The sequence below is a fragment of the Nelumbo nucifera genome, chromosome 4 (genome assembly GCF_055504915.1).
Source record: "Nelumbo nucifera cultivar China Antique chromosome 4, China Antique-T2T, whole genome shotgun sequence".
NCBI lineage: Eukaryota > Viridiplantae > Streptophyta > Magnoliopsida > Proteales > Nelumbonaceae > Nelumbo > Nelumbo nucifera.
The window spans coordinates 12,617,419-12,683,608 of NC_142652.1; the positions used below are offsets into that span (position 1 = coordinate 12,617,419).

Genomic DNA, 66,190 nt, shown 5'->3' on the forward strand with positions numbered 1-66,190 from the left:
GATATGAACTGGCGATGGGAAGCGGAGAGGTGGGTAAGTGAAACAAAATTGGAAATAGGGTGAAGGGTGCAAGTACGCTTACCTTTCCGTAAGGCAATAGGAAGATCTAGGTCGGAGGCTGGTGTCGAAGCTGGAGCTGGATCTGTCGACGGTGATGAAGCTGGAGGAGCTGCAGCCGGTACACGTGGGCGATGTGTATACACGTGACGGATGGGTGGACGGTCAACCAATGGTGGCACCGGAGGCAAGGACGTAGGCATGACTGGAACCAAAGGAGGTGGATCAGCCACAGGAAGAGGAAGAGGAGGTGGTGATGTGGGGGAAGCAGCAGCACCGGACCCCACGAAGAACGGAGTAGACTCAAAGAATGTAACATCAGCACATACCAAGGAACGACGAGAACTAGGATGATAACACTTGTACCCTTTCTGAGTTCGGGAATAACCAAGGAAGATACACTTCATGGAACGTGCATCTAACTTGTCAGTCCCGGGACTCAGATTATGAACGAAGCAGACACACCCAAATACCCGAGGAGAAAGCGGAAACGGAGACATGTTGGGGAATAAGACACTAAAAGGAGAACGACCATCAAGGATAGACGTGGGCATCCGATTAATTAAGAAACAAGAGGTGAGCATTGCATCGCTCCAAAAAGTTTTGGGAACATTCATGTGGTGCATGAGGGAGCGTGCCGTTTCTACAAGATGGCGGTTCTTTCTCTCAGCAACCCCATTTTGTTGCGGAGTATAGGTACATGAAGTTTGGTGTATAATGCCATGTTGGTCCAAGTATTCTCGAAAAGATGAAGACAAGTATTCACGACCATTATCAGAACGGAAAATTTTGATGTGCACACCAAATTGATTACGGATCTCAGCATAAAATTTCTGGAAGATGGAAAATAATTCACTTCTTTCTTTCATTAAATAGAGCCACGTCATTCTTGAACAGTCATCAACAAAAATAACAAAATATCGGTATCCATTATATGACATCACTTTATAAGGACCCCAAACATCTGAATGAATTAAAGAAAAAAGACTCGACACACGGTTATCGACCCTAGAACGAAAGGGAACACGATGGTGTTTCCCAAATTGACAAGACTCACAATCTAAAACAGAAAGTTGACTCAATGAAGGGACTAAGGACTGCAACACTTTCAGCGAAGGATGACCAAATCTACAGTGCCACTGGAGAGGAGAAATGGATGACTGAAGAGCCGTTGACGTTCGTCCACCACCATCAAGATAATACAGTCCACCGGCTTCATGCCCTCCACCAATCTTCATCCCCGTCTTGAGATCCTGAAAAACACACAGAGAAGGGTAAAAAGTGATGGAGCACTTAAGTGACTTGGTCAGCTTACTAACAGACATAAGATTAAATGGAAGCTTAGGTACATATAAAACAGAGGATAGGGATACAGGGTCTAGGTCAACATTACCAACACCACAGATAGATGACGTGGAGCCATTAGCAAGGGTAACAGATTGTGATGTTGAGCAATGAGTGAGAGATGAAAACACACCTGGAGTTCCCGTCATGTGATCGGAGGCTCCAGAGTCAATAATCCAGGGGTTGGGTGTGGATGCCAAACAAGCCATACCTGAGTGTGCAAAGGAAGCTGTGTTCTGCTGCGACTTGGATTGAACAAACCTCTCATACTCATCACGAGGAACACTCACCATCTCCTTGCCTGGACCATCTGAGGGAGTAGAAGGCATCGGGTCAGCTGACCGTTTCTCCTGTGTAGGGCTGAAACTGGTGTCACTAGTCATGGCATGGTTGGCCCACGTCGAGGGAGGACCATGTAAGTCATAGCAGTAGTTAATGGTATGTCCATCCAAACCACAGTGAGTACACTTCCGTGGACCCGAGCCACGTCCTCTACCACGAGCTCCCCCTGAATCTCTGCCTCCAGTACGACCACCACCACGGATATGTGTAGATCCACCACTACCACTCCTGCCAGGCTGGGTTCCTCGAGTCCCACTTCTGCCACCTCGGCCTCTTGACACTGCAAATGCTGATTTATCGGAGACATTAGAGTCCATAGATCCAATGGAAGCCCTCCGAAGACGAGCAAACACCTCCTCTAAAGATGGAAGAGCAGATCCCCCTAGTATCTGGGCTCGTACTGGTTCATACTCAGACTTCAGCCCCACCAGAAACCGTGTTACATCAAGCTGCTCTCGCTGTTGCTGTTGAACTTTGACATCTGAAGTGAGAGGATGATAGACATTTAACTCATTACGGATATTCCTCACATTGGCATAGTACTCCTCAAGGCTCTGATTTCCCTGTTGCAGATTGAAGTATTCCTGATACAGTTGATATACCCTAGTGGTATTATCCTGACCTGAATACAGTTTCTTGGCATGATCCCACACCTCTTTGGCTGTGTCAAGAAACATGAAGTTCACACTGATTTTGGGTTCCATACTGTTCCACAACCATGTAATGATCTGTGCATCTTCCTGTTCCCAGTCTTCATACTCCTGAGAATTAGCGGGGGGTTTCTCCTCTCTTATATGCTTCACTTTCTTCTTCGCCTTCAGAAAAACCTCTACAGACTTGGCCCAAGGGACATAATTCTCTCCATTCAGTTTAATGGAGGTCATTTGGACATTCAGGTAGTCAGTAGATATCATGACACTAGGTTTACTATCACTGTTATCTGCCATTGCCGAACTCCCTTAATTCTGAGCACTGAATTAGGAGCACTACACACTGCACACTACACACAGACACTTCATCGAAATCTGCACACTGATTTCAACAGCTGAGAACTGCAACACCACAAACCCTACTCACCGAAGTCTGTACACTGATTTCAGCAGTATTAAATGTTGAAAACTACAACACCACAACCCCTACTCACCGAGGTCTACACACTGATTTCAGCGATATCAAAAGCTGAAAACCACACTTGTAACACCACCAACATTAATCCACAACTATAGGAAGCTTCACCATTAAGTAGACACTATTGCCATTCGAATCACACACAAACCAGAATAAACCCTAGCATAAACCCTAGCATACTGCGATCTGAAAACCCATCATGCGAACTGTACTACACCTCTCATGTATTCCATAACAAAAAAAATATATAAAAAAAACTTTACCTCATCGCCTGAAGGCCAACCATACGAAGGGCTGAGACACCACTGCACCACACGTACCAGCCCTAACTAGGGCTTAGAAACCACAGCAACCAATCACCAACGACACAATCGGAGGCATAGAGACCTCCTAGGGAAGAGGGCGATCACTCCTTTTCAGCCCTTTTCCCAGTCTCCAACTCACAACTGAGAACCCCAAGTGAAACCCTAATTCGAATGCGCAGAAGGCAGAATTCTAGCAAGTCTGATTTGGTGAACCTAGCTCTGATACCATGTTGAAGTTTGACCTGCCATAGAATTCTGTCTTGTTCGTTGACTGTAGAGTAAAGTAGACAGCAAGAAGTAGGAGAGGAAAGAAGAAAAGAGAGAAGAGAGAAAAGAGAGAAAGGCTGGTTCGAATTAGGGAAAAAAGTTAATCCCTTGATTCGGCCAGACCTATTATTATATTATTGACTTATTGAAAAAGACTTGAGTGCCCTTCTTTAAGTAAGAGGCACTCGAACTAACATAACAGTACACATCAGCATTCTCAACAAGTACAAAGACTGAAATACCCCTTCACTAACACCACTAACACCCATCATTCACATTAACAGAATAACAAGATTGAGGACCACGCTTCCAAAGCCCTTAAAATCAGAGTTCATTGTTTTTTTACCACCACCACCTACCAATACTGTCCTGCCTCATCATTCACAACAAAACCTCAGAATCTTGGTGCATTCACTAAAAAACTTCCTGACTACAGAGTACCCATGTAAGACTCTCTCCCTTGTTGCTAGAACCTCAATAAACCACAAAATTCCAGAGAGACTAATGAGGGGAATGTAAGCAACAATTTCCTAAAGAATATTATATCTTTGTAAACTTGCAATATAACACAATTCAGCATAACAAACAGGTCATTACCCAATGTTGATCCAAGCCATCTAGGGCCTTGGGAGGGGCAAACTGGATGCATACCTAACCTTGGGAATTTTTGCAGAGTGCCCGCTCTCAGAGTTGAACCCACGTCATGCTTGTCAGCCCAATGATTTACCATTACACCAAGCAATGGCCCCTATAACTAAATCCAGCATCTTATCATGAAATTCTTTTCAAAGTGCAAGGGAAATGGTCCTATGGATGATATGGAAATAAAGGAACGAAAGGATTTTCAATGGGAAAGCACAGTCAAAGGACTTTCAATGAAATTGTTATCTTTCCTGAAAATAAAATATTTCAATGAAAGTGGTTCGCTGGGTCAAAATTCTTGACATCTTCAATCCTTTCTAGGGTATGATATTCTTAGAGGATGGAAAACAGGTGGTATCTTCTTCAACTGCCAGAGTTGTAACCTTTGTTCAGTACAGCTCACCAACTGCTTACCAAATCAAATTAAATTTTGATAATTGTAGTTTGAGCAATCCAAGACCTTTGAGCACAAGGGATTTTAGAGATGGTTGTGCGAACATCTTAGTTGTATTCTCTAGGCCGATAAAGACATAGGACCTCAATAGCTGCTAGCTGCTTTACAGGGCATGAGAATGGCCAAAACACTAATTTATAGGAATTTAGTGGTGGAAGGGGACTCAAAGGCGATTGCAAGCTGGCTGAAGAATAGCAACCAAAGCAAGTGGCAAATAAGGTATATAATGAGGGAGATTAGATACTTGGCTAGAGAAATGGAATCCATTTTCTCTTGGATACAAAGATATCAGCATATAGTGTGGCTGAGACAATTGCCAGGGGGTAAAGAAGGTTCATTTGTTTTGGGGTCTCTTGTAATAATCTGGAGAAAATAGGTGAAGTGGCTTTTGTCATCCTGAAATTGAGGATGCTCAACTATATAAATATCTCATTCTTTCTCATCAATCAATAAAATTTAAAAGGACACCAATCAAAAAAAAAGTGTTGGGGAACCCCACTAGATCATCCATTTCAGAGAAAAAAAAAATTGTATGTACTGTTTCCAACCATTCATTCTTCTTTCTAACACAAACACCTTCACCTGATTCAGTAAAGTCTGATCTTTCACACTTTTTTCTCAAACCATCTTCGAACCTGTTAGAATGCTCGAGTCAGGGGTATTTTGGTCATTCTGGATTATCTGCTTGAGAGTGAAAGGTCTATTGTATCTGAGTTTAAGTTACGTGTCCCATCTTCTATGAGGGACAAAATGGTCTTTCCTATAACTCTATGTTTTTGAATAAATACAAGTGGGTCAGCTAGGGGAGGGTGATTTTGACTCTCTTCTAGTCTGGCCGAACCTTTCTTTCTCTTTCTTCTTCTTCTTCTTCTTCTTCTCTACTTCAACCTAGAATCTGCTAGGGTTTACTAACATGGTATCAGAGTTGTAAGGTCGTATCCTCATTTCTTTCTTGCTGCTGTTCTCTTTCTGGGTTCGCCGCCAACTTTCACAGTCATCTTCTTCCTTTTCGACTGACCTGAGTGGAGGTTCGATAAGGGGCTGAAAAGGAGCTGTCATTTTGTGGGCCTGGAGGTGAGGATGCCTCCTCGTTGGAGTGGTATACTAAACCCTCTATTCAGTATCGAAGAGGGCTGAATGTGGACAGGTATGAACACTATTGTTGTTTGTCCAAGTAAGGGACTGTGAATGTTTCTTTTTGTTTCAAAAGTTGGTTGTGGTGGTGCTCAGTGTGACTGATATGCATCTCAGTCGTGTTCCTCTGCATTCTCTTCGTATGTATGTTGAAAGAAGAGTTGTCGACTGCTGAAGTTCACAACAGCAGTAGATTGGTGGTGGTTGTGTCGTGGTGATTGGTGTATCTATGTTTCAAAATACTTAAAAGCGATATCCTATACCTTGTGTGTAATCAGTTCTGCAGTGTGCAGCCCAAGTGTTTGATGTGAGGACTGAGTGATTTCAGTCTTAGTGTGTTGATGGTTAATGGTTCTGCAGTGTGCAGCCTAGGTGTTTGATGTGAAGACTGAGTGATTTCAGCCTTAGTGTGTGGTGTGTAATGTGTATTTAAAGAAGCTGGAATTGGTGGTGTTATAAGTGAGATAAGTCTTGTGAAAGAGTGTGAGGTTGTGTTGTATATTTGAAGGTGAAATAAATAAGATGGCTTCATTTGAAAATGGGAATGATAACAAAACAGGTGTCATGCTTTCTCCAGACTATCTAAGTGTTCAAATGACATCCATCAAGTTGAATGGTGAGAATTATGTACCATGGGCAAAATCTGTGGAGGTGTTCTTGAAGGCCAAGAGGAAGGTAAAACATGTAAGAGAGGAGAAACCTCCCTCTGATTCCCCTGGGTTCAGTGACTGGGAACAAGTAGATGCACAGATAATGACATGACTCTGGAACAGCATGGAACCAAAGATTAGTGTGAACTTCATGTTCCTAGATACAGCTAAGGAAATCTGGGATCATGCTAAGAAGTTGTACTTTGGACAAGACAATACAACTAGGGTGTATCAGTTGTGCCAAGAGTATTTCAATTTGAAGCAAGGGAGTCAAAGCTTAGAAGAGTACTATGCAAGTTTGAGGAACATTCGTAATGAGCTCAATGTGTATCATCCTCTAACATCAGATGTTCAGATCCAACAACAGCAACGTGAGCAGCTTGAAGTGACAAGGTTTCTTGTGGGGTTGAAGGCTGAGTATGAGCCTGTCAGAGCACAAATATTGGGAGGATCTGCTCTTCCCTCACTTGAAGAAGTTTTTGCTCGTCTTAAAAGGACATCCATTGAGTCGGTAGAACATTCTTCTCTCTTTGACAGATCTGGTTTGGTAGTGACTAAAGGGGGTGGTCGTGGAAATAGAAGTGGTGGTGTCAGGAGTGGACTCCCAAGCAACCGTGGTGGTCACATGTTTAGCAGGGCTAGTGGTCGGACTGGAGGCCGAGACTCAGGGGAAGGTCGGGGAAGAGGAAGGATTAATACTCAGAGAAAGTGTACACATTGTGGTTTAGAGGGGCACACAGTTAATTTCTGCTATGATTTGCGTGGTGCACCCAACACTTGGGCTAACCATGCTAGGACTAAGGGTAGTGACACAATTACTGAAAGTCAACAAACTGACCCAATTCCCTCCACATCTACTTGTGCTTCTGAGAAAGAAATGGTGAGTGTACCACGTGCAGTATATGAGCAATTCATTCAAACATCTCAGCAGAACACCGCTACACTTGCCCATTCAGGTATGGCTTGCTTAGCTTCCAAAGACTCACACTGGATCATTGACTCCGGGGCCTCGGACCATATGTCTGGGACTCATGATGTATTTTCTTCCCTTTCCCACTCCTCCACACCTCGAACAGTTACACTTGCTAATGGTTCTACATCTCCTATCTGTGGTGTTGGTGATGTTAATCTCTCCTCCTTGCCTTTATCATCTGTTTTATATGTTCCTAAGTTTCCTTTTAACCTTATGTCTGTCAGCAGATTAACCAAGTCTCTTAATTGTTCTGTAACCTTCTACCATTTTTCTTGTGTGTTTCAGGATCTCAAGATGGGGAGAAAGATTGGTGGAGGGCATGAAGTAGGTGGATTATATTACCTTGATAGTGGTGGTCCTCCAGTAGCTTTTCAGTCATCTCTTACTCCTCTTCAATGGCACTGCAGACTTGGTCATCCTTCTCTCAAGGCCTTGAAGATATTGGTTCCTTCCTTGAGTCATCTTTCATCATTAGATTGTGAGTCATGTCAATTGGGTAAACATCATAGAGTCTCATTTAGTCCAAGAGTTGATAGTCATGTCTCAAGTCCTTTCTCTTTAGTTCATTCCGATGTATGGGGTCCAATTAAAGTGGTGTCATACAATGGGTAGAAGTATTTTGTAATCTTTGTTGATGACTTTTCAAGGATGACATGGATTTATCATATGAAAGATCGTAGTGAGTTGTTCCCTATTTTTCAAAAACTTTATGCTGAAATGCGCACTCAATTTGGTGTTCATATTAAAATTCTTCGCTCCGATAATGCCAAAGAATACAACTCCTCACCATTTCAGCAATACCTAGAACATCATGGGATCATTCATCAAACTTCTTGTGCCTACACCCCACAACAAAACGGTGTAGCTGAATGAAAAAATCGACATCTTCTTGAAACTGCTCGATCCTTGATGATTAATATGAATGTCCCAAAACATTTTTGGAGTGATGTTGTTCTCACATCCTGTTTTCTGATCAATCAGATGCCCATGTCAATCCTTGGAAGTCAATCCCCTTTCTCCGTGTTGTTTCCCACTTTATCTCCATTTCCTCTTACCCCAAGAATCTTTGGTTGTGTTTGTTTTGTTCAACACTTGGGGCCTGGGTTAGACAAGCTAGATGCTCGAGCTACTAAGTGTATCTTTCTTGGATACTCAAGGACTCAGAAAGGGTATAAGTGTTATAACCCAAAATCCCATAAATCGTTTGTGTGCTCTGATGTCACCTTCTTTGAGTCAGTTCCGTTCTTCTCAGATGCTGGGGTCTCTTCCTCTCCCTCTGTGGTTCCCCTTCCTGTACCTATTGTGGACATCCTTCTAGTAGCTCCTGTTTCTACTGCAGATGCACATCCTATGCCTGTTACTACTGAGAAGCCGCCAATCACTCAAGTGTATACCCGCAGAAGTGCATCGGGCCCTCCTCCACTTCAGCCCCTGTCGACAGATCCTGCTACTGCTCCTTCTCCTTCAGATCTTGATCTTCCTATTGCTCTGCGAAAAAGTAAACGTACTTGTACTTCTCACCCCATTTCACACTATGTTTCTACTGCTCACATTTCTGCTTCTCATTGCAAATTTATATCATTACTCTCATATGTTCCCATTCCCAAGACTGTCCAGGAAGCTCTTGCCTCCCCAGGGTGGTGGCAAGCCATGGAAGAATAACTCTCTGCTCTACAACATAATCACACATGGGAACTCACCGCTCTTCCTTCCGGTAAGCACACAGTTGGGTGTAAATGGGTCTACACAGTGAAGTATCTTCCTGATGGCAGTGTGGAGCGATTGAAAGCGAGGTTGGTGGCCAAGGGTTATTCTCAGATGTATGGTGTGGACTATATGGAGACATTTTCTCCTGTGGCTAAGATTGGTTCAGTTCGGGTGCTGATTTCATTAGCTGCTATGTATGATTGGCCTCTTGTACAACTTGACATCAAAAATGCCTTCCTGCATGGTGATCTAGTTGAGGAGGTGTATATGGAGCAACCACCAGGGCTTGTTGCTCAGGGGGACTCTGGCAAAGTGTGTAGGCTCAAAAAGGCAATTTATGAGCTGAAACAATCTCCACGTGCTTGGTTTGGTAGGTTCAGTGAAGTGATGAAAGCCTTTGGGATGAAACAATGTCAGGTTGATCATTCTGTGTTCAGCTATAACTCAAAGGATGGGAAAATCTTGCTAGTCGTGTACGTGGATGATATTGTCATAACTGGGAGTGATAGCAATGGAATCAACAGGTTGAAGAAATTCTTACAGGATCACTTCAATACGAAAGATCTGGGGAAGCTGAAATATTTCCTGAGAATAGAGGTTGCGAGGTCAAAACATGGGATCAACCTATGTCAGAGAAAATATGTTCTAGATCTACTTGAAGAAACAGGGTTGTTGGGTGCTAAACCAGCAGAGACTCCTATGAACTCAATGCCAAGCTGAGTGTTGATGCGGGTGAAGAGTTTGATGATCCTGGAAGATACAAAAGGTTGGTGGGCAAATTGAACTACCTGACCATTACCCGACTAGATATATCATTTGCTGTGAGTGTGGTGAGCCAGTTTATGCAACATCCTCGGGTTCCTCACTGGGAAGTTGTTCTGAGAATTGTTAGGTACCTAAAAGGTGCTCCAAGTCGTGGTTTGTTATACCAAAGTGGAGGAACTCTTGAGATAGTAGGGTACACAGATGCTGACTGGACTGGTTCTATATCAGATAGGAGATCAACTACAGGGTATTGTACCTTCCTCGGTGGCAATCTTGTAACTTGGAAGAGCAAAAAACAAACAGTGGTGGCAAGAAGTAGTGCAGAAGCAGAGTACAGGGCTATGGCCCATACCACATGTGAGCTAGTATGGCTGAAGAACTTGCTTCAAGAGATGGGATTCTCAATTGACAAACCCATGAAACTATACTGTGATAACCAAGCTGCTGTTCACATCTCTTCCAATCCCGTCTTTCATGAGAGAACTAAGAATATTGAGGTTGATTGTCACTTTGTAAGAGAGAAAGTGATAAGTGGGGTGATAACCACATCTCATGTGAGCTCAGGAAATCAGTGGGCAGATCTCCTCACAAAGGGATTGTCTCGGGGAAGAATAGATTACATTTGTAACAAGCTGGGACTATATGATATATACTCTCCAGCTTGAGGGGGAGTGTTAGAATGCTCGAGTCAGGGGTATTTTGGTCATTCTGGATTATCTGCTTGAGAGTGAAAGGTCTATTGTATATGAGTTTAAGTTATGTGTCCCATCTTCTATGAGGAACAAAATGGTAACTCTATGTTTTTGAATAAATACAAGTGGGTCAGCTAGGGGAGGGTGATTTTGACTCTCTTCTAGTCTGGCCGAACCTTTCTTTCTTCTTCTTCTCTACTTCAACCTAGAATCTGCTAGGGTTTACTAACAGAACCCATACAGGTGTCACCATTCAGCTATAGGCACCTAGGAGAAGTTTTCAAGAGAAGATGACATCACTCAAGATAAGACCACTCTCTGTGAAATGTGAAATCCAGCACAAGGCATCAAAGCCTCACAAAAGAAGATACACGTTGAGATCAACTTGTTATGGACAACAAAATTTTCATTTGTAAGATGAAAAAGAAGATATACAAGAAACCTCGACAAAAGAATAGCATATCCAAACAATCTTCTTAAGATCAAACCTACAAGCACTTGATAAATTTGTTTAGGTGTGATAATTCATGAATTCTGATATTGGGTGGAGAGAAACACAAGGGGAAGAAGACAAGTTGTCTATGAGATAGAGAAGTAGGTAGAACAAGGGGGTATCATGATTATTTGGCCCAGAATCCATCATGACTCATGACACTATTCAGTTCTGCTTTATGAGAACAGATTGAATAATTCTTTTCTTTGGTAGAATGTTTCCCTATATTACCTAGATACAGTGAGGACACAGCTGGATGAAATATCAGATATGAAATTTATACTAAACTTGAAACATCCAACACAATACAGCACCCTTGTACAGGCATCCAGGTATCAAAATCTTAGTACAAAATTTACATAAAATTGAAGCATCCAGGTATCAATGTTTCCCATTGGAAATTCCAGTTCCTTTTGATTTACAGTAACCCCTAAAAAAATATTTCACCAGATGCCAAGAGAAACCAACTGTTCATACATCAAAGTTTCCTGACATCCTTTGAAAAGATGGTGGCTGGTAGAACATAAATCCAAGCTGGTTGACCTAAATTATAAATTCCCTAAATATCTATCAAAAAATTATAAATTCCCTAAAAAAGCATTTTAATCAATTTATCAAAAAAAATCATTTTGATTAATAATTCTAAACCTAATCAGTATCTTTCCCCTCGTTGGTGCTCTCACTGTAAGGTTAATTGTGAGAATTGCTCTCACTTATTAATTTCCTGCCCCTTTTCTTCTTCAATTTGGGAATGGTTTATTTCTTTGTTTGGGTGCAGGTGGAACCCTCCATTAAACGTACAAAGTCAGTTTGCCTCTACTTTTTTTTCAGTTGGCCAAAGAAGAGGGACAGAATTCTAGGGAAGTGCACGAGAGCTGCAATTTGCTGGACAATTTGGGAAGACAATGATGTAGGACCAGCTCAGTTCTAGTCCTTAGAGAATGTTGAATGGTCTTCTTGATTAGAATTTTATGGCTGTTGATGGATGAATGGCTTCTTGAAGGAATAAGAGAGAAAATAGGGAGAAGAAGAAGAGAGAAAATACCTGGAATCACTCACAGGGTGCCTAGAATCACTCTAAGGCATGGAAATCACTCACCATAGTTAGCATAAGCTGAAGAGAACTCAATATAATTCATTGCCTTTGTGTAAAACGTCCATACATATTTATAGACTCTAAACTCATAATAATCTTAGGAGTCAAACTGTTAGACTCAATAATGCTAGTAGAACTCAAACTAAGCTGTCATACTATTTCAAAAGAAGACTCAATAACTCTAATCCTACTTATGCAATGACTCTAACATTTTAAACATAAACAAATTATAACTAGACAAATTAAACCCTATCATTGGACCCCCCACAGAAAATTGCAAAATGACAAAAATACCCCTACAGTCCAAAAATACAGAAATGCATAAAATTTCATAAAATTCCAATTTTGCCTCTTCAGCTCCTGCATCAGAGAGGAATCAGAGAATTTTTCTTGATAAAGAAAAATGCAAGGATGCTATTATTGAAGCCATTACCATTAGAGTAGTCCATTGGGTGAAGACATTGGATCTATTCAAGGATACTTCTGCAGATGAACTAATGAGAAAATGGTGGGAGGTGGTGGTTCTTCTCCTCTTAGAGAAGTTACTAGGCCTGTTTGATCCCCTCTATCTCAAGATTTCATCAAGCTTAATTTCAATGATAACAGTGAAGGTAATCCAGGTCCATCTGGAATCAGAGGAGTCTTCAGAGACAAGGAAAAGTCATTGTGATTTATTCAAGACCAATTGGAATAGGTGATTCATTGAGAGCTGAGATTATGGTTGTGGTGGAAGGCGTCTGAAAGGCTAAAGATCTGAATATTAGAAAGCTTCTCATTGAGGGTTATTCGAAGCTTGTGATTAAGTGGCTTCAAGGGGAGGAGAATGCTGGATGGTGGTACTATATCTTTGAAAAGAGAAAAGCCTTGAGATTGCTTCAGGGGATGGTTTCAAATGGGTGAGAAGGAATGCCAATGTATTTGCTGGCACACTTGCTAAACAAGGGGCGGGAAGGGATAGCTTGTTTTGGGCTGTGTTGTAATAGATTCTTTTATTGGGGAGGGCTAAAAGAGTTTTATCTCTCCCCCTTTTAGTTCTTGTACCCATTTGACTCCTTCTCAATTAATGAAATTGTTTCTATTATTGATCAAAAAAAATTAAATTATTAAATTCTAAATAGCACTTTAGTCAACAAATTGATCTCAATAATGTCGACCTAGAAAGAAATGGATCAGACAAATGAGGATTTTCAACAATGCTCTGTTAGGAAAATGGATGTGGAGATTTGGTATGGAAAGAAATAAATGGAGGAGGAGTTCAGTTGCAGCTAAATATAACACAGATAGAGGTGATTGGATAACCACCTCTTTAGGTTGCTCAGTTTGGAAAAAAATTATGGAAATCCTTCCTAATTTCAGCAGAGGTTTGAATCCTAAACTGGGGAAAGGTGATAGGCTGGCCTTTTGGAAAGACCCTTGGTGTGGAAATACTCCTCTCTCAGACCTGTTCCCGCAGTTGTTCCAGCTTGCCGAGGCCTAAGATGTAACTATATCTGATTGCTATGAGGTGAATGGCAGCTCAGTTATCTGGTGTTCATCAGTTAGAAGAAACTTTCAGGACTGGGAGATTGGAAAATTCTCAAAATTACTTGAGCTGATCTCTCTTCAGCCCCTGGATCTGCTCAGTGCTCACAGATGATAGCTGGACTTGGAACTGGAGTTCAGATGGTCAGTTTTCAGTCAAGTCCTTTGCCCTTTACCTGCCAGACAGGAATTTGAAAGACATACCTGCAGCTAGAATTTGGAACCCAATTTCTCCTTTTAAAATTAATGCTCTGTTTGGGCTTCAGCTATAGACAGGTGCTTAACCAAAGTTCAGTTATCAAAAAGAGGTTTACACCTCCAAGACCTGTTATGTGTGTTATGTGGCCAAGCTTGGAGGATAGTAATCATCTGTTTCTCCACTGTTCTATCTCAGCCATGATCTGGAACCATTACTTTTCAGCTCTGGACTTGCCTGGGTTATGCCTGGATCAGTGAAGGAGTTGTTCAGGTGTTGGGAATTACAGAGTCTGTCAAAGCTTGCTAGAAGTCTGTAGGGATCAATTCCGGCAGCTGTAATCAGCACTATTTGAGCAGAAAGAAATAAAAGACTCTTCCACAGTATCTCCAAAAATCCAGAAGAGCTGATTGCATTTTCTTTTGGAAAATTGCTCTCTTGGGTCTCAGCTGTAAAGGAAATTCAGGTCTCTCATCTTGGGGCTAGGCTGAACTTTAGGAATTTCTGGCATCTGTAATGGTGTATGGTCTGTCTGACCCTTCCCCGAGAGTTTTTTTTTTTTTTATTCTCATATCAATAAAATTGCCTTACCTTCTTCCGAAAAATAAATAAATAAATAAACAATGTCGACCTAGAAACCATTACCACCACAGATAAAAAACCAACTTATAAAGGTAGGCTATAATTTGGAACACCAGGTAATCATGAAAATTTTTTTGCTTTATATGCATTTCCTATTTTCAGGTATGGAATTCCAAGATTCCTTTTGGGTTTTGTTACTCAAAGAAAACAAATTAAAAAATAAATAAACATTTTTTCCAGACTCAAGAGATGGAGACTTTTGGACCATTCTGGTCTGTAGGATACTAGCATGTAATTCGTGAAATCAAATGAAGATCATCATCCATACCATGTGAAGCTAGTAACAAGTGAGAATATGTATGAGAATGGAAATACTAAAGGTCGGCACTTATTGACCATGTAGAGGACCATCAATTAGTTCAAACAAACTTAAATACAAGCAATTAAGAGCCAGAAATTATATGGTTTTTAAAAGCGAAGCAGCTTATATATCTCAAATTGAACACATGGAAACACTATTTGACAATAAGGAAGACATTAAGTAATATATGGAAAGGTACAAACACCTAGAAAAGGTCAGCATCAAAAGACAACAATACTTGGAGAACCATTATCCATTCTAGGGTCAAGAAGCAAGTACTAAAAGACATTTTCAAAAAAATGCATAAAAAATGTTAACTCCCACTCCTGCTAAATATGAGAAATACATTATAGAGAACCTTGTTGGCCTGAAACAGGAAAATTCTACTTCAGCACATCAACATAACATTTCATAGTTGGTCAGCATATCAGTTCAATTCTACCTCAACTATTTATTCTGGTGACAATCCCTTGTAAACAAAACTCTGAGATATTCAAAATCACTCTATGAAAGCCATTTCTCCTACTCAATTGATGACTTTATTGTACAAAGAAACAAACAAGCAAAGCCCCATCAAGGGCCAGAATGTCGTAAGATGAACCAAATACAAAAATATGTTTTCTTTTCCTCAACAAGAAGGATAATGATCCTCCACAGTCTCTAAAAAAATATATATCTGCGAGGAAAGGTTAATAGAAGAAAATCACATTCAAGAAGCAGTTATATGTTCTACAGATATTAAAACTTCTCCCCATAGTAATAAGCAGTGCCAACCATCAAAGCAACTGTGGCACCTTGGACAACCACCCGTGCTCTCATTAGCTTCTGACCCAACTGAGAGTTCCCCTGTCTAAAACTGATCAAGCCGGCTGTGAGAACCCCTGCGGTTAAAAGTGCACCTGAAATATTTACAATCATCAAATGAACTGAAAGTGAGTACCAGAACCAGAAATAGCCAAAATAATTATTTAGTGTTTTTTTAAGATAAATAATAATTATTTGGTGCTTCCTATTCGCGTATTTAACTAGTCATGTTCTTTAAAGGAATACTTGAAATTCTGTCCTTGAAATGTTAATCACATTAGCAAGAATCTTTTTACCTAATCAAAAATCTATTTGCAAAATTCCAAAGGGTGAACGACAGCACATCTTCTTGATCACATTTCAAACCAGATAGTTTGCAAGATGGAAAATAGTGAAAGCAGAATGGTAACTTGCAACTGTGGAGATGCTGCTGATGCAGAAATTGTGGAGATGAGGGCTCTCTATTTAGCAGTTGAAGTGACATTGAATTTTCCAGATAGAGAGGTGTTGGTGCAGGGTGATTGTTTGGTGGTGATATCCCATATGACTAGGGGTGTCAATTGGACTGGATTTGGTCCAATCCAATCCGGTCCAATGTGAGTCCATTATAAATGGACCAGGTCCAATCCAATCCAATGAATGTTTTGGACCAATTTGAACCGGTCCAATTCAATGTTTGGACCGTCCAATCTGTTCAAATTCATTTTGATTTAGATTGGTTTCAACCCAAACCGGGTCCATTAACACATATATTCTTATCTTATATCAATGGACCAGATATTGGCTTAATCCAACCCAATCCAATATAAATTTGTTACGGACGGACCAGGTCCAATCCAATCTAACAAATATTTTGGATCGGATTGGTCCAATCCAATATGTCTTGTTGGTCCATCCAAATTGATTTTGGATTGGACGGGGTCCAATCCAAAACCGGTCCATTGACACCCTTACATATGACTAGTGGATTGGCTACTGTACCTTGACGATGGGAATATTTACTTTGTGATGCTGAACAATTGGCTTCTACTCATTGTCATATTTCCTTTTCTTTTATTGGTAGGAGACTTAATGTATTAGCTCATAACTTAGATAAATGGAGTCTTAGTTTGAGTCAGTATGGGGAATGGGCAGGTAGTCTACCTTCTTGTATCAATTATATTTTAATGAATTAACTATGTTTTAGAAGCAAAAAAATATGCAACTGGATCAGAGAATGTGAACCCAAATTCAACAAGAGGAATAGAAGATGTCTCTACTTACTAGTTGTATGGGGCATTACCATGTCTTTAACCTCTCTGGAATTTGTTGTATGACCAAACATAAGGTCACCAGACACGTAAAATCCTAGGTTCTAAGTTCTAACGATGTTAACAATGTAAAACATGGGTAAGAGTGCCATATCTGTGTCAGATATGGCTGGGATAAACAGAGTGTAATTTTAAGAGTAATACATTTCATTAGACAAATGGACTTATATCTAGAAATACTATAATGTAAACTTTAGTTTACGGCCACCAGGAGGTGGCCAAACATTTGGCAGTCAAGTAAAACCAACACCTAGACCCACACCACCTTCGTATGGTATTATGTTTGAGCTCGTTCTGAAATAATCCCCTTAGTCTGAGTTTTCCTCCTTGAGACAATCAATCATCTTACAATCTTTCTGTTTCCTTCTCCTCCATTTTCCTCATTAATTCCTCCACGGTGTGTATTATTTGCCTCCCTTTTTAAGAAAGTAACTAAAAATTCCATTGCTGGGAGGAAAAGGATTTAAATGAGGGGACGTGGTGTAAAAAAATGAACTGTTGAAGCCCTATCTTCCATCAAAAAACGTAGGAAGGACTATAGCTCACAGAAAGATCCTCCCCACTCCCCCTCTAGCTAAATGCCTAAATCCTCGGCCACAGAATTGTGCTCTCTTGGGAATTGGAATCTAACTCATATAGGGTCTCTAAACGTGTTGAGATAGTGAGCTAATCGACACTGGGCTGAATATGCTCTATTTGCCTTCCCTTTAATTTTTTCCAGTCCAGTGATTAATATTTTCTTCTTCCCTTCTACCATATGCTCCCTCATTCCCCTTCAGGATCCATCAATTCCAGGAAAACCCCATTAAGAACGAGTCACTAAGATACGTTAACATAACCGGATATGGAAATCAGTAGCCAATCTATTATGACCAAGTCAATTCCTCTCAATTGCTTATCAAGTAGTTTACATATTATTCAGGACAACATGAAACGCAGAAACCCCGGACTACGAAAAAATAAAAGAAACTGTTGGGGTCGATATTTAAAAGATTCAAACTTCTAACCAAGTAACCAGTGTGAATGTAATGATGAATAATGAGTCAGAATATACAAATTGTACGTAACATTAAACGCGAGTGTATTACCTATAGGGACAAAAGGATTCTTGGTGCGCTTCTTCTCATTAAATAGATTTTCCAGTTCAGATTCGGAGGTACCAATCTTCTCCATTGGGTCGAACGAAGGAGAGAGAGAGAGAACGAAATCACAGCAACAAGGAACAAATAAAAGGAATTCAGGACCGCCAAAACGATGGGCACCCCTCTCGCGTGTCTTTGAAGACTGGTGAACACCTGTGAATCACAAAACCCAGTCCATGACCACTTGGACGGTTGGACCAGCAATAAATGACTGCACGAGCTGAGAATACATTTGCGCCCCACATGCACGTGCATTGCAAACATCTCCCGAAGACATTGTAGTGGGAAATGTTTTCGATACACGGTTGAGATATGCTGTGGGGCGCACCTTCTGGAGCGCAGAAGCGAATTCGCACGAACTAAAGACCAGATTCAATACAGAAGCTTAGCCCGGATTCACAATAGGTCTGCACTCGGCTAGATTGCTCGTCCATTAGGGATAGGATAAGTGTTTTCCAGTTGATTCAGATGATCGGACCGTTTGATCTGAAAATCATTTAGGTAATTGGTTCCATTTCACCCTTAATATGTTATTGGGTCTAAAACCGTTGATTTGGTCAAAGAACTGTTGATCTAGGTGGTTGAATTGTCGATTTATTCATCCCGAATAGCAGTTCACAGTTTAACAAGGAGGCAAGGGAGATTCAAATACAAAAAGAATGAAGAATGATCTCATATCTGAGATCATCCTAGAGAAAGAGAGAGATCACAAGAAATCAGATCTGAGATCTCAGTTCTCATATCTCATATCTGATATCAGAGAGAAATTTGATGCTCAGATGATGCATTGCTATTGCTGCTGCCATCTTCATTGTTGTTGCCATTACCAATGAATGTTGGATGATCCTCCTCCTCCTCCTCTTTTATCTCTCTTCCTTCTTTCTTCTTCTTTCTTACTTCATTCATTTTCTTTCTCTCATTCATTTCCTTTTATTTTCCTTTATCTATTTTATTTCTTTATCTCCCTCCTTTCTTTCATTATTTTCTTTTTTCCTTTCCTTTTTCCTCAGTTAAGTGCCAACAATCAGATATGTTTATTTCTCTTAATAAAAGATTAAACCATCTAAACTATTTGACCCAAATGATCAAACCACCAAGGGTTGGAGGGGTTGAGGGAAAGGGGATGGGCTAACCCTGTTGTTGAAGCGAAAAAATAATTATTTGCACTTTTACAGGCTACACATACTCTTGGACGAGTTCGGATGGGCTCCCCATACGGAGCGCTCCACATACACCACACGTCACATCACATCCCCGTGTATATATTTGGGAACCTCTCTCGTATTTGTCATGGGTATGAATTACAGCCCTTGATGTGACCCAGCCATCTTAAATCGGATGAAGTGGCGTTAAGGTGGGAGCCCAAAATACTCAAAACCGTGATTTCAAGTATTAGCCCAATGCTACCCACCAGGCACTGTGAATTTCAGCCAGCCTCTTAGTCGCGAGATTACATCTCCGCCCCATTCCCGCTGTGTACTGGAAAGATCGTTGAGAGTGGTATTATGATTAGGAGATATTTTCAATAAACAGTGGGATGTGCTGTGGGGCGGAGATGTGAATTTTCTCCATGGTCAAGAGAGTTTTGACCACGAAAATATACAAAAGGAAGCCTAACATAAATCATTTTGCTCTTTCATATATGTAATGTGCATTGGAGGCCAGATCTGTTCACAACAGCAAACTGTTGCAAGTTCCAATGCGTGTAACTTTCAACATACCTTTGTGTATGTCACGTACATGGTGAATCCCAAGAGTTTACATCTCCGCCCTACAGCACATCTCTGCCATGTATTAAAAACATCTCCCCATGATGATATCATCGGTTCTAATACAATCAATACATGGCAGAAATGTGCTGTGGGGTGGGACGTTGTAGGGTGTAGATGTGAACTCGAATCCCAATCTCACAGTGACCGGTGAGATGTGTGAACATAGATCCTGTTAGAACTATGTTGGGACATTTTTTGTTGGAATAGATCCCAACTCCACAATACGCATAAGCGGGGTTAACGTGTAGTCGTGTATATATTTTCTTTGAATTTTATTCCCTTTTTTTTTTTACAATTTATTTCCTGCCCTCTATTCTATAATCTATACTATGGGCGCTTAAAACTCCTAGAGTGCATGAGTTGCCCTTTATTTGTCAAACCCAAAAGAAACTTGCTGTTTATTAAATATTAAGAGTAAGGAGTTCTGTTTTGACAACGTCTGTAATGACCTCATCTTGTGATTATTAAATGTGTTTTTTTGAATAAATCAATGGAAAAAATAAACAATCAATAACAGCCAACCGAAGCTCAACCGTACGACCTTGATCTTTTTTATAAGCAAATGACTAGCGGGGTGGCTCCTGCGTTGCAGGGGCTAATGAGTGTAAAAAAATAAATCTTAAAATTATGTTTTCACGGTAAATTAAACTACAGGAAGTATGTAAACAACACAAGGGGTGTTTCGGAAATAGTGAGCAATTAATTGTGGATTGCAGAAATATGTTTTTGAAAGAAATTAATTACATATTTGGAAATGGTGTAATAAACAATGCCCATATGAATTTAATGAGAGAGACATTAAGTTGTAAAGTTTTGACTCATATGCCTCTTACAAAATAAAATAAAAAAAACAAAAAAAACAAAAAACAAAACTCGTTCTTTACAAAAACATGGTAAGCTATTTGAAGCACTTTGTATAGCAGACATGCTCTTCAATGGATAAGATTAATGGTATGTGATTAAAGGCCAGGATAGAGATTCAAACTTGCGGTTGTCCCAACTGATCATCTTCCATCTTCAATAAAAACCAAAACCTGCTCAATAAGGGAAAATAAATTATTAAAACAGGTTACAAGAGAAAAGATTGGCAGCATAGTCTGTACCTACGACAATAGAAAAATAAAGGAAATTTGTGGAGTTCTTGCTTTTTGTTAAAGGAAAGAGAAAAGAAAGAAATGACATTTGATAAAAAACTATAGACAATTACCATACCATGTGGTCATTGGGCAAAACATCAGTCCCAACAAGATTTACATACAGGGTTAGCTTAATTATCACTATCTGGAAAATTTCCCTGCTTGATGAAGATGATCATGATTAATCACATAAAGTTGGAATGACTAGTCAAGGAAATGAAAAAAATAAAATAAAGAATCAAGTATTAACCATAAAAAGGAAAACTAAACAGCAATAATAATTGCACTTTGAAAGTTGCAATGACTCGTTACGGCAAGAGTAGAAGAATATACGTAATTAAAACAAGAAGACTTAAAAATTAACAAGAAAACAACATGTAAAAAGCAGGAAAATCTTTTTAATTAGTTCAGCGCACCATTGATCCATCTAAAAGAAGTCTACGAGAACATACATAATTACAGCAAGTGCCGAAGAACATACATAATTATAGCAATTGTAGAAGAATATACTAAATTCAGATATTACAAAATAAATTAAAAAAAAAGAACAAATAAACAATTTGTAAATGACAATCAATGAGGTCCATTCTATATACAGTACTGTTGGATTGCAGTTTGGAGGTCGCTGTCAAGGCGTCTGAACCAAAAAACAAGGATAATTGGTTGGCTTCAAGGGCTTATGAAATATGAATAACTAAACAACAGAAATCCATCGGTTCACTGGGGAGTCGATAAATTAAGTAAATCAAATTAAAAATCGATTGACTGGGCTAAGTCAAGGGATTGATGAGCTGAGACTGAGCAGCTTGAGTTGCACTAATAAGATAATTAGAGAGCAGTAGAAGAATGGTGAGCGTGGAGTCAGAGCATTGCATTACATTGCATTAGGGACAAAGAGTAGATGGTAGAGACCCACAATCTCACATGGGATCGGAACCACTTACCAGAACCACATGCCCACCCATACCTCAGCTGACAAAAGTAAGGAGGAACGGTAGAAGCAGAGCCACCACTCACTAGAACCATGATAGCCACCCATACGTTTTGTTTTTACCACTTCGCTCTCACCCCCTACTCACTGGTCGAGGCTCAGGGTTTGAGAGAGGCGGAGATGATTGAGAAGAATGGTGAGCATGGGGTCAGATCACTGCATTGCACATTAGGGACAAAGAGTAGATGACAGAGACCCACAACAGCCAACGCATGACGAGTCCCCTTCTCCAGCAACCGGTGAACAAAAAACCTTCGAAGCAGGCAAACAACCAGTGAACAAAAACTACAGTAGCAGCCGGAAGCCCAAAAACCCTCTCCTCAACACCCCAGCAGCAAACGGAACCCCAAAAACCCTCTCCGCATTCCGCAACACCCAACCCTCGAAAACCCTCTCCCGCAACACCCCAACAGCAGATGGAAGCTCCAAAACCCTCTTTGCAACACCCAACCCTCAAAAAACCTTGATGAGACGGAAGCACAAGAACTCTCTCCACAACCCTCAGCTCGTGAAGTTTCGGTCAGAGTTGGTCTGAGTGAAGGAGCGCCGAAGGGGAAACCGATATGGAGAGACAAAGTGAGAGTGGAAAGAGAAACAAAAGTGAGGAAAACGACGAAACGGGAAAAGAGGTAGAGAAGAGAGGGAGAGTGGGAAGAGAAAGTGATTCAAAGAAAAAGGGTGGAAGGGGGAAAGAGAGAGAAGGAAAAAACAGCAAGGGAAGTGGTCTGATAGAATGAAGGAGACAGAGATGCTTGGAGAAGTGTCGTAACTCGTATCATGCAATGAAGAAGCGTAGACATGTGGAAGGGTTTCAAATTCGAATGATGCCACGTGTTAGTCACGAATTTACTTCTTTCTCGAATTGTTTATAGACGTAGATGCTGATGAAGCAAGCTACAGTGATTCACACGATTGGATCGCTCTCATGTGGACTTTCGATCTACTCGCACGAGTAAATTTCATTGCACGGAAAGAACACCCATATCGTATTAATAGATAGATATAAGATCCATTAGAAACATTAAAATCAATGATACAAAATTAGACCTTTGTTACACAAGTATGAGTGATTTCTCTGGGGCAGAGGTCTAGAAACCAAAAGCTGAGTTCTATTTACATTTTCCCTTGTCGTTATAGCATGGGCATGGCTAACATCCTTCTTGTTGATTTCATTAATTTTAAATCATAAAAAAAAGAGATAATTAATGTGGTATAGCAGACAGCAGAGCATGTTAGTTCCATTTAATGTTTATTTTTTAGGCCTCTGATGATATCCAAATTTTAACTTATATGGTGTTAATGGCATGGCATTGTTGGCCTTCTACAATGCAAATATTGTATGTGTAAGATAATAAGTACAAACCTGTAGAAACTTGGCAAGTATTTGAATTCCAATATCTGTCAACTATAACTAGCGAGTGTAAGTTGAAGGAGAAATGAAGGGTAAAGAGATAAGAGTAATCACTAACACATTGGGTGTCAATCTGTTGGTATTCTCCTGTATCGAGAATATACTTATTCACCAGCCTTATGACTTATAGGGGGTCTGGAGACTTGCCTTTGAAAATCACCTTATTTTTGTGATCCCAAAGCACTCACATAATGGCTAATATTCATGGAAAAGCTATTGAGATCTCTTAATCCAAGATTTCTTTCCAACCACCAGCTTAAGAAATCTGCCAACCCAAATGCAATAAAACGCACATGGGTTGAAACCAATTTGGGCAACTAGCCAAACCGCCCTTACTAGAGGACATTCAAATAAGATTTGTGATTGGGTTTCAAGTGTACTACCACATAAGGTACAATTCACATCTCTTGAGTGCCACAAATTCTATGTTGATTGTTTCATCTTTACCTTATTCAACAAAACCTTTCATCAAAATAACTTACATCTGAATGGAGCTTTTGTTGCCCACAATCTAGACCATCGAATTTGCTCCTCTAAGGAACCTTTTACATCCTCACAAGAGAAGCTCCTGTAGGCTCAACAAACTATTTATAAGCCATCTTTTGATTTTTTCCACATCATTCTATCAATTTGTTGATGTGGATTGAGAGGAATGCTGGAGACTGTCTCTATTGAGGAAGCTTTGAAGACTTGATGTAGGAGTTGAGGATCCCAAGTTCCCTGAGCTGTGATAAAATCCTTGACCATCCATACTCTTTGGGTGGGTGATTGGAGTCGAGGATCCCAAGCTCCACCGTACGACCTTAATCTTGAGTTTAGGTCAAAACTGAAGTTTACCAACCCAAATGCAGTATGCAAATATACACACAGATTGAGCTTGAATTTGCATAGACTCGATTGGGTGGATTTGATCACGCGGATAGGGGCGGGCCAGAAAAATTATGAAATATTAATATTATTTATTATATAATATGTGTTTAAAAACTATTTTATACATTGCATAATATAAAATATTATATTATTATATATGTATGTACGTGCATTGCACTAGTACAAATGTATGAAAGTGCAAATGAAAAAATATAAATTTTGGTTTTATTTTGTTTTGAATTTTATTTTATTCTGTTTAGCTCTTATTTTATTCATTATAAAATTTGAAACAAAAATAAATCAAAACTTACAGTGAAATCATTTACACTACTATAATTTTAATGCAACCAAACACAGCATATGATCAGACTTTAATGAATTGGGTCTGGGACTTTTAAGTTTTTACTCATGTTTTACATTTCAACCTTTCATTTGGCCCATGCATATGTGTCTCTACTAGGGACGATCATGAACCTGGCCCGAGTTGAGTTTTTAGAAGGTAGTAACGAGTAATGACATTTTGGGCTGCCTGAGCCCAGGTGTAGCACCTGTGTAAATTAATGTATTTATATTTGAATAAATTAAAATCTTAATCGAACATTCTATGTCTCTGAAAAATGTATTAAAAAAATAATAATGTCAACCATATTGACTAAACAACTATATCTAAAATTCGCAATAGTTGATGGAGAGGTCATCCTGTTTGTTACTGGAACCAACAACATCATCATCCGATCTTTATTCCAGCCAGTAACCATACATATGGGGTCAGCTACATAAATCCTACTACTGCTTAATGCAATAAATCATTTTTACTATTTCTATCTTATTTCTTTTCAACCTTTATTGTTGTTATAGCCATTTCAATTTGAAAAAAAATCACAAGCAATGATCCATGATCACAATAATTTTGACGAAAGTTTTAGCGCAACTGTTATTGAAATGTAATCAGCTAATTTCAATACTCAAGCAAATCATGCATGGACCAACAAAATGACAATTAGGGGAACCTTGTTACTCTTGTAATGAAATCCCCAAGCAAGACTTTGTTTGGTATGAAAAGAAGGGGGAGGGATTAGGGGTGATCATGGGTCGGGTCGGGCCCGTGTCAGGCTCTGCACTTATGATAAGGGTTATAATTTAGGCCTGGGTTTGACCTGGTCAGAGGTTTCGGGCCTGAAACATAAGCCCTAGCCTAAGTCTATATGGGCTTGGACCAGGCAGGGCCTGATTGTGGGTCAATGTCATTCATATATAAAATATTACATATAATATAAATTATACATGTCATGTTATAATATTTATATATAAAATATATAATATAATATAAAATAACATGTATACATATGTATACATTATACACAAAATGTGTAAGTTTAAATATATGCGGGCTGGGCCGGGCCGGACTTGAAGTATTAAGCTCAAGCCCGGCCCTAAAATTTACAGGCCTGATGTGGACCCAGGCCCAAGCCCAAAATTTCCGGGCGGGGCTGAAATGATCACCCCTAGGAGGGATCATTATTTTCCTTACCTTCTTATTCCAAACCAAACACAACCTAAAAGATATTTTTCAAAAAAGCTGATAATTGGAATTTATGGCCTTTTTATTTTTACTCTCTCCCTCTATTGGAAGCAGCATATAGTTGCTGTTGGTTTATGGGAATAAGAGTGGAATCTGAATGAGTTATTCCCATTCCAACTATTTAGTTGAGGGGAATCAGAATCCTATTCCCATTTCTGTTGGAATGGCATTCCTCTATTTGAAGGAATGGCCCATTCCTTACCCCTCTTTTAGGAATGAAATATCATTCATATTGATTCTAATTCCCATTCTCGTTCTTGTTTGAACCAAACAGATTACTTGAATAGACCATTCCCGTTTCAGCTGCAAATAAAATGAACCCTGAAATTGCACATAGGGGCGATCCAAATTCAATCAACTTATATTGAATCAAATATATATCCATTCCATCTAATAATTCATCTCAATTTGATTTAAATATAGATGCTTACCTCTACATTTCACAATGTTGTGATTTTACTAAATTATACAATATTCTCACCAGTTTTAATTCAATCTATTTGTATTATTCGACAACACCATAAATGAAATCGCTTTGACCACTGGTTTGTGGGCTGAACTTTCCAGCAGTCTAGACCAAACGGATCGGTCAATGTCATTTTAAAAAGCTGGAAATCAATTGAAATAAATGCTCGGTTTGGAAGGAATACAAATGCAAATATATAAAGTGCAAAATTTTATATTTTCTATTATGTGTATATATTTGCATTGTACATATTTGTATTTATACTCGTTCCAAATTGAGCCAAAAGAAAATGAATCAAAAACTGTTTTATGATAAGGTTTTTAAAATCGAACCAGATAGGGAACTGTTTGAGGACCAGTTCCCGGGTTGAATGGTCTAACTGTCCAGTCCAAATGGGCGGTTCATTCTGACAGAAAATAAAAAAATTTAAAAAATGGCAAAAACCATTTCCGAGTTAAATGGTTCGATAGTTTGACTGCTTGAATCAGCAATTCACTGAACAAATCAACGGTTTTTGGCCAAATAATGGTTTTAAGGTAAAATGGAACCAATCAGGTGATCTGTTTTGTTTGTTTTTTATTTTTTATTTTTTCGATTAAACTATCCGGTCCGATCCGATTTTAAAAACATTGTTTTATGATCTAACTGTTTAGCAGTTCAATTGCGTGGGTCAGTGATTTTGCTTACCGAATCGATGTTTTTTTTGTTTGGAAAATTCGGGCCAGGTGAAAACAAAACCGGATAAATGACCGGTTTAACGATGGTTTTAAAACCATGCTCTTTCAATATCCAAGCGGCCATCCGAATTCGACCATAATCCGGTACAAATCCAATCGATAAGACCCTATTGATATTCGGAGTTCGGACTATAAACCGGCAATCCGATTGAATTCGATCCCGTTTGCAGTTTCCTTCAGTCCTTCTCTTACACAAACCAAACCAGCACAAATCCAATATATTTCACTGCTCGGTCTCAGCGAGAGACGATAGTTATACAAAGACCACGCACGCACGTTAGTAATTGGCTAATTTGCTCCCGGTTGACACATAAATTTTCTGATCATCTATCTATCGGTTTTTTGGCGGCAAACAGGGAGGAACTGCAAGCAAGATCAGCATGGGTGTTCAAGGACTCTGGGAGCTTCTGGCTCCCGTTGGCCGCCGCGTTTCAGTCGAGACCCTCGCCGGAAAGAGGCTCGCTATAGGTCTCTGTCATCAAATTACTATCCTTAGCCCTAATTCTAAATCCTGAAACTATATCTTTATTCTCAATCTCACATATCGTCCGTAAAAACCTCTGGATTTGCAGACGCAAGTATTTGGATGATACAGTTCATGAAAGCGATGCGAGATGAAAAGGGGGAAATGGTGAGGAACGCTCACCTCATAGGGTTCTTCCGCCGCATTTGCAAGCTACTCTTCCTCCGCACCAAGCCCGTTTTTGTCTTTGATGGTGGTACACCTGCCCTCAAGCGTCGCACCGTCATAGCCCGTCGTCGGCAGCGAGATATTGCTCAGGCGAAGATCCGAAAAACCGCTGAGAAATTGCTACTCAATCATGTTCGTATCGTCAATTTATTTCCGTAGCTAATTTCTCTATCTCTAATTACGTGGAGTTTCTAGTTGCCCATTCAGGAATACTTTCCTTTATCCGGTCTGTCTGGAATTTATGCCGAAATTTATAAGATCATTTTCTATTTTATAATTCTATGATATCTGTTAAAAAAAGGTTTCTCTTATACCTCCTGAACTTTGAGTCTTACAATCAGCGTTAGTTTCTGCCGAATATACATATCATTTGTTGCTTTGGTTACTAATAGATTTTCCTTTTATCGTCCACTCTCCCCAGCTTAAGGCAATGAAACTTAAAGAACTGGCCGAGGATATTGAAAAACAGAAACAAAATAATGACTCAAAGGGCAAAAATGTTGTACCGGATCACATTAATACGACAGAGAACATTGCCACAAATGATACGCTCGCTGGTGGTTACAATCAGGAAAGTTTGGATGAGTTGTAAGCGCCCTATTACACTGTTGCCCTGCCCAGTTATTAGTTTGTTTGCTTTTGTAAGTTGGTTTTGATGAGTCAGTTTAGGTTGGCAGCATCCATTGCAGCAGAGGAAGATGGGAGTCTCACTATCAATGCATCTACTTCTATTGGTGGCATTCCTCCTGAGGAAGATGACAGTGATGACGAGGAAATGATGCTTGTAGGTTTTTATCTTTCTATGGGTTTAATAGATTCTTTCATTGTAACAAGTAATAATCCCTGCTTGCATGTTCATATGATTATTTTTATTTCTCAATGGTAAGGATCTGCTAAGTTAGCTTAATTTCAGAAAAGAATGGGACAACTAAAAGAAAGGAATGAAAATTGCTCATGAAATCTTAGGACGGGTCAAGTGTAAGGGTTACCCTATAAATGCTCACCTCTAGCTTAGTGTCTTAAGTTCCTCACCTTGCTATGCAGGGGCAGGTTAGGGGTTACGAAGAATAATTGTTATAACCATAGAAATCATTATAGTACAAGATGATTGTATCTGGACTAAGAGATAGTTCAGCAAACTTGCACAGTTTAGGGTGGCTCCAGTTGGTTACAATTCGAGACTTCATTCCTCTGGTGCAACTTTTTTCAATGTCAGTTCTTGGTGAAATCTTTTGTTGTTGGGTTATATTTCTATTGATTACTATTGGTAAAAACAGATAGATCTATGACCCATTGAAGGTTCATCCATTAACAACCTGAAACTGAACTCTAATAATGAACTTCCCCATAAAAAGAATTTCTCTTGCTATTTCTGAATCTGACACAACTACAGCCCTGTATATAACATTGTTGGCTTCACAACCATTTTATAAAACTTTCCTTTTAATTTAAGTGGTATTCACCTATGGCATAAGACTCTAGATGCACCCCTTCGTTTTGTCCATTATGCTCTAATTCTATGGGTGGCATCATCCTCAATCTCTCCTTTGTAATCACACTAAGCACAATAAAACGACGAATAAAACCTTTGTTGTGGTAAAGATGGTATTAGTGAACTTAAGTTCTGATGAGCCCCTATATATTTAGAATGCTGGCATAATTGCACAAGGGTACCTTCAAATTTTAAGACTGTGTTTCTCATGCTTTTAGAGAACTAGTTCTGATTAATTTTGTTATTCTGAGAATCATTTTTAAGTTTGGATGTCCGAGAATTGTTTAAACTAATTCTTTTTTTTTTCCTGGGCTCAAAACTTCTTCTGAGAATAATTCATAAAAAAAACTTGTTCTGAGAATTGATTCTTTGGAGCTAAAAAAGTAGCTTAAAAAATAATCAATTTTGGCTCTTCAAATATTGATGTTTTGGAGCAGAATTTTGACCAAACATAGTTTCTAAAATCCGAAATAAAGGGCAGCCCAGTGCACGAGACTCCCATCAATGCGGGGTTTGGGGAGGGATAGATGTGTGCAGCCTTACCCTGCACATACAGAGAATCTGTTTCCAAGATTTGAACCCTGGTCACCCAGGTCGCAATGATTACTTTATATATTGTACTCAAAGGTTTAAGTAGAAATTCTCTACTTGATTGTGCAGCCAATAATGCATGGGAATGTTGATCCAGCTGTATTGGCTGCTCTGCCTCCATCCATGCAACTTGATCTTCTTGTTCAGGTATATGTTCTGTTACAAGTGACTATTGGATTTTGGTGATTTAAGGTTGTTATATTTTTTTTGTTGGCATCTTTTCTTCCTTGCTAAAATGCCTGACTCCTACTTGCTAGATGAGAGAGAGGTTGATGGCAGAAAATAGGCAGAAGTACCAAAAGGTTAAAAAGGTAAATTAATAACTAATTCCATCATGTCTTTCTTTTGAAGTATCTCAATATTGGAATTTAATTGCTGTATTTCTTGTTGAATAGCAGTGTTTGTGTTGCCAAGTATGATTAGTATGCACACATGTGGAAATATGAGAGCAGAGAATAACAGGGAAAACAGAATGTTTAACAAAAAGAACTTTCTGGGATGGGATTGTATGGACTATGGAATGAAAGCCATAAACAAGGAATTGAAACATCCTGCACAATGAAGTTAGTTGCATTCTTTTTCTTCCAGAATTCATGTTTATTCTTCCATCTATAGATTGAGGAAGACATGCATTGCCTAATACAATTGCATATTGTCTTACATGACAACCACAAAATCACTGTATTGCCTATAATATGACATGTAACCACCTGCATCAACTACTAGAAGATAATTATACTTATGTTCTGTAAGTTGGTTGAAAGAAAAGTAAATTGTCTGCTCCAAAAAATAGAGCCAGTGTAGAGGAAGGCATATAATAGATACCACAATTAAATTTCTACTGCAACTGTGAATTGTAGAGCCTGCGCTCTGTTGAATCAGGGTTCTAATAGAGCCATCTTTTTTTGTTTTTTATTTTCTGTTTAGAGCATGAACTTGACCAACTTGTCTGCTCTAGAATAATAGCATGCCCTTGGATGCGGGAAACAGTTAGGCCCCGTTCGTTTACCGCTATGTTGGGGTGGGAAAGTTGACCAACTTTCCTATGTTCTTTTGCAAATACATGTGGGACCCATGGAAAATACAGATTCCCCTGGGTAAGTATTTTGGCCATTTACCTGGGAAAATCTTACCCACCTCAGAGGTGGGTAAGTTACTTTCCCATAGTGGGGTGACTTTGTTTAGTTGAAAATACCCCTATTAACAAGCTTAGGGCAAACATTAGCTTCTTCCCCAAACCTTCTTTTCAGGAAGAACATCCACTGCCAGAGAGAACCCTGTACCTCTACAGTTTTCAAATCGCAAATCAGTCTACTAAATCAATCTTCTGCGATTCGTGGAAGAGGCTTCTACTGAGTTCATCGGTAAGTCTTCTTATTCCCCTTATTTTTTTCCTTGCAAAGAACTGTAAGTTAGGATCTGATTCTTATTCAGTTATTTGAGGGCTTGCCTGTCTGCAACTCTTGAATACCATGCCCTAGGGACAAAATGACTAGGTGAGTACCCATCAGCATTTCAAAGAGTTGCACCTTTTGCATATTATGTAAACTGGTGTTCTTTTGGTCTCAAGCTCAATGAAAACGACAACGAATTATGAAGTTTCCATCTCCGACCCCGCATTGGTTGGCCTTTAACTTATATTAGCAGTGGTGGGCTTTAAGTAACTCCGGCTTTACACATTTTGCCCATTTCCCAACTTTGTTCACTTTACACATTCCAACAACTGCCCATTTCAATTCTTAAATTCAATACCTTTCTGAATTCAGTTACATATAAAAACCTTGGCCCTTAGAGATTCAGGAAACTTGCACAATGATGGTTTCAAATTCCATTCCCACCAAGTTATAAGAACAAATTAGTTGTTATTATACTACCAAACTTGTTTGAGCCTTGTGAACAATAGCAGTTATGTTATGGTCAGTTTGGGAAGAAAGGAATAATAGAATCTTTAAAGGCGTGGAGAAGTCCAAGGAGGCAATTGTAGAAAGGATAATTATTATGACTATTCATTGGTTGAAAACTTTGGATTTGTTTAAAGACTTCTCAGTTGAAGACATTTATAGGAATTGGGAAGTGGTGGCTTCTACAACTTCCATGAAACCTATTGTGCAGGAATTGTGGTCCCCACCAACACAACAAAGAGTGAAATTGAATTTTGATGGGAGTTCAAGAGGTAACCCGGCCCTTCAGGTATAGGAGGAGTTTTCAGAGATGAAAATGGCAGAATTGTGGCTTTGTTTTCGGGACCAATAGGAGTGGGGGACTCATTGAGAGCGGAGGTGATGGCCTTGCTTCAAGGTGTAAGATATGCAAAACAGTTGGGGTTACACCAAATTGAGATTGAGGGAGACTCTAAATTGTTGATCGAGTGGCTGCAATCTGGTAAGTTGGGAGCCTGGATTTATAGACAGCCCATTAGGGAAATCCACAATACAACAAGGGAGATCGGTGCATGCTTCAAATGGACAAGGAGATCAGCTAATGGTTTAGCTGACACGTTGGCTAAACAAGGGACTGTGAGGGAGAGTATGTTCTGGGCAGTTTTGTAAGAAAGATAACTGGGGCTCAACACCTACTTAGGGGTTGACAGCTGTACTTAAATCTGGAAAGTTATTTAATGAAGTTACCGTTTCCAATAAAAAAAAACTTCTTGTAGAATTATGAAACAGGTTGAAATGTTAGATATGAAAACTACCAAACAGTTTTCAGATTATATATCCTGTCTCTGTTGTCTGTTACTTAGTTGTTGAAACATGAAAACTGATTCATCATTTCCTCCAAATTTTATGATTATGTATTATCTGGCCATCCTAATATTCTCCATGTAGGCCTTTGACAACAATGGATTTTATTGGTGTGATGTTGGGAGTCCTGGAGCCATATTCGGTCGTCCATGAGAAATCTGTCCAATTCTTTTTTTTTTTTTCTGTTTTGATTTTTTTACTTTGTTTGATAAAATATTATTTAGTTCTCAGTTGTTATTTCCAGCATAGTTGCATGTGATTACCATTTTATTTGATACTTTCCTCTAGACACACCATTCCTAATAGAGATAACCACATAAAAATGGGCTACTAATGAGATTGTTGAACTTTGTTCTCAGAGTCCTTGTTGATGAGAATTGTTGCATGAAAGTTTGTGGAGTACATTTACTTGATATTCTAATAGTGAGCTGCTTGACTTGAAATGGTTATCAAAATTCTAGGAAGAAGCTTACCAAACAATTATGCTTGTGCCAAATGGAGATTTTGAAGATGGATCTTTTATTAGCAATTGAAGGCTGGATGTGTCTTCAGTTGGGTCAGACAATCCTTGCTTCTTTTAGCTTTAACAATTGGACAAATTAACCCATTGCCCAGCAAGAAAAGCCCATTTTGTAGCATTCTTTCTTTTCTCAATAAATATTGCTCTTTTCTCAATCGATTCCCCTTGCTTTACTCTCTCTCCCTTCACAAAAATGAGCCAATTGCAAATTTTCTCCCGAACCCATTTATTCCCATGTCTTTAAATTGGGATTTTGGATTTTGTAGGGGATTAAGGGATGGTGAGTCGATTTGTGTCACTGAGCTACTTCACTTACTTGAGTCAGTTTGTTTGGACCCCACTTCTTCTGATCAAAGAGTTTGGACTCCTCTTCCAAAAGGTACCTTTACTTGTTCTTCTTTTCTAAAATCCCTCAGTTCCAACCCCAATTCCCAAGGGTTTCCTTTCAAAGAAGTTTGGGCGTGACCTATTCCTCCAAAAATTGCTGTATTCTGCTGGGAAGTCTATTATGGGAAAATCAATACTTCGGAAAACTTGCAGAAAAAGAGACCCTTTCTTTGTCTCTCCCCGAACTGGTGTTCCTTGTGTAAGGCCTAGAATGAGGATTGTTTCCATTTGATGATCTCTTGTTCCTTTGCTACAACAACCTTATGGAGTTGGAGCCTTTATTTGGAGGTAGGTGGTCTCTGCCATCTGATTTGAGTTTGTTTTTTAACCCATCTTTTTTTGTATGGCACACTAGAAGAGGCAAGTTCATGTGGAAATGTGTCAGGGCAGCCACCTTTTGGACTCTCTGGGAGGAAAGGAATGCAAGAGTCTTCTTAGAGAAGGAAAGAAGCTTAAATGAAGTGAATGACTATATCCTAACAAGAGCAATACATTGGCTGAAAACCTTGGATATATTTGCTGATTTGTCTTTTGATGACCTGTGGAGGAATTGGTTAGTAATAGCTAATACCTCTACCAAGAAGAATAGAAGTTTGTTAGAATGGGATCCGCCTCCAGAAGGTGTCATCAAGTTAAATTTTGATGGAAGCAGCCAAGGTAACCCTGGGCCTTCAGGTATAGGGGGTGTCCTGAGGAATAAGGACAGCAACGCCATCTCCTTATTCTCAGGACCGGTGGGAGTGGAGCATCTCCTAGTTGCAGTACAAGGAACTCTACAAGGACAGAAATACTAGCTGCAGTACAAGGAATTCAGATCGCTAACCAGCTTGGGGTGGAGCATCTCCTAGTTGAAGGGGACTCTTAGGAGGTAACAAGGTGGCTTCTAAACCCGGATGCTACCATTTGGGGCTACAAAGACCTCATTAAAAATGTAAAGTGGTTAACTAGTAATATGAGAGTTGAGGTAAAATGGGTAAGCAGGCCAGCTAATACTATGGCTGATTCTTTGGCCAAACAGGGGGTTTCCAAGGAGGATCTTTTTTGTGCTACATTGTAACTCGTTATAGTATACTGGAAAGCTGTACTTAACTAACTTAGAGAGGTTGCATCTCGTGCCTCTCCTTGGGGACATTGTACTATTTATCATTGCTGATTAATAAATTTCTTTCAATTATAAAAAAAAATGTAATAATAAAACTTCCCATGTAGGCAACCACTATTCACATTCAGAAGGAAAACAGGAAACCATGTTACAATGGGAATTAAAAAACAAGAAACCATGTTACAGTGGAAGACATGTTGAGAAAGTGGGGTGAGATTACAAATTGCACTTAGGTCAAACCAATAATAAGGGTGTCTTGGACTCCCCCACCTGCTGGCTTGTTAAAGTTAAATTTTGATGGGAGTTGTAGGGGGAATCCGGGACAATCAGGGATTGGAGGTGTTTTTAGGGATGAGAACGGGGTCATTTATGCCCTGTTCTCAAGCTCAATTGGTGTGGGGGATTCCCTTAGAGCTGAGATCTTGGCAGTTATGGAAGGAGTTCAGAAAGCCAAGGAGATGAATGTCAGGAAGCTCATAATTGAAGGGGACTCGGAGGTGGTGATAGGGTGGCTGGTTAAAGATGACTGCGGTTTATGGAACTACAGAAATGAGAAGAGGAAATTCAGGTGGCTGGTGCGGGAGATGGAAATCAGGATGAGTTGGGTTAAGAGATCAGCTAACTCTTTAGCTGATGGATTAGCTAAACAAGGGATAGAAAGGGAAGCAATGTTTTGGGCTAAGCTGTAACTTAATTGTTTCTTTTGTTTCTTTTTTCTTTTTCTCTTTTTCTCTTTTTCTCTTTTTCTCTTTTTCTCTCTTTGGAGGGTTTAAGTTGTATTCGGAAGATAAGAGTTCTTGTTTTCCTTGCTGTAAATATTTTGATATTTCAATGAATTGAATGAATCTGTTATTGATAAAAAAAATAAAAAATAAAACTACCTGTGTTTGCTTATTCATTAAAATATCAAAACAACTTTTGAGGTGACACATGCTCATTGAGCCTGTTGATTAGGGTTCTGAGTGCAAATACTCAGGGTCCATTATCCTGACCAACACTCTCTGGACCCACTAATGAATCCATTGATCTCATTTGAAGAGCTCCTTTATTAACTAATGAACCCTTGGTAACTGGAGGAAAATTTGCTGCTCCAAAGCTAATGGGGGTCTAGGGAAATATGTAAACACTGTATTGCTTGAAAAACGGTTATGGAGATTTAATGAGCAGTCAGATAGCCTGTGGAGAAGGTTAATTGTAGCCAAGTATGGGTCTAGTAGCAGGGAGTGGGAAACAGAGGAGGTCAGATCATCCTATGGATGTTCAAATTGGAAGGCAGTTCAGAAAATACAACCTCAGTTTTTGAAGTTCATAAAATATAAAGTGGGAAATGGCTGGAGGGTTCTCTTTTGGAAGGATCACTGGTGTGAAGAAGGTCCTTTGATGACCATATTTCCTGATCTGTTTGAAATAGCTACAAATAAGAATGCAACTGTAGCTGAATATTTGGAAAGACAGAGTGGATATTGCTTGTGGAACCCTCAATTTAGGAGGAACTTTAACGGTTGGGAGGTGACTTCTCTAATCAGCTTGCTCCAGATTTTATATGACTCAGAGATGACTGGAATAGGGGAAGCTAAAAGAAATTGGATGTTTGAGCAATCGGGTAGTTTTTCTGTAAAATCATTTTTCAAATATGTATCAAGGGAGGATACCACTTCTTTTCCAAGTGACAGGATATGGATCAAAGCTGTACCATCTAAACTGACCTTCTTTGTATGGTCAGCAGTGCTCTGGACAAGATCCTAACCAAAGAGAATTTAGTCAGAAGAGGCTTAGGAGGTGGCAGATTTGGCTTGTCCTTTATGCAATGGAAATGTTGAGTCGTCTAGCCATTTGCTGATTCACTGTGACTTTACTAACTGGATTTGGTTAAGACTGTTAGGTCTGTTTGGTGTTAAGCTGTGTTTCCAGCTGATGTGAAGGGATTCATAGAGGCATGGTGTCTAGAAGGATTAAGTAGGCCCGGAAAGGTAGCATGGAGCATACTTCCCTCAGCAGTTTTCTGGGCTGTGTGGTGTGAAAGAAACAGTAGAATATTTGAAGGGAATCAGACCTCAAAGGAAGTAATCTTAAGCAAAATACTGGGGATGGCTCATTCATGGTTGGCAGTTCACCCTTTATTTAGAAATAGACATTCTCGTTGATTTTTTTTTTTTTTTTGATTGGAGATGGTAACTTTCATCAAGGATATCAAATAAACATCTTACATTGTCAGCCACTCAGACAAAGATTGTTGACCCCAAAACAACATCAAGAGTTACAGTACAGCCCAAAATAAGTTTACCTGAATGTCCCCTGTTTTGCCAAGCTATCTGCCACAGAGTTTGCTGATCTCCTTCATTCGTTTTTTTTTTTTTTTTTTGATTTCCTTTTTGTAAGCAGTGGATAGTTTTGTTCTGGGAATTGGGCATGGCAGAATTGTATATCCTCTGTTCAGTCTCTCATTGTACAGGGGCTTCATTGTATTTTGACATTTTGATTTTAATGAAATACTTTACCTACAGTTTCAAAAAAAAAAACCTAATGAAACCCTTGCATCCAGCTGCTGTAGCTTGGTAATTTGTTGCCAATGTCTGAGATCTTACCCAGTTGTGCAGCCAAAGTCAGTGGCCTATGCCAAAAAATTTCCCCACTTGTTTCTTTTCCTTTTCATCATTCCATGTTCATAGAGGTGCCAGGTGTGGTGGTATCAAAAAGAAAAAAAAATCGGCATATAGTTTATGATTTTTCATGTTTTCAGTTTCTATGTTAAAGGAATGTCAAAATGGTTGCGCCAAAGCATATTGTATGCAAGTTTTAGCAGTAGGATTATATATGATATTTAGCCAATTTTGATATGGTAAAGCATCAATTATTTTTGTTCAGACTGGTGATTTCAAAGGATTATGCTAATAAGTTATCACCCATGAAGTGAATTTCAATAAGAAGTTGAATGCATGTTAAATAGATGAATGCTAGTTATATTTGATACAGTGAAAATAGTAAATAAGTCTCTCTGCATTAGTAAATGGGACAATTAGACACACTACATTTTCAAAATGAGACACTAATGAAGCAGTGAAAGCACATCCAACTGTTTCATTTGAGACTTCTCAAGTTTTCAGGTATAGTATAGGTGCTCTCCCCCCACCCCCCACCATTTTTTTTTGGGAGAATGACCGATAACCCCCGTGTCAGAATTTGTAGGTTCAAAGTAAATTTGGGGTAGGTGCCAGCTTGGAATTGATGCCAATTCATGGGCGGGTATGGGTGCATAGGGTGTGGTTTTTTGACGTTTTGAATGTTTATAGCTGTGCAGTGGGAATCAGAAATCTGCATTGGGTGTATCCGTACTTCTCCATTTTTTTTTTATCTCAGAATTTGAGAGATGATATGGAGGGGAGTGTTTATGCTTAAAAAGGATAATTATCGTTGACTGGTTTTAGTTAATTGACACTCCTGACAGTGAATATTGCTTTATTATGAACTTCGATCTCCAGAAAATACTATAATCCTTTTTTTTTGGGATTGTTACTGTTAGCCTTCAATTTCCAGGAAATATTTTCTGCCTCAAGCAAAATGCAATTTTTATGAACCAGATGCTGCAATTCTTTCCATGTCAAAGACAGTATTTGGTGGCTATAATATCTCAATTCTTCTGTTATTTATTTGAATTCTATTAAGATATACTATTAGTACCTAGGTGACCTTAAGGAGATTGGTTCCTCTATTATGTCAAACCATTAACTATTTAGTGATAGAAATTTTCCTATTTATATTTCTCTTAGATGAGTTACTTTCTTAGAAAGCTGATTTGTTGCTTGATTTCCTTTATGCATCTAGGCCCCTGCAAAATTTTCTGAGCTACAAATACAAGCTTATCTAAAAACTGTGGCTTTCCGTCGAGAGATAGATGAAGTGCAGAAATCAGCTGCTGGAAGGGGAATTGGTGGGGTGCAGACTTCACGGATAGCTTCTGAAGCCAATAGAGAATTCATATTTTCATCGTCATTTACCGGCAACAAAGAGTTAGTAATCAGATACTGTTGATGTTTGCCTATGCATATTTTACACCATAGAATCTCTCTGTATGCATTCTTTATAAATGAATGGGTGTATCCGCAACTTTAAGTTAAACCTGTGTTAGATATATACTTTGGCTTCTTACCAGATAAACTAGCAGTGCCACTGAGATGCTTACATTAATCAGGATGCTCACATCAGCTGGAGTCAACCAAACTGGAGGAGGCCTGGAAAACCAGACTGTAGGGAATGGGTCCAGTTTCTTAAATTCTGTGAATTGTTCTTCTGCTGCTCATTGTAATTCAGCAATGGGATCTGCCGTGGGTGATTCTGAAAGGGGTTTTGAAGATGATGTTGAGACATATCTTGACGAGAGGGGATGTGTGCGTGTTAGCAGACTAAGAGCCATGGGCATTCGTATGACCCGAGATCTACAGCGGAATTTGGATTTGATGAAAGAGATTGAACAGGAAAAGATGAGAGAAAAGAATTTTGCAAAATCAGATTCTATTGTCAATGAAGTACTTCGTATCCAAGAAAATACTGTAAAAAATAACCAACATGGAGAAGCTTCAAATGTAGGAAATAACCTAATTGGTGAAAAGGGTATATTGCCACAGGGGGACAATCATCATCTTCATGAACATTCTATACTTGGAAATGGAAATACCATGGTGATATCCTTTGAAGACGATGTTAGGGAAGAGCATGCAGGAGATGCTAATGATGATGATGTATTTGCTCGTTTAGTAGTGGGGGATTCAGTAATGATTCCTTATACTGCAATTACTTCTTCAGAAAAACAGCCTTGTGATGTAGATTCAGATTGTTCTTGGGAGGAAGGAAATGTCAAAGATGTTAATAAGGGAAGTCATGAATGTTTTTCCGAAAGCAATATTAATGACGATAGTGAACTAGACTGGGAAGGAGTTTGCAATTATCCTGAAAATGTTTCTCCACCCCCAACTGAGAATAAGAAAACTGTTTCAAAAGGTTGTTTAGAAGAAGCAGCTGAGATCCAAGAAGCAATAAAGAGAAATCTTGAGGATTTCAGAAAAGAGAAGCCTACTGGTATGCATCCTGCAAATATTGAAATTACTACTCAAGATACAGCATTTGAGTTTCCTGCTCAAGTTTTGGATCTTGTAAAAGACACAGTTGACTCCCTTAAATTGCCATTAGAATCTAATAATCAACAAATTCAATCTTCATATGGGGCTGCTGGCGAATTTGAAAAGCTGAATAATGTGGTTTCAAAAGATGTCCCACCAAGTAATGATACTCCAATGGGGCAATTGTCATCATCCATGGCTCTAGGAGAAACTAATGAGAAGGAAACTTTGACTGATGAATTGTACCTAGTACCTGGCCTTCAATCTTTAAGTCAAGAAGAGAGTGAAAAAAGGAGGTTTTCTCTAGAGAAATCAAATATAGGTCCAGTTAGTCCCATTGAGCCAAAGGAAATCCATTTGGCTTCTGACAAGAAGTTTGATGCTTTTGATGATGGTGGTGCTTTAGCTAGTGTCACAGAAGCCATGGATGGTTCTTCTAGGGATGATTCTCATGTTTCTGCAACAGAATTAACGGTTATGCCTGATGATAGTCTTGTTGGTGCTGCCCAGCATGAATGTGGACCTGTTCCATGTTCTTCCCATGAGGTCAATGAAAACATCATTCCTCGGGAGGAAATTTCTGTGGAGAAAATGGAAAATGATGTTGAAATAAAGAACAATCCAGTTACGGATGAAAAGTATGATGCTTTTTCTGATGGAAGAACACCTTATAGAGATAAATCTGTGATTGAGGACAACATGGAAGTCCATATTGAAGCCTCTAGGGCTATTCTGGATGATGAAATGCAAACTTTAAGTCAAGAACGTATGCATCTAGGAGAGGAACAGAGAAAGCTTGAACGTAATGCAGAGTCTGTCAGTGGTGAGATGTTTGCAGAATGTCAGGTTTGGTATCATGCTCTCATGCTATTGTTTGATAAATCTATTCTTGTTTTATTGAAAATCAAGGCTATATTGTCTACCTTTGAAGAAGTAAAACCATTAATGACATATTCTTCTTTTACACTGAATGGAATATGTCCGGCTAATATAGTATTGATGATATAACAAAGCATGATGAAACTACTAACCTCTGCTTGTTGGAGCAAGTGAATGTGGTACCATATTATTGTCAATACAACCTGGACTATACTGTGTTACAAATTGTCACTTTGAGTTCTTGATATGTTCTCGAAGAATCAATCCAGTCTGTTCCTATCTTGATATGGACACATGGAGTGTCCTATTAGAGCTCCACTTCAGTTTCTTACAAAAAATCAAGCTTCTCTTTGATTTTACAGTAGGTTAATTCATTTATTGCTTCTCTTTCAGTGTTTGGATTAATAGTTACGGCTTCTTAAAATTGTTTTTTATGCTGTTGATATATGAAGTGTTCTATGACTTGTTAGTAATAACTCAAACAGTTTAATAGTTCTTATTTGGATAATTAACAGTTTAAATAACAACTTTTTTAAGTTAACAATGCCTTGAATGAGAAAGCTTGTTGATATTGTTCAGTTTAGGGAGAAAGACTGTCTGGGTTCAATGGCTTAAAATGTTAAAAATGGTTTTGTTTACTTATTTATTTTTTCAAAGAATTTTCACACCTGGTGATAGCAAAACTGTAAAGGGCTTGGAGGGGCTTGTTGATATGTAAATTTTGGGTCCAGGAACTGAAATAAATAGGGCCCAATATGAGATTGAATAAAAATGAGCTATTGGGTCCACTAAGAAAAGAATGAAGGGCTCCCTATTGTATTCATGGGGAGGTACCATTAAATCCAAACCCAAGAGTATGTTGGGTAGGGCCCACTACAAGCTAAATTGAGTAGAGGCAATTAGCATTTGCCACGTTGAGACAGGCCCACCAGTCATGGCAATCAGAAAGATTTTTTTTTTTTTTTGTCAAATCACTTAAACTCTCTCAAATCAATTAGAAAGGTTTTCTCTAATCAATGTAGTGGGGCCCAATTGATTGGCAGCCATGCCTAATTAACAATTTGGTTAAAAGGAAAATTTGGTTGGCTGATTCAAGGAGGATTAGCTTAATTCAATTAATGGATTTCCTTGCTTCTGTGGGCTCTAATTTCTTGCCAAGTGGCACCTTTACAAACCTCTTCCAATCAACCTTATTTATACAAAGATCATCGATCTGTTAATTGGAGATCTCAAACCAGCCAATTTTCCAAAATAATACAAATTTTAAATAAGAGAATTCCTTTAAGTTGGATGTCTTTCAAATTAATCTTGTGGGGCCCTTCATTTAAATGGCAGTCATTACCTATAATAGAATCAAAATTATTGTCAAATGAAGAAGGAAACCATAGCTGGCCGAATATGGTTCCTCTCATTTGAATTCAAATCTTTAGGGCGGGTTTGAATTCAAACATAGCCATCCCTATAAAATGGAGAGGAGAGCAAGGAGACTCTCTCTCTGAGAGGTGACTGGGAGGATGAAGAGAGCTAGTTCGTCTACAGAAAAGAGAAGATAAAAAAAAATAATAAGAGAAGGAAGGGAGAAGACAGAAGAATTTGGAAGAAGTCTGGCTCATTTGCTGATGGTGAAGTTTCAAATTAAATGCTGTTAGCCACGTGCATGTTGAGAGATGTTCAACTGAAATCATTCTCTCCTCTTCGGCTCTCTCCAAGTTTTGTTTCAACTTTTCTTGTTGCAAGAAGGAAGAACTAGAAATTTGGCTTCTCAATCGTTGAAGCTTCAAAACTGCTACAGTCTCGTGTCACGTGAGTCGAAGAATTTGGTCCTTTGAGTTGCTGTAATCAAAGAAAGCTCCCATCAAATTACTACAAACAAGAAATCTTCTATTAAATTGTTGTAGTCAAGAAGATCTTCATCGAATCATTACAAGGGACTTACAATTAAAGTCGTCAAGCTTTACGGGTCATGTCCGTGACAAGCTACAAATGCAAGTTCAATCGTGTCTGTGAAATGAGAATCAGAGGGTATTCTTCAAAAAAAAAAAGAGTTTGTATCCCACTTATATTTCTCAAAAAAAATTGAATTTGTCTTCATTATTTTTGGTGCTCCAAATTTAGTGCGAAATTTGTGTCGACAAATTTCTAGCACGCTTGGTGGGACATCTCTTTCCTCTCATCTCTCAAGTCGGCACATCAAGTTTTTGTAAGCAGCTTGGACATGTGGCTCCAAAGAAAGTCATTTCTAGTGTCACTGACAACAAGAAAAATGCAACTTATAGTACAAGTTCATCTAGTTCAAGTGCTTTGCCAACTTCTAAGTACGAGAGACCAACCACTCGATTCATGACGAGGTCCAAGAATTCACAATTGGTTGCATCTCTTGCTCCCTGTACAACTCTAGGGGTCCCTTCAAAAATCCAAAACACCAAAACGGAACCTTTAAGGCTACCAATGGCGAATGACACTACTAAGAAAGGGGTAGTTTTGAGAAAAGAGTTGATCTCAACAACTCTACTTGAGCATCTAAGTGGACAAATACCTGTGTCGGATGTGGAATTTAGTACCGACTCTCATCCCAATTCCCCTAAGACCGGAGGGTCCGATTATAGACAAACACGCTCCTACACTTCGGTAGCACCCGTTATGATCGCGGGAGCTACTACAGTTGCTGAAATGGATGCAGCCATCGCTAAGTTAACAAAGACGGTAGAAGAGAAAGACCTTCAAATTGCTTCTCTCATGAACCGAATGGAACAAATGCAAATAATGGCATCTAGTCAAGGGCCTTCATACCCACTAGGTTTCACCCTACAAGTAAACTCTCCCTGAGAGTTGCCGGAACGTATTAACATACGGAATGCCCAGCATGCCTCGGTTACGTCCCTCTCAGTACAACAACTCCAAGACATGATAGCTGACACGATACGTGCTCAGTATGGAGGTGTCTCACAATCATCCTCGGTGTATTCTAAGCCATATACTGAACGCATTGATAATATGCTCATGCCATTAGGGTATCGACCCCTGAAGTTTCAACAATTTGACGGGAAAGGTAACCCTAGGCAACATATTGCTAACTTCGTAGGGACATGCAACAATGCCAGAACTTTCGGTGATTTAATGGTAAAGCAATTTGTACGATTTGTACGAGGAAATGCTTTTGACTGGTACTTTGACCTCCCTTTCAGATCAATCGATAGTTGGGATCAATTAGAAAGAAAGTTCTTGGGTCGCTTCTACAGTACTCGATGTATTGTAAGCATGTACAAATTCACTACCACAAAACAAAAAAAAGATGAACCAGTCGTTGACTACATCGACAGGTGGAGAAACCTCTACCTTAACTATCGGGACAAACTCTTAGAAATTTCAACTATTGATACTTGTATTCAAGGCATGCATTGGGGTTTGCATTACATCCTTAAGGGATAAAACCCCGAACATTTGAGGAATTGGCCACCCGCGCCCATGACATGGAACTTAGTTTGGCTACCTTTGGAGAACATCACTTGGATGATTTCCAAAGGGAAAAGGAAAAGAAAGATGGTGAAAATGAGACAAAATTGTCTAGGCTGATGCAAGTTCTAGCAACCTCAATAGCCCCTCTCAAGGTTATTGGGAAGAAAAAAACAAGAAAGAAATAAAATCAAGTATTCAACAAGAGAGAAAATCCAAAACTCACTCTTACGGAATTGGAAGCGGAGGTGTATTCATTCCCCAACTCAAATGTCCCAAAAATGTTGGATGCTATTCTAATCGAAAAGCTTATAGAACTCCTTGATTGTAAACGTCTAAAAGAAGGGCATATTGACCATCCAAGGTATTGTCGTTACCATTGGGTAATCAGCCACCCGATTGAAAAATGTTGTCCTCAAAGACAAGATAATGCAATTGACTGAGTCAGGAGTGATCAAACTAGATCCGAGTGAGGATATAGCGGCCATCAACATGACAACCGTTATAGCTTTCCAATGCCCTCATCATCCTGTCATCTATGCACTTACACCGGGGGCATCACTAAATCAAACACATATCCCTAGTGACCCTTCTACTTGTTGCCATAATTGGGGGAAGTACTAAATCAAGCATGTTGACAGTTGTTTGTGTACTCAGGTTTAGTACCACAAGGGTACTGTTGTAATTTCTCTCTTGTTTATATTGTACGACCGGGCCAGTATAAATAATAATTCTTTCACTCGCCCCCTGTATTCTGGAGGGCTTTTAGTCCACTCGACTCTCCTCTCTTCTCTCTTCTCCTCTCCTCTCTTCTCTTGCTCTTGCTCAACATGGTATCAGAGCAAGTTGTCCAGGCCTGAAGGGTGGTGTCAAGTAAACTGCTGTTGCATCTAGTTCGACCCAGAAGGAATAGTGACCTTTCATCTCCTAGAGCTGTCTCCATCGAACTCCTAATCTGGTGTAATCAGTTCGACCCAGAAATTACAGAGTCTTTTCATCTTCCAGCCCAGAAGATGCACCTCTTGTCTGCTCGACTGTAGAGAGGCTATTGTTTGAGGTTCGTAGAGGGAGTTCTGGTTTACAGAGAGACTATCATCTGAAACTAAAAGAGGTACTGGTCATCTTCTGTTCGGCTGCCTATTGTTTGAGGTTCGTAGAGGGAGTTCTGGTTTACAGGGAGACCATCATCTGAAACTAAAAGAGGTACTGGTCATCTTCTGTTCGGCTGCCCTACTGATTGTCTGTTCAGCCGATTGATGAATTGTTGAGTGACTGTATTCCTTAACAAAGTAATTGTATTCAACTCTTTTTTTCTTGGTATTGTGGACTGTTGATTGTCTGTTCCATTATAATCTGTTCCATTATAATCTTATTGATTGACTGTTCGGCTACCCTGTTGATCTCCTCGACTGGTTGGCTATCAACCTACTGATTAGGTCATTCGGACCTAGTGATGTACTGCAACTGCAGTGTTTTTTGTTTTGATTCCTAAAAAAATCGGTCATACAAACCTGTTCTTGTACTGCAACAACAGTGTTCATACTTGTTCTCAGTGAAACCGTAGGTCAGAAGGACCTGTTTTAGTACTGCAACAGCAATGTTCAGTTTTTTGTTTGTTCTCAGTGAAATTGTAGGTCAGAAGGACCTGTTCTTGTACTGCAACAGCAGTGTTCTGTTTTTTACTCTCAGTGAAACCGGAGGTCAGAAGGACCTATTTCTGCAATAGCCTTGTATGGCTGTACTCATTTGGTTGCTGTTTCATTTTTATTCTGATATCATGGGCAGTGAAGATTTAGCCACATCTAGAGTTTCCTCAATGCTGAATGGAATGGGTGGGGGTGACCTATCCTTTCCTATGGCTGTTGTCCCTCTTGATGGTTTAAATTACCTAGAGTGGTCAAGAGGGATCAAATTATACATCACTGCAAGGGGGAAGATAGGCTATATTAATGGGAGGATAAAAGAACCATCCTCTGGGAGTGCTGAATATGATAGATGGAATAAGGAGAATAGTATTGTTATGTCCTGGCTCTTGGTTTCCATGCAACCTCAAATAAGGAAGAATTTCATGTGGGCTGAAACTGCAAATGAAATCTGGGAACAAGCAAAGTCTACATATTCAGAATTGCGACACTATGCCAAAATTTATCAACTGCAGACAACATCTTCTACTTGTAGACAGGGGGATAGGTGTTTATCGGTTTATTACTTTGACTTAACATCTGTCTGGAAGGAGTTGGATCACTACCAGAGTGTGGATTGGAAGTGTGATGAGGATGTTAAGAAGTACAAGCAGCTTGTCTCCCAGCAAAGGGTGTTTGCATTCTTACATGGTCTGAATCCTATGTATGAATCTATCAGGGTTTAGATTCTTAGCTCTAAGGATCTCCCATCTGTTCAGGAAGTCTATGCTCTTGTACAGTCTGAAGAAAGTAGGAGAAATTTGATGAACAACCCTTGTGGCGATGCTGTTGTGTTGGTAGCAAAAGGGGGTGTCTCTACTGGTGTGGGATCTTCCTCCCGGAAAAGAGATCTTTAGAAAAAAACAAAAGATAAGGACAAATTGTGGTGCACTCATTGCTAGAAACCCCGACACACCAAAGATACCTGTTGGGATCTTCATGGGAAACCAAAATGGGCTCAAGATCTGACTAAGAAGCAAGGTTCAGAGGTGAATAAGAAGTCCGGACAGCAAGGTACAAAGAAACATCACATGGCCAACATGGCTACTCGGGAGAATCAGCCCCCCATTTCTACTGTGACTCAGACACATCTCACTGGACCTGACTCGAGGGAGGACATTATGAATTCCTTCCGTGACCATTTAGAGCTCTATGGTAGAGCAATTCGTCAGATGGATGCTCCTCCCTCAACCTCATTTGCATCTACGTCAGGTAACCTTGCCACTGCTTTCCATGTTGCTTCTCACACCCCTGACTCTCCATGGATCATTGATTCTGGAGCGTCAAAACACGACTGGTACGTCCTCTTACTTTCAAACCTATCACCCTCTTTCTGGAAGAGACAAGGTGAGACTAGCCGATGGATCATACACTTCCATAGCTGGTCAAGGAACTCTCTCTTCCTCTTGGTCTTACCCTTTCTGATGTCCTTCATGTTTCAAAATTTCCCATTAATTTGTTCTCTGTTAGTAGTGTTACTAATTCCTTGAATTGCTCAGTGATTTTTTTCCCTTCTCATTGTGTGATTCAGGATCTGGCCTCGGGGAGGACGATTGGTAGGGGTCGTATAGCTGATGGACTTTACATGCTGGAGAATAAGGTTGGCCTTCATGTTACATAGTCTATGAGTCAGTCCTGTAAGAAAAAAGTCTATTTATGGCATTGTCGTTTTGGTCATTTGTCTTTTGAGTCTTTGAAAGTTGTATTCCCAGAACTGTTTAAGTCAATGTCTGTTTCTGATTTTTCTTGTCAAACGTGTCAGTTAAGTAAACATTGTAGAACTCATTTTCTTCAAAGAAATGGTAAATATGAATCTTCTTTTCACATTGTTCATTCTGATATATGGGGCCCTGTTACCTTACCATCTGAGAGTGGCTACAAGTATTTCATTATCCTCATTGATGATTATTCTAGATATACTTGAGTTTACCCGATGCGAACCAGGGAAGATGTACCAAAAATCATTCAAGATTTCCAGCGGATGGTCTTCACTCAATTTCAAACTGAAATCCAATTTTTTCAATCAGACAATGCAAAAGAATTTTTTCATAATGACCTCACGGAGTTTTTTGCTTCGCGTGGTTCCCTTCACCGTAGCTCTTGTGCCCGCACGCCACAACAAAATGGTGTGGCCGAATGGAAGAACCAACATCTCCTTGAAGTGGCTCGGGGTTTACTACTTCATATGAATGTTCCCATACGTTTTTGGCTTGAAGTCGTTCTTTGTTCCACCTACCTTATAAACCGTATGTCCTCTCGTCGGTTAGAGTACAAAGCCCCACATCAACTTCTCTTTCCTAAGGCTCCTCTTCTTTCTATTCCTCCGTGTGCCTTTGGTTGCCGGTGTTTTGTACAAAATCTGTCTCCCATCCGTGGGAAATTGGATTCTCGTGCTATCTCTTGCATATTTCTTGGTTACTCCTTCACTCAAAAGGGATACCGTTGTTTTGGTCATGTTTCTCGGAAATTCTATGTCTCCATGTTTCTTTATTTGAAGATGAGCCTTTCTTTCCTGTTTCTCCTCATGGGGAGTGTAGGCATGAGGAGAAACTGGTTCAACTTCCTTCTCTTCCTGACTCTCCGCCTTTTCGTATTTTTTCTCGTCGTCGCAAAGGCCAACCAAATTCAAGAGCTGTAGAGAATCCGGAAGCTGTACCTCCAGTTCCACCAGACTCCTCGGGGGAGGATCATACTTACTCGGGTATTTTGGCTCCCAATGATGTCCTTGAATCTATTGAAAATGATTCCTCTACTACTAATGATCTTGACCGTCCTATTGCTCACAGGAAGGGTGTTAGATTGTGCACCACTAAACATCCCATTTCCAATTTTGTCTCCTATGAGAACATTTCATCCTCATTCCGTGCTTTCCTTACCTCTATTGACAGTGTCCCTATCCCTAAGAATGTGGCAGAAGCTCTTTCAGTTCCTGAATGGACAAATGCCATGAAGGAAGAAATTAATGCCCTTCACAAAAATGGCACATGGGAACTTGTTGATCTTCCCAAGGGAAAGGTTCCAGTTGGATGTAAATGGGTGTTCACAGTCAAGCATAAGGCTGATGGAACAGTGGAAAGGTATAAAGCTCGCTTAGTGGCAAAGGGATTTACTCAAGTGTATGGAGTTGATTATGCAGAAACTTTTGCCCCCGTTGCCAATATGAACTCCATTAGAGTCCTTTTCTCTCTTGCGGCTAATCTGGATTGGGTTTTACACCAGCTTGACATCAAGAATGCTTTCTTGAATGGTGACCTTGAAGAGGAAGTGTACATGATTCGACCTCTTGGTTTCTAGCTCAAGGCAATGAACAAAAAGTGTGCAAGTTGAAGAAGTCCTTATACGGGTTGAAACAATCACCAAGAGCTTGGTTCAGCAGATTCCATGTGGCAGTTCAGCAGAAAGGATACAGGCAATGTCAATCAGATCACACACTGTTTGTGAAAAGAGAAGGTAAAATTGCTGCTCTAATTGTATATGTGGATGACATAATTGTTACTGGTGACTGGGAGGATGAAATTCAGAGATTGAAGTTTTTTCTTGCCACTCAGTTTGAAGTGAAGGATCTAGGACCTGCCAGGTACTTCCTTGGAATTGAAGTCACCCGATCAAAGAAGGGTATCTTCATTTCTCAAAGGAAATATGTCCTAGATTTAATTCAGGACACTGGGAAGATGGGGGTGAAGCCAGTTGACTCTCCCATTGACCCCAACCATAAATTAGGTGACAGCCGTGGTGAACCTCTCAAGGATGCGAAACAGTTTCAGAGGCTTGTTGGGTGATTGTTATACCTTTCTATGACTCGCCCAGACATTGCATATGTTGTTGGTGTCCTCAGTTAGTTCATGCATGCTCCTAGGTCCTCCCATCTTGAAGCAGCAGAGAGAATCCTCCGATATCTAAAGAAGTATCCGGGTACTGGCTTGTTATTTCAAAAGCACGGACATTTGAAAGTTGAAGTTTATATAGATGCAGATTGGGCTGGATCCCAAAGTGATAGAAAGTCTACCAGTGGCTACTGCACCTTTATAGGAGGGAACCTTGTTACATGGAGGAGTAAAAAGCAAAATGTGGTGGCTAGATCCAATGCTGAAGCTGAATATCGTGCTATGGCCCACGGGGTTGCTGAAGGCATGTGGATAAAGAATTTGTTGGGGGAGTTGGGTTTCCTAGTGGCCAAACCTATTACTCTATTCTGTGATAACAAAGCAGCTATAAGCATTGCTGCCAATCCGGTGCTACATGATAGAACAAAGCACATCGAAGTTGACAAGCATTTTATCAAAGAGAAAGTTATCACAGGCGAAGTGTGTACCCTTTATGTCACTTCTGAGAACCAGCTTATCTTTACAAAGGGTTTAAACCTTTCCAGATATCATGATCTTTGTGACAAGTTGGGCATGATTGATATCTATGCTCCAACTTGAGGGGGAGTGTTGACAGTTGTTTGTGTACTCAGGTTTAGTACCACAAGGGTACTGTTGTAATTTCTCTCTTGTTTATATTGTACGACTGGGCCAGTATAAATAATAATTCTTTCACTCGCCCCCTGTATTCTGGAGGGCTTTCAGTCCACTCGACTCTCCTCTCTTCTCTCTTCTCCTCTCCTCTCTTCTCTTGCTCTTGCTCAATAGAGCACAAGCACAGGCTTCAAGTCCAAAGGAAATTCTTTCACCCTAGTCCACCACATCACTCTCAAAAGATGATTGGACCATCATTACACGATGGAAGCGTCATGTGACACGCCAATCCCCTTCACTCATGAACAATTTAAGAAGAATAAAAGGAGGGTTCGATTACAAAAGCCTCCCAAAAGCAAGAAAAGACAAGGCAAGAACATTGTTACCCAACCACTACGAGTGGTAACTGATGAAATTTTAAAACAAGTCCCCCAACTCCCAATTACTCTACAAGAGTACATACAAAAGGAATTCTTTTCTAGAGGACATGTAGCTGTGCATACAATCACATGTTACGTGAAAAGAAAGTGAGTCAAATTACTCAAAATTCGCTCCTAGATATGAGCCTAAACTATCTATGCTCCTAGATATGAGCCTGAACTATATTTAAAAAAAAAAGAAAACTCAAAATGCGTTCTTGGATATGAGACTAAACTATCTATGCTCCTAGATACGAGCCTAAACTATCTTTTAGAAAAAAAAAAGAAAATCAAAATTCACTCCTAGATATGAGCATAAACTATCTATGCTCCTAGATATGAGCCTAAACTATCTTTAAGAAAAAAAAGAAAAAGAAAAATCAAGATTCACTCCTAGATATGACCCTAAACTATCTATGTTCCCAGACACTAGTCTAAACTATCTTTTAGGAAAAAAAGAAAAATCATGATTCACTCTTGGATATAAGCCTAAACTATCTATGCTCCCAGATACGAGCCTAAATTATCTTTTAGAAGAAAAAAAGAAAAATCAAAATTTGCTCCTGGGTATGAGCTTAAACTATCTGTGCTCTCGGATATGAGCATAAACTGTCTGTAAGACTCCTGAGTATGAGTATAAACTATTCAACTTCCAAAGTAACTCAAATGTGCTCCCGGATATCTATGTTCCCAGACACTAGCCTAAACTATCTTTTAGAAAAAAAAGAAAAATCATGATTCGCTTCTGGATATGAGCCTAAACTATCTATGCTCCCAGATATGAGCCTAAATTATCTTTTAGAAGAAAAAAAGAAAAATCAAAATTCGCTCCTGTGTATGAGCTTAAACTATCTATGCTCTCGGATATGAGCATAAACTGTTTGTAAGACTCCTGAGTATGAGTATAAACTATTCAACTTCCAAAGTAACTCAAATGTGCTCCCGGATATGATCATAAACTATCTACAAAACTCCAAGAGTATGAATATAAACTATTCAACTTCAAAAGTAACTCAAATGTGCTCCTGGATACGATCATAAACTGTCTGCAAAACTCCAAGAGTATGAGTATAAAGTACTCGTCATTTTAAAACCACTCAAAATTTGCTCCCAGATATGAGCATACACTGTCTACAAGACTCCTGAGTATGAGTATAAGCTATTCAACTTCCAAAGTAACTCAAATGTGCTCTCGGATACGAGCTCAAACTATCTGCAAAACTCTAAGAGTACGAGTATAAACTACTTGTCATTTTAAAACCACTCAAAATTTGCTCCTAGATACAAGCATAAATTGTTTGTAGAACTCCTGAGTACGAGTATGAACTGTTCAACCTAATAAACAACTCAAAATGCTCTCCCGGGCACGAGCCTAAACTATCCACTAAGCGCTCCTAGATAAGAGCCTAAACTGTCTACAAAGCCCCAAAGCACAAATACAAACTACTTTAGGAACTTTACCATGACTTGATCCCTCTAAGGGGTACGTAGGCAACCTTAAAAGGTGCAGTTACAAAATAAACAAATTATTTGTTCTACTCTTGACCCGTACAAGTATAAATTGTGAATGGCAAAAAAAAAATCCTACTCGTGGCCTGCAAGAGTATGAACTATTGATGGCACAAAAAATTCTCTACTATAAACTATGAGTAGTTAAAAAATAATAAAAAACTCATGGTCCACACTAGTTTAGGCTGCGAACAATCCAAGAAATTCTTGCTCTTGCTTGCAAGAGTGTAAACTTTGCAAGCCGGTGGTTGCATTGCCAATTACAATAACAACCACCAACTTGGGGTGCATTTGTTGATATATAAATTTTGGGCCTAATAACTGAAATAAATAGGGCCCAATATGAGATTGAATAAAAAGGAGCTATTGGGTCCACTAAGAAAAGAATAACAAAAAATTGGGCCCAATAAAGATGTTGGATGAGACCCAATGTGAAATTTAACTAGAAAATGGGCTCCCTAATGTGTTTGTGGGGAGGTACCATTAAATCCAAACCCAAGAGTATGTTGGGTAGGGCCCAGTACAAGCCAAACTGAGTAGAGGCAATGAGCATTTGCCACGTTGAGACAGGCTCACCATTCACGGCAATCATAAAGATTTTTTTCTCTCAAATCAATTAGAGAGGTTTTCTCTAATCAATGTAGTGGGGCCCAATTGATTGGCAACCATGCCTAATTAACAATTTGGTTAAAAGGAAAATTTGGTTGGCTGATTCAAGGAGGATTAGCTTAATTCAATTAATGGATTTCCTTCCTTCTGTGGGCTCTAATTTCTTGCCAAGTGGCACCTTTACAAACCTCTTCCAATCAACCTTATTTATACAAAGATCATCGATCTGTTAATTGGAGATCTCAAACCAGCCAATTTTCCAAAATAATACAAATTTTAAATAAGAGAATTCCATTAAGTTGGATGTCTTTCAAATTAATCTTGTGGGGCCCTTCATTTAAATGGCAGTCATTACCTATAATAGAATCAAAATTATTGTCAAATGAAGAAGGAAACCATAGCTGGCCGAATATGGTTCCTCTCATTTGAATTCAAATCTTTAGGGCGGGTTTGAATTCAAACATAGCCATCCCTATAAAATGGAGAGGAGAGCAAGGAGACTCTCTCTCTGAGAGGTGACTGGGAGGATGAAGAGAGCTAGTTCGTCTACAGAAAAGAGAAGATGAAAAAAAATAATAAGAGAAGGAAGGGAGAAGACAGAAGAATTTGGAAGAAGTCTGGCTCATTTGCTGATGGTGAAGTTTCAAATTAAATGCTGTTAGCCACGTGCATGTTGAGAGATGTTCAACTGAAATCATTCTCTCCTCTTCGGCTCTCTCCAAGTTTTGTTTCAACTTTTCTTGTTGCAAGAAGGAAGAACTAGAAATTTGGCTTCTCAATCGTTGAAGCTTCAAAACTGCTACAGTCTCGTGTCACGTGAGTCGAAGAATTTGGTCCTTTGAGTTGCTGTAATCAAAGAAAGCTCCCATCAAATTACTACAAACAAGAAATCTTCTATCAAATTGTTGTAATCAAGATCTTCATCGAATCATTACAAGGGACCTCCTACAATTAAAGTCGTCAAGCTTGGATTCCTAGGGAACACAATGATACAGTAGATGGCTTAGCCAAATGTGGTGTATTTGGAGCATTTGTATAGCGATAAGCTTCCTCCTTTGTAATTTGTAGGGGTTCTTCCTCTGCTTTGTGCATCTTCTCATGAACCTCTTCTTCCTTTAATGAATCCTGGTTAAATTTTCTCAAAAAAAAAAAAAATAAATAAAGTTGTCAAGCTTTATGAGTCGTGTATGTGACAAGCTACAAGTGCAAGTTTAGTTGTGTCCGTGAAATGAGAATCAGGGGGTATTCTTAAAAAAAAACGTTTGTACTCCATTTACATTTCTCAAAAAAAAAAAGTCTTTTAATTTGTCTTCATTATTTTTTGTGCTCCAAATTTAGTGCGAAATTTGTGTTGACAGGGTTGTCTAGAGGTTCTAGACTGCCCTAGTCCTGTTCTTTTAATATTGGCATTGACATATTGTAATCTAGCCTAGGAGTTGATGTTAGTTGCAATATCTAGGGTTTTATTGAGAAAGAAAACAAGAAGAGAAGAGAAGAGAGAAATGGAGTTATGAATGGAGAAGAGAGAGTTATTGTTCTCTCTCTCAAATTTGAGATTTTATACTATTGGGAGAAACTACAAATAAGCCCTCATATCGATGCCCAAATACAAAAGAACAAAATTGACAAAAATACCCTTGCACCCAAACAATCTCAACACTCCCCCTCAAGCTGAGCATATATGTCAATCGTGCCCAACTTGTCTAGGTTCTTGGAAAACTTTGGATGATGAAGGCCTTTAGTGAGACAATCAGCGAGTTGGTCTTCCAACCTTGCAAAGGGTAGGCAAATCTCTCCACTAGCTATCCTTTCTTTGATAAAACATCTATCCACTTTGATATGTTTTGTACGAACTGCTGATATTATCCAGTGGTAGTCTGACATCAGCATCTCACCCTTAAAGCAAAATCCAATAGAGGAAGACTCTCCGAAGACCTTCTAGTTGCTCTGATACCAAGTTGCAATATCTAGGGTATTATTGAGAAAGAAAACAAGAAGAAGAAGAAATGAGAGAAAGGGAGTTACTGGAGAAGAAAGAGTTACTGTTCACTCTCTCAAATTTGAGGTTTTATATTATTGAGAGAAATTACAAGTAAGCCCTCATATGGGCACCCAAATACAAAAGAACAAAATTGACAAAAACACCCTTGCACCCAAACAATCTCAACAATGTTGATATTTCATTTAAGCGTAATTTGTTTGTTTCTCTTTCTTTCTCAATTATTGGGAACATTTAAATGTTCATTTAACCCGATGTATCTGTTTTTCCTTCTGTTAATGTTGAGTTGTAAATGTTCATTTAACCTGATGTATCTGTTTTTCCTTTTGTTAATGTTCAGGAGTTGTAAATGTTCATTTAATCTGATGTATCTGTTTTTCCTTTTGTTAATGTTCAGGAGTTGCTGCAAATGTTTGGCTTACCATATATTATTGCACCCATGGAAGCAGAAGCCCAATGTGCATATATGGAACTAGCTAACCTTGTTGATGGTGTTGTAACTGATGACTCTGATGTTTTTCTGTTTGGTGCACGAAGTGTTTACAAGAATATATTTGATGATCGTAAATATGTCGAAACATATTTTATGAAGGTTTGAATTTGGCACTGCAATTCTTTATTTGTTTTTATGCCTTATTTAAGGTTATATCATGAGATTTATAGTATGTCTTGTAAAGTTGTAATATTTCCTTCTTGTGTCAGTATTTGTTTGATTGAACCTCTTTACGTGTGCTGATATCTGTATCCCAGGTCTCTGCGATTGTTTTTCAGTTTTTGGCTTCTGGTAACTGGTGCTCACATATTATAGAAATGTTTTGAACAATGGGGATGCCCTTGTTTATTAGGGGGAGAAAAAGGAAAACAAGCTATTTGAGCTAGTGCATTTCTTCAAATGCACTCTGTTGGTCTTTTATTTATATGCCAATCATATAAGACTTTTGGAAGCGAAAATGGAAAAATGCTTCTGAAAACAAAACCCAGTGCCATATTTACAAACTGGAAGTTTCTTCTTCGTTTTTTTTTTCCTGTTTCTTTGAACATGTGACTAATTGCTTTTTCACAAGCTAATTTCTTTTACCTGTCAGGATATTGAAAGTGAGCTTGGGTTGACCAGAGAAAAATTGATACATATGGCCTTACTTCTTGGAAGTGATTATACTGAAGGAATCAGGTCAGTTCAAGGAATTGTTTTTGTTAAGCTCTCTGGGCAACAGGAGAAATTTCTTTCTTTCCTTCTTTTCTTTCCTATTGTAGGCTTAATGTGCTGTAAGTTGTTATACTCGTATATAGAAAACAGATGTTAGTAGTGATACTTTAATATATATATTTTTTAATTTGTGGTATAGTGGGATTGGAATTGTTAATGCTATTGAAGTTGTACATGCATTTCCTGAGGAAGATGGCCTCCAGAAATTCAAGGAATGGCTTGAATCTCCCGATCCATCTATTCTAGAAAAGTTTGATGCTCACTCTGAATCCAGTTCAAGGAAGAAATTGTTAAAAGTAAATAAGAATGATGTAAATTACTTGGAAGGCAGAGTGCAAGAGGGCCCTGCATTTGATGGGAGTGTCCCCCAAGGTCAAAATGATAGGCAATCCATGGATAACATCCAAAACATAAAACAGATCTTTATGAACAAACATGTAAGTGCTTTGTTTCCTACCGTTCCTTTTTTTCTAAATACTTGTTAAATTTAGTCTCGTAATATAATTACCATTTTGCATGCAGAGAAATGTGAGCAAGAACTGGCATATCCCTTCATCTTTTCCTAGTGAGATGGTTGTTTCTGCATATGCCTCTCCACAAGTGGACAAATCTACAGAACCTTTCTCATGGGGGAAGCCAGATTTATTTGCCCTTCGCAAGTGAGTCATGATTTTAATTCTAACTACTAATTTCATGATAAATTCATGAAGTTTTGACTTACAGGACATCTTTTCTTAATTTTAGAATATTATGTTTGCTTGACATTTATCTGCATACTGTTCTTTCTGTTTTGATAGTTAGTATGCCTCAATAGGTTACACTAATAATCTCAAGATGTATAAAAGATATGGTAATTGACCCAGGGGAAGAAGATTAGAAGATTGCATAGTCAAGGTCATCACTTTTTTCCTCCTTGGTCATGCTAAATTTACTATGATGGATGAAGCCTGTGGTTTCAATTGGTTGATATATTATATACATAAAAGGGGATTGAATAAGAGAGAGAAAATGAGAAGCCATTAAACCTTTTAGATAGGTATTGGTCCATCTTAATGGGTGTTTATTTCTTTCTTTTTTTCCCGTTTACCCCTAAAAGTGAATGGACTGTTATTTCATGTGCATGGGCTGTGTTCGAGTCACCTCAGCTGTATTTTTTACAATAAAAAATCATCACCATCATCTAAACCTTACCCCAACTTTATGGGTTTGACTACATGAATCCTGTTTAGTGCCATATCCATTGTTAAATTATGAGTGCTTAAATCATTTCTTACTACGTCAATTCATGTCCTTTCTGGTCTGGCCCTAGGCCTTTCAACTTGCAGTAAATCGCTTCTTATGGGTGTTGCAGATGGTCTTCTGTGCACATGAGCAAACCATCTTAGTCTACTTGCTCTCATTTTATCATCTATTGGAGCTGCTCCCTAGTTTCTTTTGAATGACTTCATTTCTGGCCCTATCCTTATGCATTTATGTCACGCTCATTTTTTTGGACATGTTTCTTGACTGCCCAGTACTCTGTTCAATACAGTATTGCTGGTCTTAAACTGTTTTATAAACCTTTCCTTTTAAGTTTTAACCTGAGTGGTACTTGCCTATCACAATAAACAATATGTACGAGTTAAACAAATGGTTTTATAAACAAATGGCTTATAGACTAGTGGTTTGTGTCTTACAAAAAGACAACTCAGGTTCAAAACTTCACAACGTCATTTTTGTGGCTAATTCTCAAGTGATGATTTGAGCAGTTCTTTAAAAATTGGATAGTTCAATAAAAATCATCTAATTTTCAGAAAACTGTCTAGGTCAATAACGGTTTAGGTGATTTTTTAGAAATTTAGAAACCGGGCTTTCTAAAACCCATAGAATATACTAGGTTGCAGGCTGGATGGTTCAATCATCTGACCTGGTCTGTATCTGACAATAATTGTTATCTCCAGTTACTTGGTGTCCAATTATATTCAAGACTAACTGACTAATGGTTCATAGTCATTCTGTTTAGTAATTTCCTCAGGCTGTTTGGATTCATATGCATGTGCTCTTTATGTGAATTAAAGAATAGTCTTTTTTTGTATTTATTCAAAGAAGATTCACAGTTTCTTGATTTTACAAGACGTGTATGTGTGCAGACTCTGCTGGGAAAAGTTTGGGTGGAGTAACCAGAAAGCTGATGAATTGCTACTTCCTGTTTTAAAGGAATATAATAAGCATGAGGTGAGGCAAAGTGTATTGGATGATTTGATATATCACTTCATGTTATTCTTGTTATCCTCCACCAACTACAATTAAAACCCTCCCATTCAAAATTCCTCCAAAATAATGATCATCTGTAGAAATTGGGAGAACCATATTATTTTCCTTGTGAGCCATGTTTCTTCTTTTGGTCCAGTGTCTTGCTAAAGCTGTGGAAAAGGTAGTTGAGTCAGTGAATTATGCACTTAATGAGCTCTCCAATAAGTTTAAGTATTTAATGACCTAATTGAGCTTGACATTGAACTGGATTGAATCCTTAAAAGTAAAGCCTCTTATTCTTTTAATAAATTGTTTGGTTGTTGCCATATACAAAGGCAAAGAATCTCTATAAAATGTTTTCTGGTGAAAACTCAAACTCATAATATAAGCTCCCCCATTATTTCATCTGTCACCATAAATCAGCACTTGTTTATTTTGGACCCGTTCATTCTGTTTTTTTATAAGATATACATCTCGAAGAACCCATGGCTATTTTCTCTCTGTAACTTTTATTTTTTCATGTACATGCCTGGTGTAGACTCAACTGCGGTTGGAAGCATTCTATACATTCAATGAGAGATTTGCTAAAATTCGCAGTCAAAGAATTAAAAGAGCTGTGAAGGGAATAACAGGAAACCGAACCTCAGAGTTGGATGATCTTCTGTGTGAAGCTTCAAAAGTTAAAAACAGAAGTAGGGTGAACCCCCTCCCTGAGGAAAAGAGATCCAATATCTCTTTAAATGGAAATGGCGATTCTTCAGCAGAATTACCATCCAAGTGGCCACGGAGAAGAGGAACGGAGAGTAAATCTGCCCCATCTGAAGTAACAAATTCTGCACCACCTTTCCAAATGGACAGCAAGAAATCTACCAAGAAAAGATTGAAGAGAGATACAGGAGGAAGACAGAAAGGCAAGGGAGCAGGAAGAGGAAGGGGAAAACAAGCACCTAACCATGATGCAATTGAAACCAGCTCTACTGATAGCGACAATAGCTGGGATGAACAGGAGATGCAAGTTGAGAAGACAGAGGGGTTGCCTGCAGTACGCAGGGTAAGTTCTACATTTTGTGCTCATTCATTTCCAGTCAGGTCTTAGTTTACCTTGACCCTCAGGGTCCCTGCAAATGGCATAGGCTTGAATACACACTAAACATCAACCTGGTTAGATAGTTCAAACTTTCTTAGTAGGCCTTTTCTGGACCTTTGGTAAATCTCAAGCTGACAAACATGAGTAAGAGTAGGGGTGCAACTCGGGTACCTGATTTGAAGAATTTACACTGCAGCGGGCCTGGATCTTCAGTCTAGGCCCATTCAAATTTTAACAAACCCCAACCTGAGCCCGGCCAAGTTGCACCCTTATTCAAGAGTGACTGCATTGTGCAAGAAAATTCTGGAGGTTAGGTCTGTATTCAGTCCACCTCCCCAAGAATCTGAATAGCCTGGACCAGCATTGGGTAATGATCCTTACCAATGTTGGCATAGGTCTCATAAAATAGAAATCCCATATTCCCATTTAGGGTATAAAAGTTCTTAGTGGTTCTTTACTATACAAGTTTCTTCCTTCCTAATCACTTTATTTATATCTGTATTTTCCTATTCTTGTTTATAAATTCTGCAGTCAACTCGACTGAAGAAGCAGGTAGAATATGCAGTTAAAGATTTAGAGATTGATGGCCTTGGTGAGTCATCAGAAAGAACAAGAGAAGAATTTACAACTGAAGAGACAGTAGAGCAAGAAACATCTGCCGAAGAAAACATGTTTGGAGATATTGCTCATGGGGTCGAGGAAAGGAATCAATGTGATCAGAGCAATCCTTCACTCAAAGATGGTTCCTGTAGGGACTACCTTGAAATGGGAGGTGGGTTTTGCATGGACAAAACTGAAGGGTTTCTTATGGATGAAGCTGGAACAGAAAACAGGTCAACTCAATTTGGTTCAAGCCTGAATAGATCTTCTAACCCTGATGGGGATTTTTCACCTATAGATGGAACCTGCGGAGACTACCTCAAAATGGGAGGTGGATTTTGTATTGATGAATGTGATCCAGATACACCAATTGACTCGGTTTCTAGCCCCACAAGAAGCTTAGAAGGACATCTTAGTGGAGAGAGGAAGATGGATGCTGTTCATATTACTCAAAGTTTAGACTGTTTGAATACCAGGATGGATGATGACTCGGGGATCTTAGGTGTGTCTCTGGAGGGCCATCAACCGGATGTGCAAGACCAAAAAGATGATTCTCGTCCGACATCCATCAGTGTCAGTGGTTTAAGTGCTATGCCTTTCTTGAGAAAAAGGCGGAGGACCTAAAAAATGTATATTTTCTTCAAGATGGTCCACTCCTGCGTAGTCTATGCAGGTCGTGCAGATACACTCGTACACCATCTCTTTCGGGTTATATTTATGTACAGTAACTCCGACATGTATTTATTCAATTAGGGTGCAAGATATTTCCGGTGCAGTTGCCTATGCTTTGCCCAAGTTTTGACATGGAGTAAGCTAGGATGAAGTAACGAAGGAAATACAATTTTACATCGAGACAGGAACTTGGAGATGGTGTCACTTCTATTTTCCTTTTTGAGGGCTAATCAGGGCATATCCTAATTTTGATGAAGGGGGAACATCCTTTTCAAAAAGTCACTTTTGGCCTATTCCTCGTATGCCCTCCTAGTAAAAAAGTGGGGGAATTAGGCTTGCCTTGATTTTGATTTTTGAATCAACCTGGTTCTCCCTGAGTTTGATAATTGCAATGGTAGGTTCTTTATTATATTCTAGCTTTGTTTTTGTAATTTTCTAGTGAATTACTGTGAATCAAGGTTCAAAGTATCAACATGTATTGGCTTTGATTTGGGAGTTCTCAGATACGCCCCTACAGAGGGTGTATTGGGGTTCTGACCAGTTCAGGGGGTGGAGGAGCCTTAAACTGGCCCCCTTAATCGGTTTTGAAAAAAAAAATTAAGAAAAAAGTAAAAAAAAACAAATATAGCCCAATACGCCTCTACCGACGTATCGGGTGTATCGATATTTTGAACCTTGCCGTGAATTGGTGCCTTATCAATTTCAATGAACCTCTTGCGTGAAAAATGCCATTAAAGTAGGACCTAGGGCGGATATCATATTAGATGTGTTCTATCTCCAAATAAATACCAACAAGAGGGGGGGGGGGGGGAGGGTATACTATCAGGGACAGGGACAGGGACGGGGATTATAATCCCTGCCCCATTGCCATTCCTACACACTATTAGGTCGGGACTGGTTGAGAAATCGGTGGACCTTTTCCTATGTGAATTTTATCTTTAAGGCCCTAACCGACTAGTAAGATTCCGTAGTTCAGCATCTGATGAGCGGATCAATAGAATGGATTTGCATGATGGGTGATCAAGATTTTAAGGAAAATGTTCTTTCATTTAATGGATTCATTTTCTTTTTCTTTGAAATTTGGATGAGGAAAATGTTCTATCATTTAATGGATTCATTTTCTTTTTCTTTGAAATTTGGATGATAGACCGCCTTTAGAGTATTCATCAAGCCCAATCTCATTTTTATTTCGTGGCTCAAAGGCATATATCAATAATCAATTCTAGGCATCGCCTAATTACCGCTTTTAAGCTTCTCAGCCAACATCACCACCAAAGAGATCCCATGTTCTCTTTTTTCTTCTTCCATCTCAAATTCTCAATGGACAGAGAAAAATAAGAGAAACCCATCCCCACCTTTCCTCATAGAGTCTAGGGAATCTTTTTTGGTATATCTATATCAATATGTACTACTAGTAAGCATGTATGTATTTTGTATGTGGCAATTCTAGATATGATAATGATAACAATGATATTATATCCAATTTTTTTTATAAATTTTTATGTATTTTTTTTGTTTTTATATTTTATATTTTTATTATTAATCAGATGTAGATTGCAAAATCTAAATCTGATTACATAAACATCTCATCCAAATATGTGATAATCGGATTTAGTTGTGAAGTTTCAAGTATTATTGATAAGCCTACCTGCTTGGTAGGGATGTAAACGGATTGGATCGGATTCGAATAATGGTATATTTGAATATGATCCAATAGTATTAACAACAGATTCGATCGCATCTCATAAACATGAATTTGAATATGGATTTGCATCCCTACTAGGCTAGATTCTTCATTTTGTAATGTCTTATTTTTTTGTGTATCTTATTTTTGTTCATTTATCAAAAAAGATCTAAGATTTAAATAGAGTGAATTGAATGTGGTAAAAAGTAGTAGTTCAATTTATAATTTAAACATCACAATTAAATAGGAATTAAATTCAAAAATGAGTATTTTAGTCAAAAGAACATTTAACAATCTTATTCATATTTTTAATAGTAGTGTAAATATAGAATTATAGATGTGTTCAATTTTTATTATAATTTTTTTTTGTGTGTTTTTGTGTGTAAACTAATTTTGATATTTTACACACATTTTGTTTAATATGACGAATATATGATATTATATATGTGTGAATATTTTTTTTTGCAAAATGTATGTATTTTTTGTTTTTGTAATTTTATATTTTATTAATTTTTATTATCTATTTATGACATTAAAGTTTAATACATTTAACCCAAAAGTTGAACTATTTAATATTAATTTTTATATTTCATTTTTGGCTATTTCTAAATTATGTATTTCATTTTCATTGTCAATAAAAAAAAATTCGATTACATAAATGTGTCTAATTTTTCTACATTTTTTTAATTCTTATTTTTATTTCTATTTTAAAATTTTTATTACCTAACTATGATTTTGTAGATTGATCTATTTGATTTAGATAGTTGAATTGCTTAACCATTACTTGGATAGAGAATGGTTTTGTTTTTGAGTCAATTTTAAAATATATGAATTTATACTATTAAAAATATTGTCATAGATATAATTAGTAGCATTTATTAGTGAAAAATAACTTCAAAATATAGAATTTAATAAGAGAAAATGGGATTTAATACCTTTAAGTATAAGACTTAATTAAAGGAGATTAAATGAGGTGGAAAGTAATAATTGAAGTTACATTTTCAACTGTTACAATTAGAAATAGATTAAATACACAAATATGGGCATTTTAATAGCCATTAAAGTCGACACTAAAGCTATAATAAAATGACTTTTATACCCTTTCTCAAACAAAGGAATAAAGGGTAATTTAAAAAACTTCCACACTGATTAATATTAAATTATGCTCGAGCTCTTATACAAGTCTGGTAATGGTTTAGATCATTTCTTATCATTGAGTGTTTTGTAGCCTATCTTTAAACATGCATCTCTATTATTTACTTATTTACTTTTTTAAAAAGAGGAATAGAAAGATTTAATGTGGCTTATGTGTATTCAGTATTTCTCATTCACACTTTATATAAACTAGTCAAATATTATATATATATATATATATATATATATATATATGTATGTATGTATGTATGTATGTATGTATGTATGTATGTATGTATGTATGTATGTATGTATGTATTTCTTATGTGTATGCATCTTATTTATAATCATTTGAGACTTGGATTTGGTTTTATTAATTTATTTGAATTTCTGTGGCTATGCATACTTTAATTTTTTTAGCTATATTCATAAATAGCTCGGTTTCTCAAAAGTGCCTTTCTCATACTCTCCCTCAAAATTGAACTACAATTTAACCTTGATTTTTGCTCTAACCTAGATAGAGGATTGTTTCTTGTGGTAAAGTTTCCTTTTTCTTTTTTCCTGAAGCCAATTGACTACTTCATTCCAATTTAAAGTTTCCCTTTAAGCAGACGTGGATTACCCTTTAAATATGGGACAATCTCATGAATCGGTATAAGGAAACACTCATGATGAGGGGTAATTTGGTCCTTCAATGATATTTCGATACATGGCATCACAGAATAGTAGAGTGACATCTTGGGACCACGTAAGTAGACCCCAGGAGCACTTTGGACACTTTGCAACTACTTCGGAGACCTCAACACCACCCTGGTAGGCCGGACTATGACCAGCTAGGTGTAACCTCAGATCGGCGTAAGAGGCGATAAGCTTCCACTGATCTGACCTGATTCCGATTGGTGACCTGCCTGATCCCCCTTAGGTAGACTATCGCCTTCAAATTCTCCAAGATCACGACACCACATTGGAGGAACTGGTTATCACCTCGCCCACTTCGAACGGAATTGGATGACTATTATCTGCTTACACGGAGTTCGCCTCCAAGCATGAAACCACCTCCGAACCAAACGAGCCAGAGATTCCAGACACGTTTCGTGAGGCCCATGACAGTTTGCTTATATAAGGGCCTCACCTTCAGCCTCAGAAGGTAGGCATGATTTAGCATTCACAACTTTCTTGTTCTCTTGCTTTCTAAGTTCCCAAAAACTCCAGTTCACTAACTTAAGCATCGGAGTGCCACATCGGATAAAAGTAACCCGGGTGCTTTGATCTTCTCTCTCTTTGTAGCTCGACCAAGCGACCTACCTAGTTCGGCATTTGAGCTGTCCTCAAGCAGGGAACTACTGGATCGTGCATCATCAACTCAGACAAACATATAAGCCAAAGTGGTTAAATAAGATAAAAGGTTCTATTGGGCCTAAATCTTAGTTAGCAAGTTCATGGGGATCTGTTTGACTTAAAGAAATTCATGAACCACTGTTCTGACATTAGAAATGCTGGAGAAAGCTAGAATTCCATCAACTTTTAGGCCTCTTACTGCATCTTTGGGAGGGCTTTTATGTTGTTGGCTTTATGAGGTGAGGTCTATTTGGATAGCCTATAAGCATTGTTGAATTGACTACTTTTGAATGGCTCTCGATTGAAGCTTCTGCTTCTTTTAAGTAGCTCAGTTAAAGCAACTCAACCAAAGCTTAAGCCTCCCAGACAAAACATCAATTGATGGGCTGTATTAATAACTTCCATTAGTAATAAAAATTACATCAATCTAATTTCTATGAATCTCATTCATTTAAACCCAGAACCTTGCTTGTTTAATTGTTGCCAATCTTCTATTTCTAAGAAATAAAATGATTCCTAAAGTAGCGTTTGGTTTCCAAGAAGATTTTTATGAAAAAGAAAAACTGGATATAAAGATTTTATGTTTTATTGTTTGGTTGTACAAGAGAAAATAATGGAGATGTCAGCCTCAACATAAAAGAGTGTGTTTTTCTTTTTGTGTTAGACAAGCCTTATCCTCCTTTCACTTTGAAGTCACTACCCAACAATTGATAACTACAAACCCAATTATTTCCTATCCCATCTTACAAACCAAACACGAAAACAACAGAAAACTTAAAAATATTCTTTTTTATCTCTTCCCTTCCCACAAACAAATGACAGCCTTAGCATGAAAGAAAGTGTCTAGGCATTATATTGAACCAATGTTTTAAAAAATGGCCCGGAATCAGAACCGTTTTGGCCACCGGTTTTTTGGGTTGATGGTTCGAACGAATAACTTGTTCTAATAAAAAATTAAACAAAAAATAATTAAAATAAAAAATGACCAAAACTGTTGAACGGGTCAACAGGCCATTAACCAATTCAACGGTTTTTGGCCAGGGACCAAGTTTGGGGTAAAACGGAACTGGTTGCCTAGATGGTTTTTGGGCTGAATGGGCCAATCGTCTGAGCCAATTGTGGTTTGAAAACCATGTATTGAACCTCATATATTGGATTTATTCAAATATATAGGGTTAACAAATCTATACTATTATTAAAAGTGTGAATGAGAGTGTAAAACTTTTGTTTGACTAAAATACATCAATTTTTTATTTGGTTGTTCTCAACAAACTATAATTTGAATAATCACTTTTCTCCTTATTCAAATCCTTTTCATTAAGTCTTATATTTAAAGTATTAACTCCCACTAATATTCATTGAATTCTATTCTTTTTTTTTTTCTTTTTGCTTCAATATTGAATCTTATTATTGACTAGAATTAAAACATCCCTATTTATAAATTGCCCCTCCAACATATGAGGTGAAATTCATAGATAATATATAAGATAATTTTGGTTAGTAACATATGCTTTATCAACATATAGATAATATACTATTATACTATCATTTCTATTAAGATTTTATTATCAAAAATAAAGTATCAAATTATTAGACATTGTATTGGTGTTGTCACTGTTGTGAGTAGGGATACTCGAACTCTCAACTTCTCAAGTCTG

At 38.6% G+C, this 66,190-nt stretch overlaps 1 protein-coding gene and 2 long non-coding RNA genes across 5 annotated transcripts; 1 reads left to right on the forward strand and 2 right to left on the reverse strand.

Annotated features, from left to right (window-relative positions):
• Positions 1–15,199: 15,199 nt before the first annotated feature.
• On the reverse strand, positions 15,200–18,072 carry LOC104607917 (uncharacterized). Its single transcript, XR_016085144.1, has 2 exons — positions 17,912–18,072; positions 15,200–15,608 (listed from the first exon to the last, which is right to left on the reverse strand). It is a non-coding gene; the product is annotated as an uncharacterized LOC104607917 (long non-coding RNA).
• Positions 18,073–20,460: 2,388 nt separating this feature from the next.
• Positions 20,461–22,733, reverse strand: LOC148792026 (uncharacterized). The gene is made up of 2 exons (XR_016085957.1): positions 20,950–22,733; positions 20,461–20,771 (listed from the first exon to the last, which is right to left on the reverse strand). It is a non-coding gene; the product is annotated as an uncharacterized LOC148792026 (long non-coding RNA).
• A 4,403-nt stretch (positions 22,734–27,136) lies between these two features.
• UVH3 (5'-3' exonuclease family protein) lies at positions 27,137–60,479 on the forward strand. Of its 3 annotated transcripts, XM_010273694.3 has the most exons (15): positions 27,137–27,398; positions 27,503–27,753; positions 28,043–28,209; positions 28,291–28,405; positions 29,774–29,851; positions 29,962–30,015; positions 38,280–38,464; positions 38,647–40,417; positions 54,976–55,170; positions 55,664–55,749; positions 55,925–56,222; positions 56,308–56,444; positions 57,915–57,999; positions 58,556–59,068; positions 59,636–60,479. In XM_010273694.3, the coding sequence occupies exons 1-15, from the start codon at positions 27,311–27,313 to the stop codon at positions 60,326–60,328; spliced, it is 4,716 nt and encodes a 1,571-aa protein (XP_010271996.2). In that variant the 5' UTR covers positions 27,137–27,310; the 3' UTR covers positions 60,329–60,479. The 3 variants fall into 3 exon arrangements, with proteins under 3 accessions (XP_010271996.2, XP_010271998.2, XP_010271997.2); XM_010273696.2 differs by lacking the exon at positions 27,137–27,398 and having other exon boundaries at positions 28,299–28,405; XM_010273695.2 differs by lacking the exons at positions 27,137–27,398; positions 27,503–27,753; positions 28,043–28,209; ... (1 more) ...; positions 29,774–29,851; positions 29,962–30,015 and having other exon boundaries at positions 38,324–38,464; positions 38,608–40,417.
• Positions 60,480–66,190: the final 5,711 nt, after the last annotated feature.

Bases quoted from the DNA above. Each gene is read 5' to 3' on its own strand.
- UVH3 (XM_010273694.3), top strand. From the start codon at position 27,311: ATGGGTGTTCAAGGACTCTGGGAGCTTCTGGCTCCCGTTGGCCGCCGC. The intron at 27,754-28,042 runs GTTCGTATCGTC...CACTCTCCCCAG, and splicing joins AGAAATTGCTACTCAATCAT to CTTAAGGCAATGAAACTTAA. The intron at 55,750-55,924 runs GTCAGTTCAAGG...TTTGTGGTATAG, and splicing joins GATTATACTGAAGGAATCAG to TGGGATTGGAATTGTTAATG.